The 61,202-nt window shown below is 37.9% G+C and overlaps 3 protein-coding genes and 1 long non-coding RNA gene across 11 annotated transcripts; all 4 read right to left on the minus strand.

Annotated features, from left to right (window-relative positions):
- Positions 1-6,087: 6,087 nt before the first annotated feature.
- LOC100690497 (ladderlectin) lies at positions 6,088-8,060 on the minus strand. Of its 4 annotated transcripts, none has more exons than XM_005460163.4 (7): positions 7,901-8,060; positions 7,733-7,810; positions 7,571-7,597; positions 7,235-7,341; positions 6,966-7,100; positions 6,761-6,872; positions 6,088-6,435 (listed from the first exon to the last, which is right to left on the minus strand). In XM_005460163.4, the coding sequence occupies exons 2-7, from the start codon at positions 7,791-7,793 to the stop codon at positions 6,365-6,367; spliced, it is 513 nt and encodes a 170-aa protein (XP_005460220.1). In that variant the 5' UTR covers positions 7,794-7,810; positions 7,901-8,060; the 3' UTR covers positions 6,088-6,364. The 4 variants fall into 4 exon arrangements, with proteins under 4 accessions (XP_005460220.1, XP_005460218.1, XP_005460219.1 ...); XM_005460161.4 differs by having other exon boundaries at positions 7,235-7,344; XM_005460162.4 differs by having other exon boundaries at positions 7,571-7,600.
- Positions 8,061-25,098: 17,038 nt separating this feature from the next.
- Positions 25,099-28,265, minus strand: LOC100694001 (uncharacterized). The gene is made up of 7 exons (XR_002059593.2): positions 28,196-28,265; positions 28,017-28,094; positions 27,833-27,871; positions 27,470-27,575; positions 27,202-27,336; positions 26,239-26,350; positions 25,099-25,445 (listed from the first exon to the last, which is right to left on the minus strand). It is a non-coding gene; the product is annotated as an uncharacterized LOC100694001 (long non-coding RNA).
- Positions 28,266-41,813: 13,548 nt separating this feature from the next.
- LOC100690771 (ladderlectin) lies at positions 41,814-43,780 on the minus strand. 4 transcript variants are annotated; one of them, XM_025905636.1, is made up of 7 exons: positions 43,671-43,780; positions 43,523-43,600; positions 43,342-43,368; positions 42,983-43,089; positions 42,715-42,849; positions 42,500-42,611; positions 41,814-42,146 (listed from the first exon to the last, which is right to left on the minus strand). In XM_025905636.1, exons 2-7 carry the CDS (start codon positions 43,581-43,583, stop codon positions 42,073-42,075), a joined length of 516 nt encoding a protein of 171 aa, XP_025761421.1. In that variant the 5' UTR covers positions 43,584-43,600; positions 43,671-43,780; the 3' UTR covers positions 41,814-42,072. The 4 variants fall into 4 exon arrangements, with proteins under 4 accessions (XP_025761421.1, XP_025761420.1, XP_025761419.1 ...); XM_025905635.1 differs by having other exon boundaries at positions 42,983-43,092; XM_025905634.1 differs by having other exon boundaries at positions 43,342-43,371.
- Positions 43,781-53,971: 10,191 nt separating this feature from the next.
- LOC100694278 (ladderlectin-like) lies at positions 53,972-56,130 on the minus strand. Of its 2 annotated transcripts, none has more exons than XM_013264293.2 (6): positions 55,730-56,130; positions 55,576-55,653; positions 55,115-55,215; positions 54,861-54,995; positions 54,598-54,709; positions 53,972-54,318 (listed from the first exon to the last, which is right to left on the minus strand). In XM_013264293.2, exons 2-6 carry the CDS (start codon positions 55,634-55,636, stop codon positions 54,248-54,250), a joined length of 480 nt encoding a protein of 159 aa, XP_013119747.1. In that variant the 5' UTR covers positions 55,637-55,653; positions 55,730-56,130; the 3' UTR covers positions 53,972-54,247. The 2 variants fall into 2 exon arrangements, with proteins under 2 accessions (XP_013119747.1, XP_003455597.1); XM_003455549.4 differs by having other exon boundaries at positions 55,115-55,218; positions 55,730-56,128.
- Positions 56,131-61,202: the final 5,072 nt, after the last annotated feature.

A 61,202-nucleotide genomic window follows, 5' to 3' on the forward strand; every position in this document is an offset into this window, starting at 1 on the left:
ATTTAAATTTAATGTAATAGGGTTAGGGGTTGCCACAGAGTACAACCACAAAATATTTTGTGGTTGTACTCTTTGTGGACTAGTCAATGTGTAAGTGCTGAAAGAAGAAGTGAGTCTGGGATAATTATTTTGGTTGCGAAAGAAACGGGTGCAGTGAAATTATGTCCAGCATGAATCACATGTTACACATGTCAGTTTTTCAATGTTAGTTCCTATTTTTAAAGCTTCAAAGAAACAGTATGTAATCACTGACCGCAGAGCTGAGTTAAAGGATAAGCTATGTTCAGGGCGATTAAAATACTGCCATGGTCCCTGACATGGAGCACAGTCCTCATCGACATTTGTCCCTTTTTTGTTTCAGTGTCTAGTCTTTCTTTCCTGCCCTGTGTCAAAGTAACGCTGGTGTCTTACTGTTAATTTTTTTCTTTGGCTTGTGATGTGTTTAGTTCCCCACTTTGTTATATCTATTGTTTCCAGCCATGTGTCTCACTTGTTTTCTCTCCCCACGTTTTCTGGCAAGTGTATATATTATCTCTATCTGTTCATTGTTGTGCAATCCCTCATGACTGTGTGAAGCCTGGCTCTGTGTATTCCTGTTCTGAGTTTCACTGCATTAAATATTTACTAGTTATTTTGCAGTGTTTTGGTAGCCTTGTTCATTATGATTTCACTCCTGTCTACTTTGCATTTGAGTTCACAATCATCATCTGCCTATCTGTGGCTGGTTCACTCCTCATCGTCCACCACTGCAGTCTGCCTGCTCATCATCATTGCCCACAAGATGAAGCGTGGTCCTTGATTTTGAAAAGTGCAGCTCGCTGACTGTCACGGTTGTGGGTATTGGTGTGCTGGCCTGCCTTTTCTCTTTATCTCCAAGTTCTGTATATAGTGTTTCTTTTTAGTCGCAAAACCAGGAACTGATAAAGAAAATAAAACATGCCAGCCAGGCTTTCCCTGTGCTTCTTTCAAAATAATTGTCTTCTTCTCCTTTCGTTTACTCATTTAATTTTATAGATTGAGTACTCCGGAAAGAGGCTCCACAGAATGTTTAGTATGTTTAATTAAGATTTAATGTGTGTTTCATCATTAAATCTTGCAAAGTCTTAATTTCACAGTAGAAGACAGAATTAATAACAAATTAACTACTTTTTAAAGTGAAGAATTTTACTATTAATAATAATACTCATAATTTTGAATCAGATACCAGCATCACATCTGAAAAAGTTGTGGGCATGAGACAACAAAAGTGTTATAAAGTAAGTGATACTAAAAAGTTTAAAAAATGCATCAATCATTATTGCAGAGTAATTTCAGAATTTGTTCCTTAATATAAAATTATGACGACTGAATTTTATTTATCATCAGCACCTGACCTGTTAATCATCCAGCCATAAAAAGCACCTAACTCGAGGGATAGGTTGTCCGACCCCTCGGTTGATCCATCTGCAGTTCACTGAGGCTTCAGCAGAAATGGTCTCAGTGGAAGGGTGACCATCACGTGGCCATTCTCTACTAATGGAGCCAGGGAGTATGCCAAATTACACACGAACTGGACGGAAATCAGTTGTATCAGGTCTGAAGGAGTGATTAATCAAGATTTGAGACTGATGGTTCAAATTTTTGCCAGAAGAAAAAAGTCGACAGGGAGGCACAATGAGTGTCTACAGCCATATGTAAAACACGGTGCAGCCTCTGTCATAGTTAGAGGCTGCATTTCAACCAAAGATGTTGGGGATCTTGTCAAAATGAATGGAATTCTAATATTATAAGCACCATCAGATTATGATCCACCATGCAATACCATCTGGGAGTCACTGCAAATATTTCTAATTTTCTAATTTTTCCCAGCAAAATCTAACATACTAAATGTATGTTTCTTGTAGAGCAGGATTTCTGCTGTTGGAAGGTTCTTGGCATGGATGAGGCACAAAACAAAGTCCCAACTCACAAACGTTTATATCGATACAGTTTACATTTAAAAATATTTTGGTAGATATGAATCCATCTCTTGTGAAATAACTTTGGTTTTAAAGGATGTTTTGAAAGCGGCTACTTCTTCAGAATGTTATCAAGATGGTTGGCTAACCGATCATGCCACAAATATGGTCGGTTCACTTTCACCATCATATTAAAGCACAACAATATCATTAAATTTCAACATTATTCAGGTGTCAGGTTGGCTTGTCTATAGGACTCATAAAGTAGGCTGTGACTCAGTGAGGCCATGGAAAAGACAAAAAAGGTACAAGCTTCTTTTTTTTTTAACACTTCCTCTATGAGAATGACTTTCTAGGTCTGACACTTTATCATCCATTTCACCACTGCGACTACTTTTAGGACCCCTTTGTCTTTATGTTGAAATAAAAACCATACAATTACAAATCAATTTGTCTGTCTTTATATTGCATGAAGCACCCAGTGATCCAGAAGTCCAAATGCTTTCATGGATGAATGTATTACTCAGCAGAGATAACAAATGAAGTTTTTAGTCCACATGGTGGACTAAAGCTCAACATACTGAGTTAGACATGAAATATAATTCTTGTGAAATAATTTCTTAACTTCAGTTTTGAAAGCTCTTCCTTCTTCAGAATGTTACTCAGACTGTTGGCTAATTGATGATTCCATGATAATGAGTTTAGCTGCCACGAACATATGCTCGACTTTTATGCTTTGCATGGTAACACTCACATATGGTAAAAGTGGTTTAAATTTGAACCATTTTGACATTTAAAAGCAATAAAAAGCACCTTAAGTCTATATATATCTTATACTGCCATAATCATGCATACGCTTTGATTTGAGTTTTACATACGCACAAAGTACAAGTACAACTAAGTGCTTGTCTAATTTGTGAAAGAGTCACCTCTGACTCTTGGTTCCCAGATATTTTTATTTGACTGTCTTTCTGGATTTACCTCCTGGATAAAATGTGGACCTACCAGCACACTAAGTATACTCTGATCTCTGGACCAACCGTGCCCCACACATTACATAACTTTTATAATAAACAGTTCAAATTTTGTACAGTTACTGCATTTGAGTCATTTTTTTCAAAAAACCTTAACAGTACCTATTAAATATAATCGTACTGAGACGTAATGCAGATGGATGCTTGCCTAAACTGTCAGATAGACAGAGACAACTTTGGCGTATTAAAAACAGAACTTTTACTGAGCTTGTTCCTCCTTCGTTGTCTACGGATTGAAAACTTCCAAGGTGAAATTATGATTTTCATAGATTTTAACAACTAATTTTGTGCATTTTGGTGAATTACAACTTTTATGCTTCACTTTGCATTCTTCCTTAATCCATTTAGGGAAAAATGCCTCTATTAAAGTGGAGCAAAACAAGGCATCAAGCAGAATTTCAGTTATACTGGAAATAACTTCACTAAGGCTCTCAGGCATTTTGTACTGCTTTTAAATAATCATTAGCATTTTTTGTCATTTCTTCCCTGTACTGAAATTATTTTCATTCTTTTATTTTTCCCTTTTCCCATTTTCAAATCTGAAAGTTACCATGTAACTCGTCGATGGTTAAGACAGCTTGGCTTAACTAATAATCATTATAGGGCTTCCCCTATTAATTATTAATAATAATTAAGTACTCAGACAAAAAAATACATCAACACTTAAAATTTTATTTAAAAAATAAAATAAACACAAACATAAATATTTAAGCAGGATGATGTCAAATAAAATAAGGTATACATGTAATCTAAATTAAGACATACAATAAAATTGACTGTACTCTCTTTCTGTAGGCTTTCTGATATTAATAGGAGGCAAAAAAGGAGTTCTGACAGGTAGAATTGATTTGTGATCATGTGTTTTTGTGCATGTGTGTGTTTAAGTGTGTTAATGAGTTACCGAGTTTGTCTATAAGCAGTTAAAGGAGTACTGGTGGCTGCAATGAAGAAAAGCAAGCATCCACCTGAGCTGACTGACTCAGTTAGAGCCCCAGCTGTTTGCTTTGCGGTTAATTACTTTCTACCAGCATGTTGGTTTTCAAGCTTTTAACATTGAAGCACAAATAACTAAACATTTATGTTCACATGGAGGACACAGCTGAACATACTGAGTTGTGAAATAATGTCTGAACTTCAGTTATGCAAGGTTTGGTCGGATGCTAGTTCTCACGTATTGCTCTCAAATGTCAAAAAGGGTTAAATTTGACATTTGAAAACAGGAAAAGAAAAAACTTTGTGGATTTTGATCTTATTGTCAAATGGAAGAAGAGCTCTAAATAGAGTGAATAATTGGTGCATTTATTGATCATGAAAAAAATTGTACCCTCACTTTTCAAACTTGACAGTAACGATGTTGACAGGCCTTCACAGGTCTTTGAATGTTCAAATTTTAGCAGTGTTACCGGGGTTTTAACAGCTAATCATGTTTAATGTAAGATACAAAACAAAGTTTAATAATGATTGTGAAACATTCACAAAATATTTATGTTCCTACATTTAACAAAGAACATCTCAAGTCTTGTGAAAAAACTCTTCAACTTCAGTTTTGAAGAATGTTTTGTTTCTTCTGAATGTAACCGAGGCTGCTGGCTAACTGATGATAAGACCTTCTCTTCTTCCTTATCTGTTATGTGTTGTATAGTTAATTGATTTATTCTTAGTTTATTACCTGCATAAAATTACTTCAATAGAAATATGACTGATGTTTTAGGGATATTATTGGTAGACACCCACAAAATAGTACAAAGATAGAGCAAAATATCATCACATGCTCGCCTGATGTGTAACCCACTGGTTCACAGGACAAACTTTAAATGGTATTTTCAAACTTGCTATAATAATAATAATAATAACATAATATTAGTATATGGTAATACAAAAGTTTCTGCTTCCACACCTAAACAAAAGAGCAATTAAAAGCAGGGCTTAAAGTGGGATTTGGCACTTGTGGAAACCCTGAGATCATTTGTAGTGGCTACAGATCGTTCTTAATGAAAATATACATAAGTTTCATTATTCACATGAGTGCATGTAACATGGCAATGTCGAGAGCCAGGAAAAAAAAGAGGAAGAAATGATTCGAAAAAAGGGGTCAGAATAGGAGAAAGGATAAACATAAAGACAGAGCAAAAGTTGAGAAAAAAATAGTAATTATTTTTTAGAACACAGATTTACAATGTACTGTACGATTTTAATAAAAGCCCCAAATTAAAGATAAGTATAAGTATAAGTGTATAAGTGTTCAAACATCTCAACCACACATACACACTCAAACACATAATCAACCTTATGGTCAAATCTTCTTCCAAATAACTGCAAACTATGGCCAAAAATAAAGAGGGAGAAACTTATGGCCCTTTCCTAAAGGACATGGCATGTGCAGCAGGAAACCGTTATTGTGTGGCGCAAGCTACAGAAAAGACTGCCACGTCCTGTGTAAAAAGGAGTGCTAACCCGTAAAAATGTTATTTTAGCAGTCATTTAAAACAACAGATTCCGTTAGAGAAGGTTGTCCCATAGTTTTGGTGCCATAACACATCAAAATCATATCACCTGTGGGGTTTTTGTTTTCTCCCTGCACTTTAATTCTGACACCACCCTAACTTTCCCTAGATAAATACTTGCTTCATTTTTTTTTCAGTGTTTATTATTGTTCTATTTTATTTTTGTTATTTCATTTATTTCTCTGTAGGGAACTCACAAAGAAAGAATTTCATTGCTCCCGATCTTGATCATCAACTAATTTTTCAGAATCACCCTGAGACAGGATGCCTCTAATTTCAGAGATATTTGCACAAATGTGAAAAAAACAAACAAACAAACAAAAACAGTCAATTGTTCAATATGAACACTAAGGAATGTTGGAGTCTTCTTTGACGAGGATATAGCCTTCAAGGTTTTACTACAGAAAATTATCAGTAGCAAACTGCCTCTATATGAAGCTAAAATTTCACAGCAATCAATATACATGTTCATATTTCCTACCATAAAACTTTCATACACATCAGAGACAGCTGAGCGAAAGGCCTAAATGATCTTAAATGGAATGATGCAGGTGGATGTCTTGGACTTTAGTTATTAGACCCATAACTATGTGGAACAGACGCAAAGACCAGTTGGATTCAATGAGATTTTAATGATGAAGATGAAAAAGAAAAGTTCATTCTGGAAAATAAAGATTTACTAAAAGCATTCTTTCCATTACACATTCAGTTTGCTCCTATTGAAAGAGAAAACCAAACTCCACTTTATTTCACTTGTCGCGTCATTCCTTATGTAGCATTACAGCAAAGAAAAAGAAGTAAAGATGTAAAATGGGAAACAGATTTTTCAAGGGGGATATATGAGATCGTTTGCTTCTTTGCCCGGTTAACCATGCCATCATGCCAGGAATTATCTTCTTTTCCAGACGCAGACATATGGGTATCGGTAGTGACAGAAGATATCGTTCATGCACTTGTGTCCTGTAAGCACCAAAAATCAACATTAAGTGAAACCATGATAACATGAACACATACTTATTTGTCCTGAGGAAATCATTTAGTTTTTTATGATAGTAAACCACCTTTTGATTATAGTTTCACAACATATATAAATACATAAATATATAGATATCATTTGATACATACATTTATGTTCATATTTAATGAAATACCACAATATTCTGTTATGTAATATTTTAAGAAAGATACTATTATTTTGAACTGAAACAACCAGTGTAAGTATTTGACACAACAAACAAGTCTGGATACCCCCAACATCAGCATTATACTTTATTTATAGACTTACCTGACCAGTTCATGTGCATGCAGTGCTCTCTGTGCCAATAGTTGTTAGGCTCTCCACGACACCAGTACGTAAATTTGAAAGGAGTTCCATCGATCCAAAACCAATGATGCTCCTATAAAACAGAACAAAATGGACAATAATGGTTAGATGATGGTTAGATTAATCTTTCTAAGTGAAAGCCTTTGTTTCATGATTAGTAATATACCTTCTGAGCATCAGAGCCTCCAAGCCATGTAATTGGGTAACTGTGAGTGGCACGATATATGACCCTTTGAATCACCCGGTACTCTCTGAGGTTGCGTACAGATGCCAGGTTTGCATGCATAGACTGACAGTGTCTCTGTATTTGAGATCAACAGACACCAGAAATTTAAAAGGAAAAAAAAGTGATTTAACCAAGCTGGACTTTATAAAATATTCAAGGAAATTAACAGAGATGGGATAAATGGAAAAAATCCAAATCACTGTTTTTACCTGAGCATGAGCCCAGTCCAAACGATAGGGAAAATAGCGGTAGTGTCGGTTGCCATACCTAGTCCAACCCCGATACTTGTACCAATATCTCTTCTCAACAAGATGTTCTTCTGATGACAAGGAAATAATACTTGAGTAAAAACAATTAAGGATTTTTAAAGTGTACATATTTGTTGGTGTGTATCATTTCTGGAAATATTTTGTCTTCAGGGCCTCAAAACAACTTTGTACCAAAGATTTAGCTGCACATAAGCAGGATATTGATGTGATGCTCTTCTGTTCAGCGTCACAGAAATGTGATTAATTTGAGTGAAAATCCTGAAAATGTTGACCAACCTTGTGCCTTTGCCTCCTTCCCACCTTCTTCTGGAAGAGCAGGACAAAGTAAAACATCAAACTTTAAAATTTAACAATCAAAGTTAACAGTTATATTCATTCTGTTATTTGTATGAATGTTCACACATATACACATTATCTACATTAGACTGCAATGCTCACCAGCAGCAATGATCAGAGTGATCACTGCACAAAGAAGTACAGACACAGTCAGCAGCTTCATGGCAATGCTTAGTATGTCTGTGAGAAACAGAAGACATCAAGACATCATTCATTAAAAAAAAAAAACAACAACAAAAAACCCCCAACAGAATAGATATTGTAGCAGACCTTTTGGAGAATATGTAGAATATTTGTAGAATGGATTTCGTTTCAGCACCAACTGGTAGCTTTAGCCTTCCTGCGAGAGAAGTTGAACAGCTCTAAGATCAGTGCTTAAGTACCCTTTCTTTGGTGCTTCAAAACTAGGAACTTACTCTGAAAAACTGACATGTGCATCATATGATTTATGCTGCTCAGACATTCACTGCACTCCTTTCTTTTGTCATCAAAATAATTGCCTCATACTGACTTGTCCATGTAGTTGTACATATTTATTAGTTCACAAGGTTCGCTAGAGTACAACCATGAAATATTTGATGGATTTCATTAGGGTTTAACCTTAGCCTTCAGAGTCAATTGCATGCCCTGCTGTGCTGCCCTAGTCGTCAAAATAGACTGGGAGTTCTACTAAGCAGCCCGTCTTGAGCTTCCTGACACCTAATGCAAAACTCCAGTGAACCTACAGTCTGAATTCTGTCCTGCCACAGCCAGTGGATCCCAAGCCAATGGTTCCCACACTGTAGCCAGTGGGTCAAAGTGCACTCCTGCCTTCTGTGCTTCAAATTTGAGTCCACAATAATCAGCTCACACAGCAACACTTGACAGATACTTCGTCATCTGTGTTATTTTCAGTCTTTTTAGAGTTTTAATTTTTTTTAAAAAATCAGCCTGTCAGTATGACTCTCACAAAGTGCCCACAGGCCAATAGCAAAACTGGACTCACTGATTTTCTTTTGCCTTGACTCACAGAGATCCACAGCAGAGACGGCAAGAACGTTCTACAGTGTTTATTGAGAAAGCAAAGACTAGTACATGGCACAGTGAGACGTAGATTAGACAGGAGCATGGCGTGGGTGACGTGGGTGGCATATTTGCGTGGCCATGGATCAATAAGAGAAAACTGGAGTGAAGCGGGCACGTCTGGAAAAAGAGGAGAACGGGGTTAAGATGGTGGTGAGATTAAGGACACTTGGAGAAGGCGAGTATTGCTGGTATTGCTTACTTGTACCCAAGGTGGAGTTTGGCTTTGAGAGAGAGGTGGCTAGAATCCAGGTGAGTAATGATAGGGCTGGCTGACCCGAGTTCCACTGCGTCCGAGACGGTGAGAGATGGCTGGAGGCAAGGTTATTATCGTTAACGAAAACTAACAAAATAATGAAAACTGTTTGCTTGTCTGTTTTGTTGTTTGTTTAAAAAAACATTTTCGTTAATGGAAATAAAAATAAAAACAAGACTTAAAGAAAAAAGGAAAACTAACTAAAACTGTAATGAGCGTTCACAAAACTAACTAAAATTGACTGAATTTATAGAGAAAATGTGTTTAGTTTTCCTTGATGTGTGTGTGTCATACATTAGTCTAGTGTGAAAATGAAGTGTCGTTTCCAGGGTTTTTTCTTGCTGTGCCTCATTATGCCAGCAGGTGGCAGGTACGTCAGTCAAGTCATCTATGTTGCTGCTCCATCCACGTGTAGTATCATGTCAGCAAAAGTCAGGAGAAAGCACCAGAGTCCAATTTGGGATTACTTTGAATAGTGGCCAAGGGCAGAGGTAAGTAACTCACGGTGACATAAGTCATGGTGTGACTGCTTGGAGAAAAAAGAGGTTAACATTAGTTTCAATCAAAAGCATAGAACAGAGAATTTCTTCAAGGCCTCATGATAACCATAAGGTAGCTGACTAGTGATGGGTAGGTTGCAAACGAAATGGCTCTTACAGCCGGCTCTTTGAAGTGAACGATGCCAGCCGGCTCCTTATTGGGAGCGTGGTTTTTTTTTCCTTTCTCTTGCCCTCTCTCTCTCACTTTTTCTCTCTCAGCTCTTAGCAGAGGGGGCGGGGACGGTAGTTACACTGGCAGCAGTAGCACACGAAAAGAGCAGGACGGAGAGAGAGAGAGAAAGAGAGCCTGGAGCTACAACAAGGGACCACATCATCACATTAGAAAGGTATAGTAAAGAAAATGAGTGACACTAAGAAAAGAAGCAAAATCTGGAACTATTTCAGTTTTACTGACAATAAAAAGGCAGACTGTAGAATCTGCAAGAAAAGACTATCATATAGAGCCAGCTCCACAAACAACATGCACAGGCACCTGAGAACTGTCCACCCATCAGTGCAATGGGAAGAAAAAACAGTCAGTTGAGTTTAATATTAATATTTCTAAATGCCAGTTGTTTTTTGTATTTTATAATTTATTTTTTTTACATTTTGTATGGTGTGAATAAATAAAATAATATTTATATAATAAAGATATATAAATAAAAAACTTTTTTTTTTACATTAGTAGTTCATTTTGTGCATAATTTTATATTGTTGTTGATAATAACTTAATTAAAGCAACAAAACAACCTGAAGAGCCGCTTGGGAGCTGAAAGAGCCGGCTCTTTTTAGTGAGCCAAGCTGAAAGAGCCAGTTCTCTAAAAAGAGCCGGAATTCCCATCACTATAGCTGATAGACTGGCAGACTCTTCTTCTATATTTTCATGACGGTTGGCAAACAACTTCAGGTGCATTACTGCCACCTTCTGGACTGGAGTGTGGATCGGAACAGCTTTTACACCCTTATTTTCATATAAAGACCTGTTGTTCTTAAAAAGCCAAATATCGCCCTATAAACTACATCACCTGTATCACTTTGTAATGTTTCTTTTATCCTTAATTGAACTCTATTTTTTTTGTAATTCCCGATTTGACTATTTGCCTTTTCCGCCTATGTTTACTACATTCTAACATTACATGTTCAAATGTTTCCTCTCGTCCACAAAATTCACTATTCCCTGTCTCATGCTTATTCATCTTTTTTTTTGTGTGTTATTTACATCTGTTATGACCAAATCGTACTCTTGAAATTATATCATCTTCTCTTTTAGTTTTATGACTTCTTCTACATTGTCCAACTCCTCTCTGTATAATAGTATCTACTTTTTCCTTTTCTGTTCCATTGTGCCTGCCACTTTTCCTTTAACTTCACCTTAATTATACTTTTAACCTCACCTTTACTGTATTTTATATTCATATCTACATGACTTCTTCTTGTTGCACCTTTTGCAAACTTATCAGCCTGTTCATTTCCATCTACACTGATATGCGCAGAAATCCATAAAAATGTATTTCTGTTCATCTACGTTTGATTTGATAAATTAAATGAATTATATCAAAAAAAAAATCTTGTCTAGAAACATATTATACAGTGGGACAAAAAAGTATTTAGTCAGCTACCAATTGTGCAAGTTCTCCCACTTAAAAAGATGAGAGAGGCCTGTAATTTTCATCATAGGTATACCTCAACTATGAGAGACAAAATGACAAAAAAAAAAAAGGAAAACCACATTGTCTGATTTTTCAGGAATTTATTTGGTGGAAAATTATGCTTGAAAATAAGTATTTGGTCACCTACAAACAAGCAAGATTTCTGGCTCTCACACAACTGTAACGTCTCCTGAAGAGGCTCCTCTGTCTTCGCGGGTGGCGCAGTGAGCTCCTGGGGCGACGGGGAGGCGGGATGAACAGATGTGCTGGGGACGAGTGATTGATTGTGACTCTTTTTATGTTGCAGTGACAGTCGAGGAGGGTGGTGAGCGGACATGATAGACAAGCGGGAGTGTCTGTGTCCCATGCGTTTGTGCTGAAACCACAGTGAACATTGTTAATGGACTTGTGTATGTGTGTCGGGGTCCGACTTCACAGTTAGTTCTGCCTTAGGGTCCATCTGCCTTCTTCTTTTTATTACCAGCCACAAATAAATGGCTCGCATTTTGCTAAATTACAGTTTTGTTCCTCAAATGTCTGCATTTGGTCCTCCTCCTCCACACAGTCTAACAGACTTTGACACACTCCCATTACCATGGCAACCACCTCTTGCCCTCTGGTCAGGCCTGCATGAAGAGATCAGGAGGGGGAAAGGAAAAGGAAAGAGAGCTTCTCTAACCCTATAAATGTACAGCTCTGTTTCCTCAGAGAAGGGGCTCTTGTCTTTGCCTGTTAGTATCAGAGCGTTCAGACTACCAAAACCTCTCTACAATACACTGTGTGCACTAAAGAATAAAACAAATGTGTGATGCCAATTATGAGGTATATAGCCTTAAAGATATAAAAAAAAATACATTCCAACACTAGGGCCTAAAAAGAACAGTAGAAAAGACAAAACATGGCATCTTATTGTTTTTAAGTTGTGTGTAGTTAATCAAAATGAACTGTTATTAGTTCTTTATGGAAAAGGTAATAAGAAGGACAAGAGAATATATATCCTTTTGTTTTGTTTTTTTGTTGTTTTTTCAGTCTATTTAGTATAATTGAATGATTGTACTCCGCGATAAAAATTAGTCAAGCAATTCTGACAAAAATGTATTTGAATCAATGAAGACTTAAGTAAAATGTGTCCTTTTTAAAAGGTATTTTATCAATCATTTTCCTTTTTACCATTTCTTTTGTATACTCACATATCAAACAGTAGTTAAGATGAATTCTGGAAATTATCATCAGACCAACTTAATATTAATACTTTATTCTGGATATTGTTTAGGATCTCCTTCAGTAAATGCTTTGAGCTCAGTCAGATATTAGCAGGTCAGATGTGTTATTTTCTATTTAGGTATTTAAAAATGTACACCAGATTGGTGTTCCTAGCCCAAGGTCGACGCGCTTCGGGGCAAGTTTTGAGGGGATGATGGTGTTAAAAGCCAAGATGTAGTCGATGAAGAGCATTCTTGCACATGTATTCCCTTTTTCCAGGTGACTGAGGGCAGTGTGCATTGTCAGGGCGATGGCATCCTCTGTGGCTCTGTTTGTCCGATAGGCGAACTGAAGAGGGTCCAGCGTGTCAAGGAGGGAGGAGCAGATGTGACTTCTGACCAGCCGCTCAAGGCACTTCATGATGACGGATGTCAGTGCAACAGGACGGTAGTAATTCAGACAGGAGACCACTGATTTCTTAGGAACAGGAATGATGGTGGAAGTTTGGAGGGATGTGGAGACCACTGACTGCCTCAGGGAGAGGTTGAAGATGTTGGTGAACACCCCTGCCAGCTGGTTGGCACACGCTCTGAGAACCCAGCCTAGGATGCCCTCTGGTCCCGTAGCTTTGTGAGGATTGACCTTTTTGAAAGACCAACTCACATTTACTGTTTTGACAGTTAAAATTACAGCCTCACTGTGCTCCTGAGGTGTCTGTTGTCTGCATCAAAACAAGCACAGAAGTTGAGCTCATCTGCGAGAGACACGGTGGGCCGAACAATGCCTGTGTCTTCCTTCTTGTAGTCAGTGATGCAGCGCAGTCCATTCCACAGTTGCCTGGTGTCAAAGCTTTGGTAACTGGACTCCTCTTTGTCCCTGTAGTCCTTTCTGGCCTTTTTTATGGACTTTTGGGGGTCATACCTGGCTGCTTTATATGCATCAGCATCCCCTGAGTTAAACGCAGAGGTCTGCACTTTTAGCTTAGCACAAATGTCTTTATTTACCCAGGGTTTCTGATTTGGGTATTTGCGGACGGTGGTTTTGGTGATGATATCGTCCGTGCATTTTTCAATATATCCAATAACAGAGTCTGTGAGTTCATTGATGTTGCCATCAGCTGCATCCACAAATATCTGCCAGTCAGTTGTGTCAAAGCAGTCCTGTAAGACCCCTTCAGCCTCACTGTCCCAGCATGTGGGGGAATGTAAAGAGCTGAAAGGAGAACTGAACTGAACTCCCTCGGGAGGTAAATAGGTCTAACTGTAATGGTCAGCAGCTCGAGGCTCTGAGAGCAGTACATTTTTAAGATACACACATCTCTAGCCCACAAAGAGTTAACCATAAAGCACACACCTCCTCTCCTTTTCTTGCCTGAGTCCTTCGTTCTGTGTCCCCAGTAAACAGTGAACCCATCCGGTGTGACGGTGCAGTCGGGGACGCTGGGCTCCAGCCATGTCTCTGTGAACGCCAAAACACAGCAGTTGTCTTTTTGATGTTTAATCCGTGCACACAGCCTGTCTCCTTCCAGTCTAGAGACTGGAGGTTCGTGAGCAGGATGCTAGGCAGAGGTGGCTTGCTGTTTCTGTCAGGTTCGGCTTAAAACTCTGGCGCGTTTCACCCTCTTTGTTTCCCTTGGCGTCATGCGAGTAAACAAAGGATCAAGGCAGCAGAGCTTCCACGGTGTGCTGTGTGCAGAGGTGGGTCAAGTATCCAAAAATTGTACTCAAGTAAGAGTAGCATTACTTTGAAATATTATTACTCAAGTAAAAATGAAAAGTAGTCATCAAAAAAGTTACTCAAGTAAGAGTAAAAAAGTAGTTGGTGAAAAGACTACTCAAGTAGTGAGTAACTGGTTGTAATGTCCGATTTATGTTTAAATAAATGCTATCAGACAAACAAAAATAAACAAATATACAGATTTTAGTATTTTCAAATATAATATATGTAAAAACATCAACAAAATAAGGCACAGCAATTCTAATTTCCAGATTTCAGTTTTTCACAACATAAAGCTTTTTTAACCAATATCTACAGTAAATAATATAAGATAAGATAAGATAAGATAGGATAAGATAACCTTTATTAGTCCCACGCGTGGGAAATTTGTTTTGTCACAGTAGTGGACAGTGCAAAGTTGCATAGAAAAATTAGAGAAAAACACTGGAATAAGATATCAATAAGATACTGTACACAATAGAATAGAATAAAATAGAATACAATATATATACAATATAAATATATAAACAATCCATTATCTTCGTCGGTTAGGCTGCTGTTTGTGCTGGCCTCATCCAGCTCTGTGTCTAGGTGATGTCTGATGAAGTTTAGACCTGTGGAAAGATGTATGGTTTTCAAAAGAATTAGGCCAAGCTGCGGATGTTTGGCATGGAAATTTGATCACACTGGAGATGTTTTTTACTAACTCTTGTTGAAAAACAAAATCTTTTCCTTCATATCCCGCACAAACAATTTGCAATGAATTCCAGATTAAGTTCAAAATAAGAACGCGTGCAAGCCAATAGATCCTCTATGCACCGTTTGGCTGTCACTCTGGGGAAAGACGAAAAAGACAGCGATGAAAGCCGTGACTGGAGCTGCGATGTAACCTCTAATCTCTCCTTGGTGTGTGTGTCTGTGTGTGTGTGTGTGTGAGTGAAAGACAGAGAGAGGGAGAGAGAGAGAGACAGATTTTGGATGATAAGCTTCATGTTATGGACGCACAGTGTGAGCACTCAGGTCGCATCACAGCATCGGGCTGTATAATGTGAGACCCTGCATCGTGACCTACAGACTTCTAAACCCTCAATTGTACAGTTTGAGGAGCTGAATAACGTGACTGAAAAAAATCGCACAGTGTTTGCCCAGCTTAATGCAGACTGTTTAAACTAAACAAGCTGCTGTTTCACATAATAAACCCTGTCAACCGCAGTATTGCCTTCTGATTTAACAGTTAAAGCAGTAGAGACGAGCTGTGTTTACATGTGCGTGGAACTCTAGCTTCATTAACCAGGCTAGCTGTTAGCTTATAGCTCACGCTAGCTAACCAGTGACCAGCTAAAAGCTACAGAAACAACATCCACAAACTTATCCCACTATAACGTAGCGCCGAAAATATGACGTGATTCTAGTTTAATCAAACTTGGGGCTCGAGCTTGACACAGCTGCTGTAACATAAGACTAAATATCTTTTTAGCTGTGGTTAGTTGGATGTCAGAGTAAACTTACCACGACACGTTTCCTTAGGTTACATGAGTTGAGTTTTTTCATGCTGAAAAGTCGGGTTGTTTTGCCTTACACTGAAGAAACCAACACTGAAGACATAGCTGTTCTTTTGTACTGCTTTTAAGCGAAACAATCTTTGTATGAGGCCAAGGGTGTTCATCCTCTTCAGCTCTAGCGGAGACAGTTGACTCTGCCATGTTTTCATGTGTTTCTTCTTTCCGTGTGTCCGCTACTTTAAAACACTTGGGCCGCTCTGCCCGCCACAGCTTCAAACTGGCCATGTGACTGCATTTTCACATCTGATTGGTAAAAGACTTTCATTAAACTCCACTGACGGCATGGTCCATTATTAGCAGTATTATCTAATGTGTTAAACTAATTATTTAAAAAAATGAGAATCATGGCCTTATTAACAAGGGTAAACCCAAAGATTCCGCGTCGACTGGAGCTCTGCTAAATAGGATGCTCATGGAGATAGTAATCAGCTCAGCTTGATGAGCTACAAATGCGGCTGACTCCCACGCCGGAACACTTCTGGGACGAAGATCGCTCCGTGTTCAAAACATCTGGGAGCGGGGAAAAAAGAGGGAGACACAAACAAACACCACACACACAGACACAACGGGCAGGTTGGCTGGAGAGGACTGCCCGACCGTCAGAAAAGTGACCCAAAAAAACCAATATGTTCTATGTTTTAAATTTAATTTTGTAGTTTATCAAAGGTAAGTAAAATTTGATTCTTGTCTTTTCCTACATGATCTAGTTTGGGGATTTTGATCTAAAAGTCAAATGGAAGAGGTTTCTGTGTGCGCTACAAAATAGGTATCATAGGTATAATTATTAATAACGAATGTAATTATACAGTCACTTTTCTAACATGCTTTTAATGATGTTGACAGGGCTGTAGAACGGTTTAAACACAACTATGAAAAGTTTTTGTTTTACGAAGGTGACTGGAGTTTAAAAAAAAAATAGATATTTTGAAATTCAGGAGTCTTGTGAAATAATTTTTCAACTTCAGCTTTGAACAATATTTCGAAAGCTGTTACATCTCCAAAATGTACATAGAGCTACTGGCTAACTGATGATATTCATGACAATTAGTTTATCTGCAAGTCAGACTTAGTCATGGTCTTCTCTGTTATCCGTTTTCCACACCAGCCTATTAATCAACCAAAGACCAAGACTGACTTTTAATTCATTTGAAAGCCTGATGCTTAGCCTCGTCCACCCCAGCTGTGAAACTCAAAAACCAGTCTTGTTATCATATATCGTCCACCTGGGCCTTACACAGAGTTTCTCTCTGATTTCTCAGACTTTTTATCTGATTTAGTGCTCAGCTCAGATAAAATAATTATTGTGGGTGATTTTAACATCCATGTAGATGCTAAAAATGACAGCCTCAACATTGCATTTAATCTGTTATTAGACTCAATTGGCTTATCTCAAAATGTAAAAGAACCCACCCACCACTTTAATCACACTCTAGATCTTACTTTAACATATGGCATAGAAAACCCTCTCTTGAAGATATAATCCACCCACTGTTATCATCTTCAATGCTCATAGAGCAGAGCAGCTATCTGAACGCTACCCCAACAGAGGTCGATTATCTTGTTAATAATTTTACCTCCTCACTACGTACGACTCTGGATACTGTAGCTCCTGTGAAAACTAAGGCCTCAAATCAGAAGTACCTGACTCCGTGGTATAATTCTCAAACATGTAGCCTAAAGCAGATAACTCGTAAGCTGGAGAGGAAATGGCGTGTCACAAATTTAGAGGATCATCATTTAGCCTGGAGAAATAGTTTGCTGCTTTATAAGAAAGCCCTCCGCAAAGCCAGAACATCTTACTATTCGTCACTGATTGAAGAAAATAAGAACAACCCCAGGTTTCTCTTCAGCACTGTAGCCAGGCTGACAAAAAGTCAGAGCTCTGTTGAGCCAACCATCCCCTTAACATTAACTAGTAATGACTTCATGAACTTCTTCACAAATAAAATTTTTATCATTAGAGAAAAAATTACCAATAATCATCCCATAGATGTAATATTATCTACAGCTACTTTTAGTATCATTGATGTTCATTTAGACTCTTTTTCTCCAATTGATCTTTCTGAGTTAACTTCAATAATTAATTCCTCCAAACCATCAATGTGTCTTTTAGACCCCATTCCTACAAAACTGCTCAAAGAAGTCCTGCCATTAATTAATTCTTCAATCTTAAGTATGATCAACCTGTCTCTAATAATCGGCTATGTACCACAGGCCTTCAAGGTGGCTGTAGTTAAACCTTTACTTAAAAAGCCATCTCTAGACCCAGCTGTCTTAGCTAATTACAGGCCAATCTCCAACCTTCCTTTCATATCAAACATCCTTGAAAGAGTAGTTGTCAAACAGCTAACAGATCATCTGCAGAGGAATGGCTTATTTGAAGAGTTTCAGTCAGGTTTCAGAGCTCATCACAGCACAGAAACAGCTTTAGTGAAGGTTACAAATGATCTTCTTATGGCCTCTGACAGTGGACTCATCTCTGTGCTTGTCCTGCTAGACTTCAGTGCAGCGTTCGATACTGTTGACCATAATATTCTATTAGAGTACGCTGTAGGTATTACAGGTACTGCACTGCAGTGGTTTGTATCATATCTATCTAATAGACTCCAATTTGTACATGTAAATGGAGAGTCCTCTTCACACACTAAGGTCAGTTATGGTGTTCCACAGGGTTCAGTGCTAGGACCAATTCTATTTACATTATACATGCTTCCCTTAGGCAGCATCATTAGAAGACATAGCATACATTTTCACTGCTATGCAGATGACACGCAGCTCTATCTATCCATGAAGCCAGGTAACACACACCAATTAGTTAAACTGCAGGAATGTCTTAAAGACATAAAGACCTGGATGGCCGCTAACTTTCTGCTTCTTAATTCAGATAAAACTGAGGTTATTGTACTCGGCCCTGAAAATCTTAGAAATATGGTATCTAACCAGATTCTTACTCTGGATGGCATTACCTTGGCCTCCAGTAATACTGTGAGGAACCTTGGAGTCATTTTTGACCAGGACATGTCCTTCAACGCACATATTAAACAAATATGTAAGACTGCTTTCTTCCATTTGCACAACATCTCTAAATTTAGAAATATCCTGTCTCTTAGTGACGCTGAAAAACTAGTTCATGCATTTATTACTTCCAGGCTGGACTACTGTAATTCATTATTATCAGGATGTCCAAAAAACTCGCTAAAAAGCCTTCAGCTGATCCAAAATGCTGCAGCAAGAGTCCTGACAGGGACTAGAAAGAGAGAGCATATTTCTCCTGTTTTGGCTTCCCTTCATTGGCTTCCTGTTAAATCCAGAATTGAATTCAAAATCCTGCTCCTCACATACAAGGTCTTAAATAATCAGGCCCCATCTTATCTTAATGACCTTGTAGTGCCATATCACCCTATTAGAGCACTTCGCTCTCGCTCTGCAGGCCTACTTGTTGTTCCTAGAGTATTTAAAAGTAGAATGGGAGGGAGAGCCTTCAGTTTTCAGGCCCCTCTTTTGTGGAACCAGCTTCCAGTTTGGATTCAGGAGACAGATGTTGCAGACTTGGATTAAAATGAATTGAAACCAGTGTGGCTTTGTGAGTTCGCCTTTACTGTATCTGCAAACATATATGTAGACATAGCACAACGTTACACACTTTTGCAGTCTCACACAACTCTTATAGGCGCACTGCCTTATGGTTAGTCTTTAAACTCGAATCTCTAATATTCCTTACAGTACAACAATGAAATAAACATAAACAAAAGATAGTGTGATCCACCAGTCTATATCTGCTGTGATTACAGCCCGGTACAGGTATACAGGGAGTGCAGAATTATTAGGCAAGTTGTATTTTTGAGGAATAATTTTATTATTGAACAACAACCATGTTCTCAATGAACCCAAAAAACTCATTAATATCAAAGCTGAATGTTTTTGGAAGTAGTTTTTAGTTTGTTTTTAGTTTTAGCTATTTTAGGGGGATATCTGTGTGTGCAGGTGACTATAACTGTGCATAATTATTAGGCAACTTAACAAAAAACAAATATATACCCATTTCAATTATTTATTTTTACCAGTGAAACCAATATAACATCTCCACATTCACAAATATACATTTCTGACATTCAAAAACAAAACAAAAACAAATCAGCGACCAATATAGCCACCTTTCTTTGCAAGGACACTCAAAAGCCTGCCATCCATGGATTCTGTCAGTGTTTTGATCTGTTCACCATCAACATTGCGTGCAGCAGCAACCACAGCCTCCCAGACACTGTTCAGAGAGGTGTACTGTTTTCCCTCCTTGTAAATCTCACATTTGATGATGGACCACAGGTTCTCAATGGGGTTCAGATCAGGTGAACAAGGAGGCCATGGCATTAGTTTTTCTTCTTTTATACCCTTTCTTGCCAGCCACGCTGTGGAGTACTTGGACGCGTGTGATGGAGCATTGTCCTGCATGAAAATCATGTTTTTCTTGAAGGATGCAGACTTCTTCCTGTACCACTCCTTGAAGAAGGTGTCTTCCAGAAACTGGCAGTAGGACTGGGAGTTGAGCTTGACTCCATCCTCAACCCGAAAAGGCCCCACAAGCTCATCTTTGATGATACCAGCCCAAACCAGTACTCCACCTCCACCTTGCTGGCGTCTGAGTCGGACCGGAGCTCTCTGCCCTTTACCAATCCAGCCACGGGCCCATCCATCTGGCCCATCAAGACTCACTCTCATTTCATCAGTCCATAAAACCTTAGAAAAATCAGTCTTGAGATAGTTCTTGGCCCAGTCTTGACGTTTCAGCTTGTTTCTCTTGTTCAGTGGTGGTCGTCTTTCAGCCTTTCTTACCTTGGCCATGTCTCTGAGTATTGCACACCTTGTGCTTTTGGGCACTCCAGTGATGTTGCAGCTCTGAAATATGGCCAAACTGGTGGCAAGTGGCATCTTGGCAGCTGCACGCTTGACTTTTCTCAGTTCATGGGCAGTTATTTTGCGCCTTGGTTTTTCCACACGCTTCTTGCGACCCTGTTGACTATTTTGAATGAAACGCTTGATTGTTCGATGATCACGCTTCAGAAGCTTTGCAATTTTAAGACTGCTGCATCCCTCTGCAAGATATCTCATTTTTTTTTACTTTTCTGAGCCTGTCAAGTCCTTCTTTTGACCCATTTTGCCAAAGGAAAGGAAGTTGCCTAATAATTATGCACACCTGATATAGGGTGTTGATGTCATTAGACCACACCCCTTCTCATTACAGAGATGCACATCACCTAATATGCTTAATTGGTAGTAGGCTTTCGAGCCTATACAGCTTGGAGTAAGACAACATGCATGAAGAGGATGATGTGGACAAAATACTCATTTGCCTAATAATTCTGCACTCCCTGTAAATCCACAAAAGCGCCACGAGGTTTCCGCACAAACTAATGAATTATCTCTAGCTGCTAATCGTTAGCGTCACGGCTAATTCACATCGCTACCAATAACTTATATACTAATGACACACAATGGGGATTAACGGCCAACTTTCCCACATTCTCTGCAACCCCGTGGACTCATCTGTAGATACATTTTAAGTTATTTACCATCTTGTATCTGCTTACCTGCAAACATATATGTAGCCATAGCACAACGTTAAACACTTTTGCAGTCTCACACAACTCTTATAGGCGCACTGCCTTATGGTTAGTGGCTGGGCTTATTTACTCCCGCTAGAGCTGCTCATTTTAGGGGATACTCCCTCTTGTGGTGTAACGGAGGAATAACTACCCTTCCTGCACTATGTCATTTTTGGAGACTGGGGCACACATTATTTTACAACAATCAAAGAAAATACATATTTGAACAATCAGACCGTTTAACTAACTATAATATTGTGACTAAAGTTTATAGGGGGGTGTCCTGTTTTGTCCACAATGTCTTTCTTGTCCTTACACAGACACTATCTCTACTTTTAAGATTAGGCTTAAAACTTTCCTTTTTGCTAAAGCATATAGTTAGGGCTGGACCAGGTGACCCCGAATCCTACCTTAGTTATGCTGCAATAGACGTAGGCTGCCGGGGATTCCCATGATACATTGAGTTTTTCCTTTCCAGTCACCTTTCTCACTTACTATGTGTTAATAGACCTCTCTGCACTGAATCATATCTGTTATTAATCTCTGTCTCTCTTCCACAGCATGTCTTTCATCCTGTCTTCCTTCTCTCACCCAAAACAACAGATGGCCCCGCCCCTCCCTGAGCCTGGTTCTGCCGGACGTTTCTTCCTGTTAAAAGGGAGTTTTTCCTTCCCACTGTCACTGTTGGGTTTTTCTCTGTATCTACTGTACAATATAAAGCGCCTTGAGGCGACTTTTGTTGTGATTTGGTGCTATATAAATAAAATTGAATTGAATTGAATTGAAAATTGAATTGAATTCAGTCTTTTTTTAAGTTTTACTTTTATTTAAAAATAAACTCCATCAGTACTTTGTACCTTAATAGAATAGAATAGCCTTTATTGTCATTGTACAGGGTACAACGAAGTTCTTATGAGAGAAATGTAATTAAATTTATTGCAGTATGAGACAGTTTTCTAACTAATGTAATTTAATTTAATTGGTTTAAAAATGTTTTTTTTAAGCTGTACAATTATTTTTTCATTTTAGCAGGGTTTTAAAGATGAATGACAAATTAAAGTTAAATACTGATCAGGAATTCAAAATTATTGCACATGGTAGGCACAATTGAGCATACTGGGTTAGGCAGTAAACCATACATCTTGTGAAATAATGTTTGAACTTCAGTTTTGAAAGATTTTCCTTCTTCAGAATATGAGTAAGGCTGTTGGCTAATTGATGATACCATGATAATGTCTTTATCTGCCAGTCACAGGCAGGCTTCTTTTTTTTCAACCTAGTTTGACTTTTGAGAACAGTAAATACTTTAAATATAACCTGTTTACACAAAAGTTGATTACATATCCTTACATGACCAAAATGTACACAAAAAACCATGTTCTAGAAGAAAAAAGACCTTTAAATATTTTAAAATTTGATGCTTCCATAAATGTGTGTTTGTGTTTCATTTTATTTTTCTTTATTTATTTTCCTTTAGATCTGGAAATGTAAGTATAGTTTGGTGCTTGTCTTTTCCTACATGAATTAGTTTGGGGATTTTGACCTAAAGGTCAAATGGAAGAAGAGCTGTAGAACGGTTTGAAGAAAACCAGGAAATATTTATGTTTTAGCAAGGTTGGTGAGGTTTTAACAAAAACTGATGTTTTGAAATTCACAAGGCTTGTGAAATAATGCATGAGCTTCAGTTTTGAACAATGTTTCAAAAGTTGTTGCTTCTCCAAAATGCTGATGCTAACCATGAAAATGAGTTTGGTCATTCTTTACTTGGTTATCTGTATGTGTCTGTATGTGTTGTATGGTCAAGTAAACATAAAAAAGGAAGGATCCACCAAGCATCAGGCCTACATGACAATTGTTTTCAATATCTTTTTTAATATACCAAATAAAACACTCCGGGTTCATAAGAAATCCAGATACCTTCATAAATAATTGTATTATTCAGCAGAGATAACACATGAAGCATTTTTCAAATGTGGTTATAGAATGTAGTTTACATACATGAATTAAAATGGACTTATATCCTCCAAGTTCAGTATGTTGCCCATGCTTAACATTAATTGTGTTAAACAATTATTTTTATATGAAATTAAAAAATACATTTTAAACAGCACTATGAAAAACATCTGAACTTTTGGTGTTGACTGTCATGTCTATTTTATTTATATCCTATGGAACATTTAAACAACAGAAGTTGGCCCAAAGTGCTTAATAAACAGGCACATTAACATTCCAGGTCCCAAAGAACCCTATTTTTAAAATATGTGAAATGCCAAAAGTATGGTTTACATTTTAGGACATCCTAAGGTCTCAGAAAAACATCGTCAAACATCAGGTCAAACAACCTCAGACTTCAGACCATCGACAAAAATGCATCATGTTTATCTGAAAAAAACCCATCAGACCTCTGAATAAAGGCATCAGACTAAAAGAGGTGGCACTGTTGTCAGGCCACCAGATTTCCAAAACAGTTTGGAAATTTGAAGGTGAGTTTACTCAAAATGAGTTTGATACCAATGTAAAATGCAAAGTTTAAAATATTTTGCTGTATTTAAAATGACATGGTTAACACGTTAAGTCAGACTAGCCAAATTAATTTATACATGCAATATATTTTGAAATCTAGTTGTAAACTGTAGTAAAATTCTATAAATGCTATGTTTAACATTATAGCCCTATTTATATTGCAGATGACACTACCTCAAGATCCATCCATCCATCCATTCACTTCCGCTTATTCTTTTCAGGGTCGCGGGGGGCGCTGGAGCCTATCCCAGCTGTCATAGGGCAAGAGGCGGGGTACACCCTGGACAGGTCGCCAGTCTGTCGCAGACTACCTCAAGATGTGCCAGTGAATTTCTCAGTAAGGAAACCAAAATTATTTTGCTTCAAGACCAACTGTAATGTATAAATCGCTGTGGACCACTTTGCATAAGTTCCAGCTTTATCCTATATGCAGTGGTCCTTGGTAAAGCCAAAAAGACTGGCTCCCATGGCTTGGAAGCCAAGAACTGCTCATGCAAACAGCAGCATGTATCTTACCTTAACCACATCCTTAATCATGTTAAATACTGTTTTTCAAAGCAATTCATGATGAGAAAGTAAAATAAATGTACATGTGTCAATTCACTCCAAACGGTTCTCATGTTTCCTCCTTTTTCCGAAACATGTAACATAGGAACGTTTTGGGTGGCTGAAAGCGTAACATACCGACGATTTGTCACATAGCCTAACATAATAGGCTTTGGGAGTGAGAATGTGTTGCTCTGAATATGTCTTGGTGGTCCCACACCATCATTTTATGTTTTTGTAGTTGTATTTTGTCCCCCACCTAGATGTATTGCAGTGGTAGCTGGGGACTAAAAAGGACCGGAGAAATGGCAACACATGCCATCATATTGTTTTAAAGCTGTTGCCTACTCAAGCAAAATGAACAGTTTTAAGTTATTTATAAAAGAAGTGGATACAAGAGGAGCCATATACTTTTTTTCTGTTCATTCTAACAGATTTAATCATTGTGCCATTCAATAAGAATAGTAAAGCAAATCGGACAAAAATTAATTCCCATCGATGAAGACCATAATAAAATGTGTCCTTTTGAAAAGGTATTTTGAGTCCTTTTCCTTTTACGATCTCCTTTGCACACTCACGTATCAAACACTAGCTAAGATGAATTCTGGAAATGATCATTAGATGAACCTAATATTAATACTTTATCTTGGATGTTGTTTATGATTCTTTAATAAATGATTTGAGCTCAATCAGATAACAGAATGTCAGACTTATTTTCTATTTAGGTATTTGAAAAATTAAAGCGTTAAAGTTGGATATATTTGATGCTTGGATCTAGACCAATGAAAATGTGACACAGACTCAGAGACCAATCAGATTTAATGCTGAAGAGTTTATTGATGAAGATAATAAGAAAAGTTAATTATGGGAAATTAACTTTTGCTAAAAGCATTCTTTCCATTACACCTTCAGTTTGCAATTAATAGCCATTGCTATTAAAAGAAACAGTCCAACTTGCTTTATTCATTATGTAGCATTACAGCAAAAGAAAAGAATTATAAATGTAAAATGGAAAACGGTTCAGGGGGTTGTATGAGATTATTTGCTTCTTTGTCTGATGAACCAAACATTTCATGGTAGACCAGGAATCATCTTCTTTTCCAGACGCAGACAAATGGGTATCGGTAGTGACAGTATATATCATTCATACACCTGTATCCTGTAAGCACAAAAAAACAAGATTAACTGAAACCATGAGAAATGTATACTAAGGAAAATATTTAGTTGGGTGTAACAACAATATGAAGTGTGCACCTTCACTGTCATGGGCCTGGGTCTGGTGACCAAGGCCTTGTGTTATTTTTGGGAGTAGTGAATATGATAAAGTCTATCAGACTATCTGGAGGAAGGAAACACTGCTTAAGAGAATAGCGGAGCGGCAGTGGGATTGTTAAACTAGGGACACAGTTAGTTCTCCTACTCGTGTTCCCGTATACTCAGTTAATTCTTGTGTTTAAATGGTGAAAGTGTTTTTATTGGCTAGTGGATGGGAAAGTATTCACTGTTGTGTATCTTGTTTCCAGGAGGATTGCAGAAATGTGTGGAGGGAGCAGAAGACTGATGTACATAGGCACCAAGGAGGACAAACACTTACCACGGACCACGGAGGAGAATCACTGCACTGGGATTGGGAATGGGTGCATGGAGGACTCACACACAGTGTGAATTGTTGGCCCTGTTTTTTGTTTGTTTCATTGTAAATAAACGCACTGTCTTCATTCAGAAAGTCCTACATTTAGGTCCTACTTCAGCCAAACCCTGAGATTCACAACACTAAATAAACACGTGTTTTTTGTTAAAAAATTATAATAATATAGTATTAGTATTTTCCTGTCATTCAGTACTGTTTTTCATTCCAAAGAAATAATCATTATTTGGGAAGGTGTGGATATTGTCACTGCCCCCCCTCCCCTCAAAATTCAGTGCTCGTTACACTTTCTTTCAATATTTACCTGTATTGTTCATGTGTAGGCAGTGCTCGTTGTGGCGAGCATTGTTAGGCTCTCCACGACACCAGTATGTAAATCTGAACGGAGTTCCATCGATCCAAAACCAATGATGCTCCTATAAAACAGAACAAAATAGGCAAAAATACATTAAAAACTAAGTACATAAAGACAATATTATCAAAGTGTAATGTTCAATAGATAGATTTATCTTTGTATGGCCCTTTCACTCTGAACGCATAAAATCCGTGCAAATATTTTGTGCTTTCAAAAAATATTTTTTGCACTGACCTTCTCTCAATGCAGCCATTCACACCAATTGTAATTTCACTGAATGAATTTGCAGTATTTATTTTTTCAAACAAAGTTTTGATTTTTCTAATGTTTTGGATGCGAATACATAGATCTGACCAATCAACTCACTGTATTGGCAACAAGCGGACTCATAGCTCAAATCACGCACCTGTACTGAAATTATAATGACATCTATACCACTTCACAATTATGTGCTACTTTGTGTTGGTCTATCACAGAAAATCTCAATAAAAAACATTTAAGTTTGTACTTGTAAGTTGACAAAATGTCTAAAGTTCAAGAGGAATGAATACGTTTTCAAGGTACTGTATGTACCAAAGCAGCTGTGATACAGCTTCAACTCCTAGTTCAAACCATAATAATCTTCCTGCTGCTGTCTTCTCGTGACAATTGGATGAACCAGGATCTCCATTCTTGCTTCGCTCATTGAGGAAGATCAGAACCAGCTCATCATTGCGTTATGTAAACTTTTCAATTTTTTTTATAGTCCTTTTTTTGAGGACAAATTTTCTGCAAAAACGCAATGTGTCCGGTGTCCATACTGGCTATACGTGAAGTTCGGATCCGTAAAATTATGAATTTCATGTTGTTTTTACGCAACGCCTTCAATGTGTTCAGTGGCCTTAAGCCCTCGTATAATGATCAGTAATATACCTTTTGAGCATCAGAGCCTCCAAGCCATGTAAGTGGGTAACGGTGAGTAGCACGATATATAACCCTTTGAATCACCCGGTACTCTCGAAGGCTACGTACAGATGCCAGGTTTGCATGCATGGACTGACAGTATCTCTATAATGGAAAACAACAGACAGAAGAATTTCCAATGTAAACAAAATATTGAACATACAACCACGCAAGACTTTGTAAACTGTTAAAGTAAACAAAGACAGAATACATGGAAAATCCAAATAACTGTTTTTACCTGAGCATGAGCCAATCCAAGCGATAGGGAAAATAGCGGAAGTATCGGTTGCCATACCTAGTCCAGCCCCGATACTTGTACCATCTCTTTTCAACAAGATGCTCCTCTGAGAACAAGCAAATAATGCTTGAGTAAAAATGAATGACTTTCCTCTATCTGTTAAAACATTTTAGCATTTTCTTGTATTTGCATGGTTTTCTTTCTTTTTATTCTATAGACACCCTTTGAATTTTAAAGTGTATACATTTGATTGAATATTTTAAAATTTACATTTCTTTTTTGAAATAACAAAGAATTGCTCTTCTGCTCAGCATAACAGAAATGTGATTAATTTTGGTGTAAATCTTTAAAATGTTGACAAACCAGGTGGATTATCCGCTGACACACTTTTGCCTCCTTTTTCTGGAATAAAAATTACAAAATTATAATTACATTAAAACATCAGATCTTGAATTTTTGTTAAATTTCCATTCACTGTATTATACTATTGTTTGTATCAATACTTATACACATATACACATAATGTACATTATACTACAACACTCACCAGCAGCAGTGATCAGAGCCATCATTGCAAAAAGTGCAGACACAACCAGTAGCTTCATAGTGATGTTTATGTTTATCTCTGAAAAACAGAAGACATCATTAATTAAAGAAGGGACAGAATAGATTTTGTAGCAGACCTTTTCTATGTATATATATATATTTATTTTTTTCAGCACCAACCAGTAGCTTCAGCCTTTCAGTGAGAAGTGCTGAACAGCTCTAGAATGAATGCTAATATATAGGTTTTTTGATGCTTCAAAACCAGGAACTAACATTGAAAAGATTGGCACATGTATCATGTGAGTCATGCCACATCTCTTTCTTTCTTCATCAAAATAATTGTCTCACACTGACCTCTTCTTCTCCTTTCGGCTGCCCACTTAATTTTACATATTGAGTCATTCATAAAGAGGTTCCCTAGAGTACAACCACAAAATATTTGATGTATTTAATTAGGATTGAATATGTCTTTTAGGAGACAGAAATAAAATCATGTTAAAGTCATGATGCCTTAGTCTTCCCTTGGAAAATCTAGACCAGGCAGCCAGTGAGGTAGGGGCTTCTCTGCTCAGGCTGGTGCTTCCGCAAACAGGCTGCGGATGTTTAGGTTTTGTTCCTTGTGTCTTTGGTGAGTGGGGTTGTCAGTTTCTTTCTTATTTATTATTGTCTTTCCTGTAGCCTGTTTGTATTTTTTTTTTCATTATATTGTATTCCTGCAGTTATGTATTACTTGGTTAGCCAATACTTAGTTTCCAGATTATTTGGTTATTCTGTTAATTTATGTATAGGTTCTCAAAGTTTATTTTATATGCTCATAATTTTTTGCATTTTTTTTAAAATTTCTTCAGTTCTTGTTAGATTTAATTACTTTCATTACTGCTTCACCCCTGGAACACTCCTGTTTGCTCATCGCTGCCACCACTTCCAGCTTCCCAAACGAGGAAGTGTTAAACCTGACAGCAAGACAGGCAGCCTCATACATCCAACACTCTATGTGTAGAGCTCCAGGTCTCTCATGCTGTGCACCTTGCCCCTTTTTTCTTGATTCAAAGACTATATATTGTGTTTCTGAGCTGGCCTCCCTAGAGACTGAGCACCCTTCACCTCTCCCTCCTCCAAGGGTGAGGAGTGTTGTTGGGCCACTGCTTTAACCTCAGCCTTCAGAGTCATTTGTCTGCCCCTCTGTCCTGCCCCAGCCATCAGAAGAGACCGCGTGTCCTGCCCAAATCTTTGCTGAGTTTCCTGACACTTATTCCAAACTTGCAGGGAACAAACCAGAGAATCTACAGAGCTTCCAGATGAACAGAGTCTGTGAGTTCTGCCTGAGCCAGTGCGTCCCGAGCTAATGGTTCCTGCGCTGACTTAGCCAGTGGGTCAAAGTCCACCCCTACCTCCTGCGCTCCACATTTGGGTCACAATAATCAGCTCATGCAGCAACATTTGACAGATACTTCTGTCATCACGGTTATTTTCAGTCTTTTTAGAGTTTTAATTTAATTTAAAAATGACTCCATCAAAACTTAAGTTCGTATGAGAAAGATGTCATTACATTGCACTTCACACACTAAAGTTAATTATGGAGTTCCATAGGGGTTCTGTATAAGGAGCAATTCTGTTAACATGATACATGCTTCAGTTAAGCATTATTATTAGAGGCACAGCATACATTTTCATTGCCATGCTGATGCTACCCAGGTTTATCTATTCATGAAGCCAGACAACACACACTAATTAGTTTAACTGCAGGAATGTCTTAAAGACCAAAATACCTGGATGACCTCGAATTTCTTATTTCTAAATTCAGATAAAAGGGGTTATTGTACTCTGCCCTAAAAATCGGAACAAGCTGCTTATCCTGGGTGGCATTACCTTGGGCTCGAATAACACAGTAAGGTACCTTGTCATTTTTGACCACGATACTGTATGTCCATTAATGGTCATATTAAACAAGTATTTGGGACTGCTTTCTTGCATTTGCACAATATTTCTGAAATAAGAAACATTCGTTCTCAGAGTGATGCTGAAAAACTAGTTCTTCTTTTTATTGCTTCTACACTGGACTATTGTCAGACTCTTTTTCTTGAGTTCTAAAAGTTTTAATAATAGCATGGTTTCAAACGAAACTCAATGGATCTGCCAGTCACAGATTTAAATATGCTCTTCTTGTAAAAATGTCTTAAATACAACTCTTTTCAATGAAATCACATATCTTAAAGTGACCCAGAACAATACAAAACAATCAGTATGTTCTAAAAAAAACTCACAAAAAACCCCATAAAAAACAAACATTAAATATTTTTACATTTTATGCTGCCATATATGTGTATACTTTTTGATTTTATTCTATTTACTTTTTTAGTTTCCCAAAGTTAAGTAGAATTTGGTTCTGTTAGTGTTATGACATGCATAGGTTCTTTCTCTTCAGCACCCTCTGCTGGTCATAGTGGGAATACTCACAAGCTTATATTTTGGTGGGGTTTTTCTGTGTTCCTGTGGGTAGAGGAAACAGGAAGCTGGTCGCTTGTTAGCCTGCAGAATATGCTGTTTGTCGCCTTAGATGCTCTTTAAAACATTTCTGCCTTGGAGAGTTATTGCTTGTGAGTATTAATGTACAACATGTTTACGAGTTTATTTGGTCCATTTCTATTACATAGATTTGTTTAGAAACCAGTTATTTCATCTGTTATGTTTATCTTTGAGGAAGCTAAACTCGTTAAGTTGTATTGTGATCACTACTGAGTCGCTGTTGATTACGCATTCTATATAACAGTGTAGTTCATATCCTAGAAGTGTGAGTTAAAAGGAAAATACATCTTGTAACATTTACTTTGTGTTTGTTTTTAGTTTTACGGGAAGAAAAGGATGTCAATCATTGAACTACTCAGCAGTCTGCTATCAGGCCTACATGACAATTGTTTTCAATATCTTTTTTAATATACCAAATAAAACACTCAGGGTTCATAAGAAATCCAAATACATTCATAAATAAATGCATTATTCAGCAGAGATAACACATGAAGCATTTTTCAAATGTGGTTATAAAATGGACTTATATCCTCCAAGTTCAGTATGTTGCCCATGCTTAACATTAATTGTGTTAAACAATTATTTTTATATGAAATTAAAAAAATACATTTTAAACAGCACTATGAAAAACATCTGAACTTTTGGTGTTGACTGTCATGTCTAGTTAATTTATATCCTATGGAACATTTAAAAAACAGAAGTTGGCCCAAAGTGCTTAATAAACAGGCACATTAACATTCCAGGTCCCAAAGAACCCTATTTTTAAAATATGTGAAATGCCAAAAGTATGGTTTACATTTTAGGACATCCTAAGGTCTCAGAAAAACATCGTCAAACATCAGGTCAAACAACCTCAGACTTCAGACCACAGACAAAAATGCATCATGTTTATCTGAAAAAAACAAAACAAAACAAAACCCATCAGACCTCTGAATAAAGGCATCAGACTAAAAGGTCTCAGATCTCAGGACAAAAGCCATCAGAGAGAAAGAAGCTTCCTGCAGGTGGCACTGTTGTCAGGCCACCAGATTTCCAAAACAGTTTGGAAATTTCAAGGTGAGTTTACTGAAAATGAGTTTGATACCAATGTAAAATGCAAAGTTTAAAATATTTTGCTGTATTTAAAATGACATGGTTAACACATTAAGTCAGACTAGCCAAATTAATTTATACATGCAATATATTTTGAAATCTAGTTGTAAACTGTAGTAAAATTCTATAAATGCTACGTTTAACATTATAGCCCTATTTATATTGCAGATCAGACTACCTCAAGATGTGCCAATGAATTTCTCAGTAAGGAAACCAAAATTATTTTGCTTCAAGACCAACTGTAATGTAGAAATCGCTGTGGACCACTTTGCATAACTTCCAGATTTATCCTATATGCTATGCAGAGGTCTTTGGTAAAGCCAAAAAGACTGGCTCCCATGGCTTGGAAGCCAAGAACTCTTAAAAAGTGCTCGTGCAAACAACAGCATGTCTCTCACCCCCAGTACTGGGGGCAATGGGGCTCAAGCGTTATGCAATGTTATGTAACCCTCCATTTATGCAAACATCAGCATGAGTAGTATCTACAGAAACCTTAGAATCTCCACTAAATGCTCATATAAACCTTTTCTACCACCACCAAACACCGCGAAAACATGCAATGATTAACAGTGCACTTACATAAATGCGCAAAAGTCCACTAAACAAACAAAACCGAACCAGAAATTCTCCAGGGTTCATATAACCAGCTAAACAAAGGCTAGTTAGCTTCCTATCACCAAAATTCACTGAACCAGCTGCAAAAGAACACCACAAAAACTCATAGCGGTGCAAATGCATATTATTTTTGCTGGTGATTATCAGCAGCTACTGCAACTAACTAGCTGCATCAGAGCCACTTCCCTCACCAACCGCCGATTTAGAGCCAGCTACATATACATATGGAAGCCCGTTTCCGCCACAAAAAAAAAAGAAAAGTATCCATAACTCGAAATTTCGAGTTATCTTTCTGGAAATTTCTAGTTATTTTCTAAAAATTTCAACTCATTAACTCAAAATTTCAACTTATTAACTCAAAATTTTGACAAGAATAACTCGAAATTTTGACTTATTAATTCAAAATTTGGAGAAAAGTAACTCAAAATTTCGAGTTAGCGCTGCCAATCAGTAATCTACGTGAATGACATCATTTCCTTGTTACCCGGAAGCTGAAGCCCTCAGCTACAAATGCTACAGCTAAGCTACCAGTATTACAGCTAGCGATGAATGCAGAAATTGCTGAGTATTTTCAGCTTGGCTTCACAAATGATGAAATCCTTTTTTCATTAGCTGAATCACATGGCGTTACTATCAGCAAACGTACTCTCGAAAGCGCTAATTTGTTGCTACACATTGGTAGCTCAACGATCCGGTTGATGGACAGACCACAAGTCCTAAATCTGGACCCATGACCATTGCAACTTCTGATTGGTTGAAAGATGTGAACGCGCTATCGTTGTTGTGATTCTATTGGCTCAAACGATTAAAAAGAGTTGTCTATCATGCAAATCAGCCAAAAGAAGCCAAGGTTACAGCCCCTCAGACTTTAACCCTTTAAAACCGGTCGGAGCGGGCACGCTCCGTTTTGCGTAACTATTTTTAAATCCCTGTAGAACTGCAACCACGTAAGCTAGCACAATAATTTTTTTGGCATATGAAACCGGAGGAGTTGTACTTACATCTTATGCCATCAGCTTGTCCTAGGTCACGGTTTCCTTCCACATATAGCTTTGCAAAAACTGCATAAAAAGCACTTGCAGCAACAAAAACATAGTATTCCAGAAACACGCTTTGCCGATCCCATCAGCTGTTCGTAACACTTCCTACGTTGGAATAGACGTCAGCACGAACGATCACATGTCCGCCATTACCTGCCCGAAACCGGAAGTGACGTCATTTTTGCGCAAGTGTAGTTTTTTACCTTCGGGGCCTTATAAGCCTATACTGGTGTTTTTAAAAGTTATCTTTGGCTTTATGCCTTTCTGTATCGTTTCTGGGATGCTTAGAACTCAAATTGCACTGCTGGAAATAGTTTATTTTGATGCATATGCTGTTTTTTTGCAAATTTGCATTATAATATTAATTTTCGTTTTTCCTGCAGTATATAAAAATTGGTGCATTTCAAAAATAAAACTATGAAGACACTCAAAATAAATTTCCTGTGGTGGGAAACTATTTTGTGCAACGTTTTTGTTTTTACAGTTTTGAGGGATAAACCTCTTAAATTTCTCCAACTAGAAATATATGTTAAAAAAACAAAAACGATTTTCAATTTTTTTGTACTTTATTGCACTTTTTTGCAATTTATGTAATTGTTATGCACTTAATGCATACATATTATTAATATTTGGGCTATAATGGTTGTATTGATGTATATCAACTTGAAATGCTCCCAAAAATGGCACTACAGCATGTAAAAATATAATATAAGCTCTGGCGGACTTGGTTCTATGGTAGGTCTTAAAGGGTTCAAGGGCCAGAGAACAGTTAGACTCACCTGCAGGACAGAAAGGGTCCGTTGCCTATGAATGTGTGGTTAATTCTTCAAAATATTCAAAAAACAAGCATTTTTAGGGATTGTAATTAAATACATTCATTTCTGTTCTATAATAACTCTATAATATGGTGTCCAGTGTGTGCCAAAATTAGACACGCCTGGATATTTATGTACTAACAGTGCTTATTTTTCACTGTTTCACTTTATAAACATAAATCTTTGCACAGATGTTTATATGCTCATTACTGAATTTCTGGAATAAAATGTGTATTTAAGTTTTAAAAGGGTTACATGCTAAAAAATAAATCCAGCCTCAGTAACTTTGACACAGCAATTTTACACCTCGGATGAAATCTCACAAGTGTTAGCTTTATTTTGATACCAAGATTGTTTACACACAGTTTGTAATTGCAGAGAAATACTCCATTCATTTTAGGCAGGTAATTTTCAAGCAGGAAGTTCAGAAAGCCCATTAGGGCTTAACAAGTTAAGTTTATGTTTAATTTTTCTTTGTGTATTTTAATTTTTTTCTGAGTTTGTTTCAAGTATTCAGATTTTAAAAAAATTAATGAGGTATTGTTCACAACGATAAATGTAGCTCAGCTAATGGCCCAGTCACAGTCTTCACTCGCCCCTCTTCAAGAGGCTGTGCCTACGCTGCCCATTTTGGACTGTTTTTCTAGCTCTCACCCCGAGCAGGGAGACATGCTGTTTCATAATGGACCTGTTCCTCAAAAGTTGGCAACGTTAGGGACAGTTACCCACTCCAGGGCTTCCCCAGAGGCTGGGTTACAACCCGCAGCTAACTCTGGACCCCTGGAGGCCAAGTTGCCAGCTAAGGACTGCACCCGGCTGTCACTGCCTGAGCAGGGTCAGTGCTCTGCACAGCTGCAGCCTTCTTCATGTGTGCCAGAGGCCCACATGCCTACTGGTTTTGAGCCTGTTTTCGCTGGGGGGACCGAGGAGCTTCCGCTGAGGGGTCTCAGGAACCGCTTCAGCCTGCTGCTTTCGCTGGGGGGACCGAGGAGCCTGTCCAGCCTTCGCCGTCATCAGCAGCTTCCGCTGAGGGGTCTCAGGAACCGCTTCAGCCTGCTGCTTTCGCTAGGGGACCGAGGAGCCCGTCCAGCTATCACCATCGCCTGCAGCGCCACCACCTGCGACTCCCACGCCGTCGCCTGCAGCACCACCACCTGCGGCTCCCACGCCGTCGCCTGAAGCGCCACCAGCTTCATCCACGCCTGGTCCAGCCTCCGTGTCTGCATCCTCGTCTGGTCCAGCCTCCATGTCTTCGCCCTCGCCTGGTCCAGCCTCCGTGTCTTCGCCCTCGCCTGGTCCAGCCTCCGTGTCTTCATCCTCGTCTGGTCCAGCCTCAGCCTCATCATCTTCGCCTGCAGCAGCCTCACCTGCCTCGCCTGCAGCAGCAGCCTCATCATCCTTGCCTGCAGCAGCAGCCTCATCATCCTCGCCTGCAGGAGCAGCCTCATCATCCTCGCCTGTAGCAGCAGCTTCATCATCCTCGCCTGCAGCAGCAGCCTCAACATCCTCATCCTCGCCTGCAGCATCGGCTTCTGCTTCGCCTGGCCCGGCCTCTGCACCGGCTTCTGCTTCGCCTGGCCCAGCTTCAGCACCGGCTTCTGCTTCGCCTGGTCCGGCTTCAGCATTGGTTTCAGCCTCGCCTGGTCCGACTTCATCATCGGCTTCAGCCTCAGATGCAGCTTCAGCCTCATCCTCCGGACTTCTGTCACTGCCTCCCGCGATGCCTCCTGAACTGTTTGCGCACCCCCACTGCCTTCTTCATGGCCGGCCTCCTGAACTGTCTCATCCTGGCCTTCTGTGCTATTGGCCCCCAGGCCAGCCACCTGAACTATGTTTCGGACTGTGCTGCCCTGTGTGTTTTGTGAACATTTTGTTTGGGACTCTGGGGCCTCCCTTTTGGTCCTGGTCCTGCAATTTCCCCCCCAAAAAAGTGCACATGTAAAACTGCGGTGTTAAGCGATGCGGTTGAAAAATTTGAGTGTGCCTAACTTTTGTGCCGGTGCGCCTAACTTTTTAAAGTTAGGCGCACCGTTGCATCCATGGCAAAAAGTTAGTCTACAGCCCTGAAGGGAGGTATGACCTAAAATTAGAGACCACCATAGAAAAACATCGGTGATATAGATATGAAGATAATCACTCCAAGGCAGTTCCAGATACACCAACCCAATACTTTAGCCTTTCAAGCAGTATGTGGTGGTCAGCTGTGTCAAACATCAACATGAGGTCCGACATAAGCAGAACAGAGCATTTTCCTGCATCATAACTCATCAAAATGTCACTAGAGACCCTAAGAAGGGCTGTTTCAGTGCAGTGAACTCTACGAAAGCCAGACTGAAACCTATCAAAGATGCTATGTTTGTCCAGAACTGTTATAAGTTGCTTAGCCACAACCTTTTCTAGAAGCTTAGCAATTAACCGTAATTTAGAGATTGGCCTGTAACTGCTCACTATTAATTTCTTCAAGCAGAAAAGAAAGAAATTTTTCACAATCTTCATTTGAGGAAATAGGTGCAGGTGGAGCAGGAGTAACAATGTCACTAATGGTGTTGAATAGGATATTAGAATTACATCTGCTCTTTGTAACAAAATATGAAAAATAGACAGCCCTCGCATCTCTGATAGCATTATTAAGAGAAGCTAAAAGGTCCTTTAGATACAGGAGATGAGTTTTCCTTCACCACTGCCAGGTTTCCGACAATCACGTTTTACAAATACAACAAATACTGTAATTTAGTTATGGGGGAGATTTGGAGGCAGAAACTCTTCTTGTTTTAACCGGACAAATTTCGTCTAAAATGGAAAGCCAATAATCACTGAAAAGATTGGTTGAGAAATCAAAATCATTGTGAGCAGATAGCTGTAAGTTAAAAGCGTTCGCAAATTTCTCCACTGTGGTAGATTTCAGGATGCGAGAGCTAACCATCTGTCTAACAGCGGACAATGGCTCATTAAAAGACAAGTGATGATTCTGTTCTTTGTGATTACAGGAGCTGCCCTCAGATTCAGACCTCAGCACCACCATGTGGCAACAGAGAAATCATCCTTTATGTTCACTTTTTGTTGTCACGGTTCGGCATGGCAGACCGTGGAGATGTAGGGAATGAGGACCCAGGCGCAGAGCTCTGAATAACAACAGTGCGTTTATTTACAGTGTGGTAAATAACGATGCACAATTAATCCCCGTGCTCCCCAAGACTCCCGTGTGTGTCTTCCAGTGGCGTCCGTGTTCGTGCTCCCCGCTGTCATGACTCTGCACACCCTGTGCGTGCTGTCCTTCCTCTCCACGCTCCTCCTGGGGGGAAAACAATGGAAGCAGCCGTTAGACACTGACCCCTGCGGGCAAACACGATCAGTACTTCCTGCACTGACACACTGACTTGGGAGTCTAACTCAATGATCCCGCGTCGGTGGGAGCTCCAAGACTCTCTTAAGTAGCTCCCCTGACGAGGCCTGATCAGGAGCAGGTGTGTGGCTTCGGCCTGAAGGCGCCCACAGAAACACATACACACATCCACAAACAGGGAGAAGAGGGACAGCAACACCAAATATACATACAATATAACAAGTCCATGACTGCTCAGGGATCCTGGGTCGCTCAGACCCAGAACCCTGACATTTGTAGCAACTCTGAAATTAACTGATGAAAATGGTACAAAGGCTAAAGTACCACATGTGCTTATCTTTAATTTTATCAATAAAACAGCTGCAATTTTCACTGACATTGCAAAAAGCCAAAGTCAAAGGGATTAATCATCCATGTAACTGTCACTATATATTTGCAGATGCAGTACCTCAGTTTGGTGTTTTAGAAAGCTGCTGATCTCATTATATTATATTATATTATATTATATTATATTATATTATATATTTTCTTTGACAGCTTTAAATAAAACATGGTTAAGGTCAAAGGTTGTCACTTGTAAAAGTTTTCACAATTTATTATCATGCAGAATTTCAAATTAGTTTTACATAGTGCCATCGACTTCCATCTCTCTGGCGCAGAGACAGAGGCTGCTGTGTCTCTCTGCTCACTCAAGAGACCCAAATGAACAAAGAACAACACACTCACGCTGTATAAATTTTTATTGCATGTGGTGGGGGGGCAAGAGCTGCAACTTGAGTTGGGGCTTGTTTGGTTGTTTTGAATGGGTCTTCTTCCTTGCAGGGAATTGCTTCTTCCTGCTGTGGTCCTGCTCTAGGTTGTCCCATCCAGTGTTGGGTGCCCTTTTTTGTCCTCTTGGACACACTCTCCACCAATTTCTTACTTCTTCAAAATTATTAGAGGTAGTAAACATCTTCTTTAAGACTGGAGAGCTCCTTGATCTCCTCAGGTCCGTATCCTGCTTGCCATCATATTTGCTGTCAATGCACAATGCATAGAGCTGGTGGGTTTGGCTGCTGTTGAGTTACAAATGCTTCTGCTGCTGCTTATTTCATGTCAGTCTTCAGATCTGTACATGTTAGCAATATTTGTCTGGGCTTCTCTGTTGTTTTGGCAGCTTCCGTGTTCTTCTCTGCCACCTGATGTTTCAGCATTTCTTCTGTAGATTTTTCCATTTCTTTGCATTTCTTTGCATTTTCCATTTTTCCATTTCTTTTCTTTGATCCAGTCTTTGACCCATCTACACTCTCTAGGTTGCTTCTTCTTCCAGCTGTATTTTCAGCTGGTTAATTTCCCTTTGCTTTGCTTCAGTGTAGTTTCTTCATCTTTCCTTGTCGGTTGAGTTGAGTTTATTAATCGGGAGGGATGCAGAAACGAAACAATAGGTATGGTCTCTGCAGCTGATGGTCCAGTCTCAGTTTCTTTTACATGCTGGCTTTGTGTTGGATGATTCTGCCTCTTCCCTTCTTTCAAAATCTGGTTCTTTAGAAAGTCCTTGAGCTGTCTCATATTGCTGGGAGGTGCTCTTTCTTCTTTGAGTTTTGCAGAAATGTTAGTTGCCATTGTAATTTCATATTTATGTCTAACTCTTATGGTTGTGGGCTTTTAGTCTTTATTTGTTTTGTCTTGATGTTAAATTTAATCTAAATATACCTTATATATTTTGTTTTTATGTATTTATTTCCTGTTTTTAATTAGTTAATTTACTTACTTATTTATTTACTTTACTTATTTCAATTTTACCCATTTTTTGTTAATATTATCTTTATAAATTTCGTTTATTACTTTAAAATCATATATATATTTTAATGGTCAGTATTTGTTTATGTTTTATTATTTCTCTTGTCTTAATTTTAATCAGTCAATTTATTTTATTTTCTATTCTTTTTTCAATCCCGATTTAAAAAAAAAAAAAGTAATCAATTAATGTATTTAGCATTCTTATAATCAGTTCTACTCGTGTCCACCAGGGATCGTGATTGACTGCAGTATCACCCTCACTCTACCGGATGGAGCCAGGGAGGACTTTGCCTCAATCCTGCCACTAGTTGGCACTAATTCACTCTTTTTTTAGCTGTAATACCCTCTTTTGCACACTGTATCTCACTAAATGGTAGAATGCTGAGGAAAAGTAAAGAAGTAGCAAGCAAACATACTAATTCACTTCCTTTTTTAACGGTTGTGTGATTCTTTAAATAAAGACAAAAGGAGGAAAGTCAGAAAGACAGAACAACTACAACTACTACAAACAAAGATATTTACCCCACTTTGGTGCCTTTATGGGACAACACAGTTCCACCCCCATCGCAAGGACTTCCCTTTGTAAACAAACTACACTACCATAACCACTGTGCAATACTTAATTTTACATGCAATAACCCACAATGCAAATACATAACACTATTTATTTACTCACTTCCTTTTTCTTTTTTCTGGATTTGTATATTTGTACATTTTTTTCTAAATACTGTTCATATGTAATATGTATATAGTGCTGCAGAAACTGTGCACCCCCCCACCCCCACCCCCCTTCTTCTCCCACATGTTTGCACTGAGTAGGAGATGCTCTGTATCTCATTGTACATCTGTATAGTCACAATAAAGGTATTCTATTCTATTCTGTTCTATTCTATTCTATTCTATTCTATTCTATTCTATTCTATTATATTATATTATAAGTATGTTACTTTCATGAGCCTACAGTGAGTACTTATGATAAGTTTAAAAACTTATTATAGATTTTTTTTCAACTTGAAACTTCTACTTTTACAGTCAAGAAATTTACAATTCAAAAAGAGAGTAATTTCCAATCATTTCTTCTTCCTTACAGATTGATCACTCACGACAGAATTACTTTAGCCAAATCACAGAATTAAATTTTACAGACAATGTACATACCTCAATTTTTTCCTCACACTGAGCAACCATTTTGGTGCCTTGACCAGGCCGAGGCTCAACTCTCACCACCAGTCCAGATTGCAATTCTCTCTTTCACTTTTAGCCAGTCAAGCTTTGTGTTGGGCACCAGTGTGTTGATTTTTTTTTTTTTTTTTTTTTTTTTTTTGAGAGAAGACAAATAGGCTCAAATTATACATTTTTACAATTTATTATCAAAAGGTTAGTATTTCAGATTAGTTTTACATGGCGTAATGGACTTCCGTCTCTTTGGCTCAGAGACAAAGGCTGCTGTGTCTCTCTGCTCACTCAAGAGACAAACAAACACTTTTATTGCATGAGGTAAAAACAGAATCTTAACATGATTGGTCGAAAGAGTTGAGGGTGGCCTTATATCTGATATCGACTCACATTTTTTCCTCTGCACCTCTCTGGACATTTGCATAGATAGAGATGACCCTTCTGTTGGAAACACTCCCATTACCATGGCAACCATCTCTTGTCCTCCGGTCAGGCCTGTAGAATTAAAGAAGGGTGTAACGGTGTATTCCATAACAGCAGATTTATGGCCCAGGCTAAATTCCTAAGAGTCTTGCCCTGTTTATCTCTGATAGTGTCTTAGTGTTACAGACTAGTTCCAAAGCTATACATGTGCGCATCAAAAGGATAAAACACAAAAATGTGACACAAACCACAAGGCAGTTGTGCAGTATAGAATAATGGTGGGACATGAGCCTTAAAAGTAAAAACTTCCAACAGAAGGCGGTTCCATATTTTGGGCACCACAACCACAACAAAAGCACAAACATTGTGTTTTTCTTTGTTTTTTTTCTCACTCCTTCAGAACTTTTTATTCTGACAACATAGTACCCTTCTCTACATTATAGTTTCTTTATTTTCTTTATTTTTTTAATGTTTTTTTTTTTTTTTACATTTTATTTTAGCGATTTCATTTGTTTCTGTGTAGGGCTCTCACAAAGTAAGAATTTCATCGCACAGTATAACCACTGTGTTCTGCATTGTAATTGGCAATAAACTTCCTGATCTTGATATTTAACTAGTTTTTCAGCATCACTCTGAGGCAGGATGCTTATAATTTCAGAGATATTGCACAAATGTGATAAAAGCAGTCCTGTGTGTTCATTATGGACACTAAAGTACATATCTGGTCAAAAAAGACTCCAAGATTCCTCAAAGTGTTACTAGAGAAAACTATCAGTAGCTAACTGCCTCTATATGAAGTTAGAATTTCACAGCAATCATTATGCATGTTCACATTTTCTACCATAAAACTTTCATGCACATAAGACACAGTTGAGCAGAGCAGAAGACGTGATTGCTTTTAAATGGAATGAGAAAGGTGGATGTCGTGGATTTTAGTTATTAGACCCATAAATATGTGAGATGTGCAATAAACTCACAGACCAGTTGGATTCAATGCTTGAGATTTTAATGATGAAGATGAAAAAGAAAAGTTAAATCTGGAAAATAAAGATTTACTAAAAGCATTCTTTCCATTACACATTTAGTTTCCTCCTATTGAAAGAGAAAATCCATCTCCACTTTATTTCACTTGTCGCATCATTCCTTATGTAGCGTTACAGCAAAGAAAAAGCAGTAAAGATGTGAAATGGGAAACAGATTTTTGGGATACATGTGATCATTTGCTTCTTTGTTTGGTAAACCATGTCTTCATCCCTGGACTTTCCTGACGCAGACATATGGGTATCGGTAGTGACAGTTTATATCATTCATACACTTGTGTCCTGTAAGCACCAAAAATCAACATTAAGTGAAACCATGATAACACGAATACATACTTATTTGAGGAAAAGATTTAGTTTTTTTGTATGATAGCAATAGCACCTTAAATGTTGACTATACTTTCACAACATAGATAATGAATATATATGTATCATTTGATATATACATATATTTTCAAAATTAATGAAATACCACAAAGTTTTTTATGTATTATGGTAAGAAAGATACATTAAATACAATGTTTTTTTCAGTTCAAAATAAAAGTATTTGACACACCAAACAAGTCTGGAAATTGTTACCACCCCCTCCAGCCCTCCAACATCACTCTTAATTACTAGATTGTCACTAGACTTACCTGACCAGTTCATGTGCATGCAGTGCTCTCTGTGCCTATAGTTGTTAGGCTCTCCACGACACCAGTACGTAAATTTGAAAGGAGTTCCATCGATCCAAAACCAATGACGCTCCTATAAAACAGAACAAAATGGACAATAATGGTTAGATGATGGATAATGATGGTTAGAGTCATCTTTCGAAGTGAACGCCTTTGTTTCATGATCAGTAATATACCTTTTGAGCATCAGAGCCTCCAATCCATGTAAGTGGGTAACTGTGAGTAGCATGATATATGACCCTTTGAATCTCACGGTATTCTCTGAGGCTGCGTACAGATGCCAGGTTTGCATGCACGGACTGACAGTGTCTCTTTAGTGGAGATCAACAGACATCAGAAATTTCAAAGCCAAAAAAAGAAAAATATAGAAGTTAGATTTTATAAAATATTACAGGAGATAAACAGAGAAGGAATAAATGGAAAAATCTATATCATTGTTTTTACCTGAGCATGAGCCCAATCCAAGTGATAAGGAAAATAGCGGTAGTATCGGTTGCCGAACCTGATCCAGTGACACCAGTGACATAAGGCTCTCTTCTCAACAAGATGCTCTTCTGAAGACAAGCAAATAATTTAGTAAAAGTGAATAAGGTTTTTTAAAGTGTACATATATTTGTTAGTTATTTAAAAACGTTGGTAATATGTATCTAAAATTTCTGGAATATTTTCTCTTCAGGGCCTCAAAACAACTTTGTACCATTGATTTAGCTGCACATAAGCAGTACATGTGATGTGATGCTGTTCTGTTCAGCATCACAGAAATGTGATTAATCTTGGTGAAAATCATTAAAATGTTGACCAACCTGGTGCCTTTGCCTCTGTCCCACCTTCTTCTGGAAGAGCAGGACAAAGTAAAACATCAGACTTTGAAATTTAACCATCAATGACAATTGATGACAATTATATGACAATTATATTCATTCTGTTATTTGTATGATTAGTTCACACATATACACATTATGTACGTTAGACGGCAACACTCACCAGCAGCAATGATCAGAGCCATCATTGCACAAAGAAGTACAGACACAGTCAGCAGCTTCATGGCGATGTTTAGTATGTCTGTGAAAAACAGAAGGCATCAAGACATCATTCATTTAAAAAAGAGGATAGAATAGATATTGTAGCAGACCTTTTGGATAATTTTGTAGAATATTTGTAGAAAAGATTTCTTTTCAGCACCGACTGGTAGCTTCAGCCTTCCAATGAGAAGGTGCTGAACAGCTCTAAGATCAGTGCTTATATACTGTTTCTTTGGTGCTTCAAAACTAGGAACTAACTTTGAAAAACTGACACATGTGTCATGTGATTCATGCTGGTCAGACTTTCACTGCATCTCTTTCTTTCTTCGCCAAAATAATTGCCTCACACTGACCTCTTCTTCTCCTTTTGGCTGACCACTTAATTTTACCTATTGACTCGTTCATAAAGAGGTTTCCTAATGCATAATCACAACATTTTTGATGTATTTAATTAGGATGGAATGTCTTTTAAGAATCAAAAACAATAACAATCATATTAATGAATGATGATCCCTGGTTTTGCATCCTGATCTTGATTTTTTGTGAGTTGTTTGACTTTCTGGGTTGTGAGAATGTTTTCTGTTTAGAGTTTGTTTCATGTCTCTTTGGTGAATGGGGTTTTCAGCTTTTTTGTTATTTATTATTTTATTATTCTTTTTTAATATATTGTAATGGTGCAGCTTCTGTATTCATTGATGTTACATTTTTTTCAAAATGCTTCAGTTATTACATTTAATAACTGCTTGGAACACTCCTCATCACCTCCGTTGCAGTCTACCTCCTCATCGCCACCACCACTTCCAGTTTCCCAAAAGAGGAAGTTTTATCCCCAATAGCAAAAGAGGCAGCCTCAAACATCCTATACTGTATGCTCTATGCAGCTCCAGGTCTCCGATGTTGTGTACCTTCCCCCCTTTTTTTTCTCACACTGTAAATTTTCCATGAAGCCAGATAACACACATTAATTGCAGGAATGTCTTAAACACATACATTTCTGGATAACATTGAATTTCTTGCTTCTAACTTCAGATGAAACAAGTTATTGTACTTGGCCCTAAAATTCTTAGCCAGATGCTTACTCTGGATGGCATTTGCTTGGCTTCCAGTAACACAGTTAGGAACCTTGGAGTTGTGTTTGACCACAAAACTGTATGTCCCTTAATGGTCATATTAAACAAATATGTAGGACTACTTGCACAATATCTCTCAAATAAGAAACATCCATTATCAGAGCGAAACTGAAAAACTTGTTCCTCCTTTTATTAATTCTACACTGGACTATTGTAATTCACTATTATTGGGTTGTGCTAAACTCCCTTGAAAACCCTTCAGTTAATCAGCTCTAGAAAGAGCATATTTCTCCCATTTGGATATAATTCTCATCATTGGTTTCCTGTTAATCAAATGTAGAATCAAATTTAAAATCCTTTTCCTCACATACAAGGTCTTGAATAATCAGGCCCCATCTTATCATAAAGAGCTTATAGTACCATTTTCATAGAGCACTTTGCTCTCACACCAGCTTACTTGTGATTCCTACAATATTTAAAAGTAGAATGTGAGGCAGAGCTTTTAGCTTTCAGGCCCAACTTGGATTTAGGAGACAGACACTTGTTAGGGTTCAGAAATTGGAAATTGGAATTGGAATAGTAATAATGATCATAAAAATAGCAGCAAATAATACCAGCATAATATTTTACTACTCCTGACACACTCTATCTTCTTTTAAGATTAGATTAAAACTTTCCTGTTTGATAAAGCTTATACTTAGAGCCGGATAAGGTGATTCTGAATTCTTCCTTATGTCTAGGCTTCTGGTGACTTCCGATGATGCACTGGGGGTTTCTTGTTCACTGGGGCAGGGCGTGGTCTGCGGTGCTGCTGCAGTGGATGGTGGACGCACCTGAGGGGCATCCGCAATCACACCTTGCTGGCTCAACGTCTGTGCTGTCTTGTTGTTGTGGTTGTTGTTGTTGAAGTGTTCAGCTTCCAGCTGGAAAGCTGCAGCTCTGTGTGTGTGTATACAGCAAATTAGAGAAAAGTGTTCTGCCCGACATTTCTTGATCTTAAAAGGTTTTTTTTTCTTTCCTGTGTCATCAAGTGCTTGAATATTATAATATAAAGTCCGTTAAGGTGACTTCCATTGTCAGTTAGCACAATATAAATAAAACTGTACATAGTTTAATTAGTTTTAAAATCTTTTTTTTAAGCTGAATGTTTTTGTTTTAGTTTTGTTACTGATGTTTTAGCAGCTTGATGGCGTCAAGCTTGTAAGGGTGAAGGGCAAAGCAAAGTTCAGCATTCATCAGTTCATAAACATCGATTTTGTCTACCATGTAAACATAGAACATACAGAGTTGGGGATTAAACCATATGTGTTTTGAAACAATGCTTTAACAAACAAAACACTTTACACATTTATGGCAGCATCAAATTTGAAAATATTTATACGTTTTGATTTTGTTTTAATTTTTTTTCTTCAGGAGTTTGTTGCTTGTCCTTTCCTACATGACGTTTGGGGGTTTTGATCTAAAGGTCAAATGCAAGAAAAGATCTCAGTGTGCTCTAGAAAATATTTCTGATTTTAAACATAGGGAATAATTTGTACAATTATTTGTAATAAAAGTAATTTTACACTCACATTTCTAAATTGCTTTTAGTGAAATTGGCTGGAGTGTAGACGGGTTTAAACAGAACCATTAGATGTTTATGTTTTAGCAATGTTATTGGGGTTTTAAGAAATTGGATGTGTTTTGAAATTCACAAGTCTTGTGAAATAATGTCTGAACTTCAGTTCCAGACAGTGTTTCAAAAGTTGTCCTAGCTGTCACTTCTGTAACAGCTAGGGCTACTGGCTAACTGATAATAACCATGATAATGAGTTTATCTGCGAGTCAGACTTAGACATCCTCTTCCTGGTTATACATTCGCAAATTCATTTACAAATGCATGTTTAAATCATTTTATTTATTCAAACATTAATAAAGTAATTTTTCACTTAATAATTTGATTTAAAATTAAAAAAACTATTTTAAAATCAATATTTCAAAATTAATTATTAATCCATTAACAAATACTTCAAATCAAAGATGAATTTGTAAATTAATTGTAACAAAATTTAGATTTTTTTCATTACTGTTGTGCATTTTTAATGTAAACTCATGTTTGGCAAAAAAAAAAAGTATGTGATGGAGGGAAATTGAGATAATCTTTTGATTCAGCACCCTAAAAAACATACAATTTACAAAAATAAGAAAAGAAAAGAATCTATTCAAAAATGCTTTGTAAAGATATTGAAATATAATATAAAGCTCCTTGAGGTGACGACTGTTGTTAGTTAGCACTTTATGAATAAAATAAAATAATTTTAAATTGGTTTTAAGGAGTTTTCTTTAAGATATACAGTATTTTAGTTTTAGCAGTGTCACTGCTGTTTTAGCAGCTTGTTGGTTTCAGGCTTTTAAGAATGAAGGACAAAGTAAAGTTCAGTGCTGATCAAATATGTTCACGTGTTGGACACAATTGAACATAGTGAGTTAGAGATTAAGTCATACGTCTTGTGAAATGATGCTTGAACTTTATCTTTGAAAGATGTTCCTTCTTCAGAATTTTACAAAGGCTGTGGGCTAATTGATGATAGCATGATAAAGAGTTTATGCGCAGGTCACAGACTTAAATATGCTCTTCTAGTAAAAATACCTTAAATATAATTCTTTTCAATGAAATTATTATCCTGAAGTGACCCCAAATATACAAAATAATCAATATGGTCTTAAAAACGAAGCAAGGTTATTGGGGTTTTAACAAACATTGATGTGTCTTGAAATTCATATAATGTGAAATAATGTCTGAACTTCAGATTCAGACAGTGTTTCAAAAGGTGTCACTTCTGTAACAGCTAGGGCTGAAGGTTAATACTGATAATAACCATAATAATGAGTTTATCTACAATTTAGACTTAGACATCCTCTTCTTGGTTATCTGTTTGTGTTGTATGGTTAAGAAAACAGAAAATAATGGCCATGAATGTCTGATGCTTGGTGGATCTTTCGTTTGTCTTATGAACTGAAACCAGTGGTCCAGTAAAAGATTACTTAAATGCCTATATGACCCATGTAGGATTTACTGATAGGGGACCCCTCATAAGTACCTGATTTTTCCTTTGAATCATCTCTGAATCTTGTTTCATTATTGTTTTATTTCCCATACAACACTAAAAAACAGAGAGGACTGGCATATCAGGAATACTGTTGGTGGATACCCACATAGTGAGAGAGTTGAAGAGTGAGTTGTTTGGGATGGCATTAACTGCCCTATTACAATACCTCCTCAATAAACTGTGGTAAGAGCAAAATGTCTGGTCCTTGAGAGTCTTTGCGAATGTTACACTGGTGTCAGATTTAATGCATGTGCATTTGTATGTCAAATACTGTCAGCTTCTGATTGGTATTTAATGCTTTAGTGTCGCAATAAGTATCATTACATGTCCTTTCCTGTATCAATTAAATTCAAACCAGTTTCATTCAATTCAGCTGTACTTAACACAAATGACTGTACCAGTCACCCTAAAATGATTCAAAACAACTGTGAACTGCTGAACTCCCATAACTTGTTTTCTCTTACATCTCTTCTCTTTCGTCTTACAATGCTGTGATTGCAGCCAACTCTCTGTGAATGGTACTCATGGTCTTTGATCAGTGGTTGTTGATTAATGGTCATGAAAATTTGCATAATTATGATGAAGGTGACCTCCCAGCCCATTGTTCCTTCAGTGGGCTGGTTTCACTCATTATGCAAATGTACTGGTTATAAGGTTTGGGGAAACCTGCAGTCAGCTGAGACTGAAGAAGTCACTTGGATGAGTGACGAAACATTTCTCCCACAAAACGCTACGTCCAGATGAACAGAATCAACTTTTGGAGAAATACAAAAAAAGACAAAAAGACATACAAATTTCTTCACCTGTACCGAACCCTGAGCTGTCTATGTTTTTTATTTTATTTTAAGAGATCACAATTAAAGAATTACATAAGATAACATACCACCTGAATTCCTCCACCTGTCAAATCAACATCACTTCCACTATCGTGGCTCAAGAGTTGGGACTTCGCCTTGTAATCGGAAGGTTACTGGTTCGAGCCCCGGCTCGGACAGTCTCGGTCGTTGTGTCCTTGGGCAAGACACTTCACCCGTTGCCTACTGGTGGTGGTCAGAGGGCCCGGTGGCGCCAGTGTCCGGCAGCCTCACCTCTGTCAGTGCGCCCCAGGGTGGCTGTGGCTACAATGTAGCTTGCCATCACCAGTGTGTGAATGGGTGAATGACTGGATATGTAAAGTGCTTTGGGGTCCTTAGGGACTAGAAAGCGCTATATAAATACAGGCCGTTTACCATTTACTAATTTGTGAAAGAAGTACCTCTGATTGTTGGTCTGCAGTTAAAATTTTCATTGCCTACTGCCTCTGTCACAGTCTTTTAAAATGCAATACTTAAACCTTTTCTAAAGAAAACTGCACTGGATGCTCTTACTTCAAGGCATAGTCACACATGCCTAGAGACCATTTATTATTATTATTACTAACAGTTGCAGTGGTTAATAGTTGTTGTAGTACTAGGATTATTATCTTGACCATCCTCATGTCCATTACCTAGAAACCTGGTCATGCCATTTCAACAGTTTTTGCTTCCTGTTATCAAATGAATCATCAACATATCTCTCTACTGCATAGCGTTGCCCTGAGGCAACAAACCACATTTTCATGCCTCACACTGGCCCTTAAATTTTTTTTTTTCAAATAATGCTACCAGACACATCTCTTTCCAATAAAATGATGAGTTGAAGGTGGTGTGACTTTCATTTGGGGGTGGGTGGGACCCCTTTCTGCAAGCTGCACTACATGAGAGACATCTCCATTAGGAGTTAAGATAAAGATCACTATTTTACATGTTCATAGTGAAATAAATGTATATTAAAAATACTTGTATGTGTATAAATATGTTAAGTAGTATATTTGATTGTTTGTTCTACTTTTTTAAGTTTATTTATACAGTAAAACTGTTCAAGGCAACACTGTGCAGTTAGCCTAATTTTTTTCAGGCAATATAATGCATTAGCATACGTGTGTAGAGATGTGTTTGTGTGCATTTATACGATCATAGTAAATGTTTTTTACTCTACAATCTACTCATAATTACGGGGCATAGACGTAAAAACCTTTTATGGAAGGAAACCAAGGGAATGTGCAGTTAGGGTTCAAGGATCTGGTTCAGATCCCTGAACCAGGTTTGAGGAACACTTAGGAGCTCAGGGGTCAGTTGGTAAAGTAATTGTGTGTGTGTGTGTGTGTGTGTGTGTGTGTGTGTGTGTGTGTGTGTGTAGGTGTGTGTGTGTGTGTGTGTGTGTGTAGGTGTGTGTGTGTGTGTGTGTGTGTGTGTGTGTGTGTGTGTGTGTGCACGCGTGCATGGGGTTAGGGTCAAATGTTGGATGTATTTTGGTGTTTTATTGTTCTGTGAAATGTTTACATCGTTTATTTGTTGTTTGTTTATTTGTTCATCCATGTTGTACTAATAAAACTTATTATAGAATAACTCTGATTTGACTACCCTTGTCGCACAATGTTGCCTTGAGGGGAGTTGGGGAGGGCAGGGTGTCAAATTTTATGATTGATATATTATTAGGGACCCTAAAGCTACCCCAAAATAGGGTGAAATATTTTTTTCCCCCAAAATTAAAAAGTCATGCAACATCAACGGCCCCATCATGTGCCCAAATACTGATACTGCAAGTTGCAGTAAAGTAACAAACTATATACCTTCTACTTAATGGAACAGAAATCTAAGTGAAAATAATGTAGTAGAAATAGTGTTGCCAATGAGCCAATCAAACAGCCAGGTTCAGGACAGTATGAACTATGTAGTTGCAGACATGTCTATTCATTGTGATAGGTAAATATGCAGTTAAGCATTAGAATAGAATAGAATAGAATGCCTTTATTGTCACTATACAGTTGTACAATGAGATACAGAGCATCTCCTACTCAGTGTAAACATGCTGGGGGGGGTACAGTTCTGCAGCGCTATATACATATGGACAGTATTAACATATGGAAGAAGATGTGTATATATATATAAAATGTACAATTTACAAGCCATAAGTAATATGTAATAAATAGTGTTATGTATGTACAGTTGAGTTATTGCACATGGAATTGGTATAAATAGTGGTGGTCCATAGAGGAAGTGGGAAGTGGGGGGCTGTGTTATCGGTGCATGTGTGAGTTCAGGGTGGTTATCGCTTTGGGGAAGAAACTGTTTTTGAGTCTGTGGGTTTTTGTGTTGATGCACCTGTAGCGCTTCCCTGAGGGAAGCAGGCTGAACATGGTGAAGCCAGGGTGGGAGCTGTCCTTGATAATGTTTGCTGCTCTGCTGAGGCAGCGGGAGGAATAAATGTCCATCAGGGAGGGGAGAGGGCAGCCGCTGGTCTTTTGTGCTGTCTTGACCACACTCTGAAGCCTCACTCTCATTAAGCCAAAGACTAGTGTTCTTGGCTAATTACATTCATAATTTGAATTAATACTTATTGGCCTTACTTCAGTGCTCTTTTGGGAGGACGCAGAAACAGTGATTATGTTGCCAGTCTAGATAGGAGCCAGGAGCTAGAGCCATGATATTACATGTGCCTGGATAGTTAAAATATATAGTTTAGAAATAGGAGCTCACAAGGACCTGTATTGCAGTATACTGGTATTTGGGATGAAAAAATGTCCCTGCAACATGTCAGGGGTTAATGACCACTGTCCTTGGTAATGTCCCAAACAGTAACACCAAACTGTACCTTAGGAAAGAGGCTGGTCGTGGCCAGGTTCGTCCAATTGATGCTAAGGTCTTTGAAAACATTGAGGACAGGAAGGTGTGTGTGGAAAACCTAAGAGAAAATTAAAGAAATGAAAGTTCATCATAGTTACATAAATTCCAAGATCGCAAATTTATCTAAATGTGTTCAAATCTGAGGTTGAACTGTTTTATCGTTGTGGTATATAAAAACCAACTGTTCATCTTAACACAGCCCAGGTCATCAACAGGTCAGGTCATCAACAGGTCATCAACACAGCCCAGAAGATCACTGACTGCTCTCTGCCCAGCCTGGAGGTCATTGCAAACTCTCGGTACCTCAGCAGAGCTGGCAATATCATCAAGGACCATTCTCACCCCAGCAATCAACTGTTTGAACTATTACCGTCAGGCAGACGGTACAGGTCACATAAAACCAGAACAAACAGATTCAGGGATAGCTTCTTTCCCAGAGCTATCACCATTGCAAATAAGCACAAAAACAATTGAACCTGCTTAGCCATACCATACTGTCACTGTCATTATATTATGCTGCTATTCATACTGTCATACTGTCATTATATTAATGCTGCTATCCTGTAAATATCATACTTACTTTTGTTTGAGTACTTATGTTTGTTTTATTGTACCTTTTATATCTTACTATTTTTTATTTATTATATTTATTATTGCATTTTGCACCAAGGGAGTGGCACTCCAATTTCGTTGTACCCTGTGCAATGACAATAAAGGCTATTCTATTCTATTCTATTCTATTCTATTCTAAAGAAAGTTACTGTGACTCTCTGTACGGCCTGTAGGTAAACTGTAGGGGGTAGAATCAACACTGATTGAGTCAAAACCATTGCTTTGGTCTGGTGGCTATTGCTTTAGCGGAGGTTTCTTAGTATCAACTAGGCCTACACACAGGCTGTTTGGACTTGTGTGCACCCAAAGTGTACCTACATTTTAAAAGATACCCTGTTTGTGTGTCGCCAAAAGCATTTCAAATAATTTTTTTAGTCCGGCATATAGTGATGTAATCTTTAAATATCTGGTCAGAAGGAGCCTTTTTGTCCGTTCCTGCTGCCAACATTTTGGCACTCGGCACCCTCCATATTATGACTCCAACATGATTTCTTTTTAACTCTGTTACATAGCACTACTTTTTTCCTTCATGACTCTGTGTTTGCCAATCAAAATATACTCAATATCATTTCTTTTTTTTCTCAATTTCTCCTCAGCCACAGTTATTTTTAGCACAAACAGACGACTACATGCAGATCATCCCATTACTCAGAATATATTTTCTTATTCATCATATCGGTTAGACTGATACACTAATTAAAGTATTGAGCGTGATTAGTAATATTATTACACATCATATTTAATTATACTTTTGATTAAAATGAGAGATAATTTAATTATGAGCAAAATCACATGTAGATAAACTCTGCTTTAACACTCAGCATTGCTTTACCCATAAAAAGTCTGGATGGCATACTTTTATTTCATTGTTAGATAAAGACGAGCCAGGGGATCTCAATCTGTTTTTACTCCTCAGCTGTAAAAGGCTGACTGTCATCACACGGACAGGCAGCATGGAGACCCAAGTTTGTGAAGGCAACAACTGGAGAATGAGTTAATATATGCACCAAAGGTATGAATCCAAATTCCACTTACCTCAACATCAAGTTCAAGGTCAGAGGCCAAGTTTTCAGAAAATCTTGTAAACACAAAAAGTCACCTAGGATTCAAAATAATACCACAGTTGCGGTACTAGGAGGATGAGGGGTAGCACCAGTGTTTTTATTGACTAGGGAGTTTACAGAAATGGGGATTTTATAATGATTGTTCTCTGTGTGCAGAGTAATTACTCAATATCATCCCCCATGCTAATGCTAACCTTAAAACTGTGGGATGATTCTTTATGTCCTCATGGGTAAAACCTTAGAATTGAAATAAAGAGTACATTCTGTTTCACATGATTGTATGGAAGGAATGGAGTCACCTTAGAAAAGCTTACATGCTTCTAGTCGCCACTATTTTAAGCGCAGAATTAAGAGTAAAATCCTTTATTCCCTTGACTATTGTCAGGTGTTCTGTGCCAGGTGGTGGATTTGAAAGTGGTGAGGCAACCGTGCTAAGCACTGAACTACCAAAGTTAGTGAGATTAGGTTGATTTGTGATTCTAAATTGCCAATAGGTGTGAATGTGAGTGTGAATGGTAGTCTGTCTCTATGTGTTAGCCTTGCAACAGACTAGCAATCTATCCAAGGTGTACCCTGCCTCTGGTAGTTGGGATAGGCTTCAGGTCACCCATGACCCTGATAAGGGTAGCTAATAAGAGAACAGATGGAAATAGGTTTTGTGTTGTTTGACTGTGTAAATAGGTTGTGTGGGTAAGCTGTAAAGAAAGTCACCTAAATCTGAAAAAAAAGGTGAATGTTGTTCCATTTAATGAAATATGCACATAAAAACATCAATTTATTTGAAAATCGGGAAGTTTACACATGGATTTCTTTAATGTTTGGCAGTAGACCAATGAAAATATAAAATGCAACAAATACGACTCACAGACCAATTTGATCCAATGCTTAAGATTTTAATGATAAAGGTGAGAAAGAAGAGTTCATGCAGGGAAATAAAGTTTTCCTAAAAGCATTCTTTCCATTACACGTTCAGTTTGATGCTATTAAGAGAGACAATCCAGCTCCAGGTTACGTCGCTTCCCCATTCATTCCTTATGTAGCATTACAGCAAAAGAAAAGAAGTAAAGATATAAAACAGATTCTTCTGGGGTAATTGAGATTATTTGCTTCTTTGTTCGGTGAACTATGGCTTCATGTCAGACAAGGAATTATCTTCTTTTCCTGACGCAGACAAATGGGTATCGGTAGTTACAGGGTTTGTCATTCATACACTTCCGTCCTGTAAGCAGCAAACATTGACATTAATTGAAACCATGATTATTTACACACATACCAATCTATACTAAAAAAATTAATATAAAAAAAAAATTGTGAAAAACACAACACTGTGTAATTGTTGTTTACAGAACAAGTTTAATTGAATTAAAAAAAATACAACAGCTGTGTTGTTACTAGTTGTCATGCCAAATAAATGAGAATTATTTGGGAAATCGTGGACACTTTGACAGCTTTTTTCCCCTCAGCATTCATAGAATTATACTTTTATTTGAGGATTCACCTGTCCAGTTCATGTGCATGCAGTGCTCTCTGTGCCAAACATTGTTCGGCTCTCCACGACACCAGTATGTGTATGTAAAAGGAGTTCCATCAATCCAAAACCAATAACGCTCCTAGAAAAAGCAATAAAATGGACAATAAAACATTATTGAATATTCACAGCATGTAGCTTGTTTTTAGAGAGACTGTTTTTCAAAGCCCAATTCTCTTTGGCTAGAATAATCTTTCTAACTATCAAACCATGCATAATTATGAGTAGTAAACCTGTTGAGCATCAGAGCCTCCAATCCATGTAACTGGGTAACTGTGAGTGGAACGATATATGACCCTCTGAATCTTGCGGTACTCTCCAAGGCTGCGTACAGATGCCAGGTTTGCCTTCTTTAACTGACAGTATCTCTATAGTGAAGATTAACAGACACCAGAATTTTCAAGATTTATGATTTAACAAAGCAAGACTTCAGAAAAAATTAACCAAACAGAGAAAAAGTAAATGGTAAATCCAAATAACTGTTTACCTGAGCTTCCGCCCAAGTATAGCGAAAGGGAAAGTAGCGGAAGTATCGGTTTCCATATCTACTCCAACCCAAATACCAGTGCTTCTTGTATACAAGATGCTCTCCTGAAGACAAGCAAAGAATACTTTAGTAAAAGCAATTTGTGTTTTTCTTGTAATTACAAGGGGTTTTTTTTGTATAAATGTATTTATATGTACATGAAAATAATTTCATGAATGAAATTTAAAAAAAAAAAATTTCCTGACTCTTAAAAAACCCCACCCTTTCTCCTACAAACGTAGCTAAAATAATATATAACACTGACATATCGTTCTCCTGTTTAGCATGGCAGAAATGAGACGAGTTTGGGGGAAAATCAGGAATATGTTGACTGACGTGACTGAATTGATCCCTGATCTGGAAAAGCAGGGCAGATTAAGACAGCAGATGTTGACTCTGATAAATAATACTGCATTTCTCACCAGCACCAATGGTCACAACCATCACTATACAAAGAAGTGCAGACACGGTCAGCAGCTTCATGGTGATGTTCAGAATCTCTTTAAAAAACAGAAGACCCAAAGTGATTGACAGTTTATTAAAGAAAAGAAAAGATAAACTGTTTTTGCAGCAAACCTTTTGTTGAATATCGTCTCTTATTTCTTGACAGCACCACCCAGTAGCTTCAGGTTTCCAGTGAGAAGATGCTTAACAGCTTTGACATCAGTGCTTTTATACTCTTTCCTTAGTTTAAATCAGGAACTACTTTTATCTGCTCCCTCGCCACAAGGTGTCGCCACAACGGGTAGCTCTGCAAGTGCATTTCATAATTTTTGACATGTACGTCATGTGACTCATTGTACTTCTATGTTTCCTCACAAAAACCGAAATAACTGCCTCATGCTGTCTTAATTTTACATTGACTGGTTAACAAAAAGTTCCCACAGAGTACAACTACAGAACATCTGATAAAGGCTTACTGTGTCTTTTAGAAAAAGACACTGTTAAAGAAGAAGCTGTGTTCAGCGAGATTAAAACATATTATTATTACTGTTGTTACCAGTGTTTGCGAAGTAATGATATTATATAAAGAAATATCCCTCCAAGAAACAATCAGTATGACTACTTTGGTCCTCTTGTTTTCCTAAAAGAAACAAAGTCAGCACATTTACTCCATTATGATAGTTTTAAAAAATGCTTTCAGGAAACAGTGATGTCCCATGAAGGTTTATCAGTGTCAGACTTGCCCTCAGCATGTTGACATCGACTTAAAGGAAAATGCCTTCTGCTCTGTCAGAGAAAACATTTTCAAGCTGCCAAAGTGATTTGTCATGGGGTCGTCTAATTGTTGGGGTTTTCTCGTATTATCGTACGGTCTTTACCTGACACTATAAAGTTCATTGAGGCTACTGTTTTTGTGAGCTGGGACTTAATAAATAAAATAAAATAAAATCTCACAGTATCTGTGCTAATCTTGTCAACTAAGTTGACATTTGGTGACTTTGTAGTTTTTCATTAGGTCTTTCTATACACAGCATCTTTTAGTCGTATTAGTCACAATGACAATGCTAATATCACTAAATCTAAGGGAAACTGTGCATCTCCTTGGCCTGTCACAGTATGCCTACAGGTCACAGAGCAGAGATGCCATGGCAACTTTGTTTATCTTAATTTTTCAAGTTATCTTGCATGGTTCTCATGCAAGATAACTATTTCTTTATTTTTCTCTGACTTGTTTTTGTCTTCTGTTAAGCACATTGAGTTTACATATAGTGAAATGTGCTATACGTAAAATTGCTATTGCCATTCTAGAGCACAGTTACTGCTGTTTTCGGTTTCATTATGCACCACAAAACAAGGCTGAATATTGAACAGGCATTCACAATCAGTTATGTTCCCACAGCAGAAACTGTGGAAGGTGAGTTAAACATGTGAGTTTAAGATGAAACCATGATTCTTGTGAAATAATGTCTGGACTTCAGTTTTGAAGCACGTTTTGAGAGCTGCTACTTCTTCAGAGTCTAACCGAGGCTAACTGATGATACCACGATAATGAGTTTATCTGTCAGTCACAGACTTGTCTCACATACAGCTTCCTGATTAGTTATGTGCGATGCATATTAAATAAAACAAAAACTGAGTTAAAATGCATGAGCAATGTGTGAAAAACAAAATGCACCCTTACTACTTAGAATAGAATAGAATAGCCCTATAGTGTCATTGTATATGTACAACGAAATTATGGAAATTATTAATCATGTGCACTTGGTTAATTGATCACTAGCAAGTGTAAGTACCTCTAAAAAGCAGAGGTTTTGGCAGACACATTGCAAAGACAGCAATGATCATAGAGAAGCAACTGTTTCTGCTCATCAATCTGGGAAGAGCACTGAGTTTGAAATGGTGACATCTTCTGTTTGTTCTCTTTTTTTAATATTTAACAAACATGTTCACAGAGAACACTGTGTACGCCACAGCTTTGACAATCATGGTCTGAATGCTTGTGCCAAACACATTTGCTTTAACACCCACATAGCAGACAGGTCTGGCCCACATCTGGTGTCAAACTGGCACTTCTGACTGACTGGTGTCATGGCAGGGTGTATGTCAGCCAGATGTGGGCCAGGTCTGGCAATCATGGCACTATTTATAGTCCTATTTTCCTATTTTAGTTAGAAGACCCAAATACCATGTTTCAATACTATACTGCTATGGTAGCCAATGTTTCAAATGCAGGTTTGACAGGTTTGTGAGTGTACCAAAAGGGCCGTCATTCTTTGCGATATGTGGGCCATGTGTAAGCACATTGTGTGGGCCAGATCCGGGCCATACCAATTTTGCTATGTGGGCAATAGCAATATTTCATTATACTTAAACTGTTTTTGAGCATCAGCCTTTGACAATAAGGTTTGAATGTAGACCCATTGTAAATGACCTTAGGTCAGCAGGTAGCTTGATTTGAAGAACAGGACCACAGTAACTGACAGGCACACTCAGCACATTTAGATCTAATGATCTGCACCTGATGACCTGAGAACTCTAACTGGATTATAGACACTGAACTAGAATTAGAGGACCAAACCATGGATTGCTTTATGAACTAATAATGTTGCATTTCCGTGAACCTTTAAGGACTCTTGCTGCTGCATTCTGAACAAGCTGCTGTCCTATTGATGCTTTCAGTCCTGCACATCTCATTTTACTTTAGCAAAACCTGCTTAATATGAAAGCATGGACCAGTTTCTCAGAGTCAGTTTAAGATCAAAATATTCTAACTATTGATATATTTTTAAGTGACAGAAAACTGTCCTGGTGATGTTATTAATATGATTAGTAAAACTGAGGTCTTTGTCCAAGATGATACCAAGGTTCTTGGACCTGTAATAAAGACTAATATAATACCAATATATTTGAACATCTGAATGCATCTGGATGCAACATCACTATTAATAATGAAATGGTAATGATGATTATAAAAATAGCCACAAAAATATCTTCCTCTTCCCGACACTAACTGTGTTACAGAGACAGGGACAACGAATATTTCTGTCAGGTCCTGGGTCAGTGACCCAGTGTTTTGTGTTATTATTAATATTTGATTTCATCATGATTTATCACTGCTAGTGTTTTGGTCTCTGTTGTGCATTTCTAACTCCCTAAGTTCTGTAGTATTTCTTGATTTTTAGTCTTTAGAATTTGTTTATGTATCTATTCAATTCAGTTCAACTTTATTTATATAGCACCAAATCACAACAACAGTCATCTCAAGGCACTTTATATTGTAAGGTAGACCCGACAATAATGCATACAGAGAAAAAACCCAACAGTCATATGACCCCCTATGAGCAAGCACTTTGGCAACAGTGGGAAGGAAACCCATATGAAAAAGAAATAGTAAAAACTTATAAAAGACTTGCATAAGATTTGGCTTACTTCATATAGTGAATCATATAAGGCTTATATGATTTACTCATGAAAGTGGCCACTTTCATATATTGTTTTACTAAGTATCCAAAACATACAAGTTTCATTTATATAATTTTTCAAGGGATGTTATATCTGTTTTCACTCTTGTATGCTTTTCATACAAGTTTCACACAAGACAGATACAAACTTTATAAGATTTATATATATCTTTTCCATATGGGAAAACTCCCTTTTAACAGGAAGAAACCTCCGGCAGAACCAGGCTCAGGGAGGGGCGGGGCCATCTGCTGCAACTGGTTGGGGTGAAAGAACGAAGACAGGATAAAGACATGCTGTGGAAGAGAGACAGAGATTAATAACAAGTGTGATTCAATGCAGAGAGGTCTATTAACACATGTCCTGTGTCTCTACTCAATGCCTTCCTGTCCCACATTTCAGGTCTCTATGTTCTCTGTGTGTTCACGTGTTTTGCTGTTTTGCTTTGAAAGTCCGTGTTCTAGGTCATGCAGTTAGTGGGGATAGGTTAACTGGAAACTCTAAATTGCCCTTAGGTGAGAATGGGGGTGTGAATGGTTGTCTGTGTCTGTGTGTTAGCCCTGCAACAGACTGGCAACCTGTCCAGGGTGTACCCTGCCTCTTGCCCCAAGACAGCTAGGATAGGCTCCAGCTCCCCTGCGACCCTGAAAAAGAATAAGCGAGGGAAATGGATGGATGGATGGATGGATGGATGGATGGATGGATGGATGGATGGATGGATGGATGGATGGATGGATGGATGGATGGATGGATGGATGGATGGATGGATGGATGGATGGATTTTATTTTTCTTAATGTGGCCCTAATATTCCTTTTTGTGAACAGATGTTAGATAATCAGAGCAAAATTATACAGGAGCGTATCATCTATATAGGAATGGCAGGATATATTATGATTCTTTATGACTAAGTGGGAACATGTAGAGTAACAGACCAAGGACAGACCGTTGAGGAGTCTCTGATAGAAATTCTGTACAGATCTAAAGCTGCTTATAGAAACTTCTACATTTGAGAATGTGACATGTTAAATCGGCTGAATCATGAAGCCTTTGAATTAATATGTCATGATCAACAGTGTTGAAGGCAGCAGTGAGATCGAACACCAGTGTTGAATAACGAAATTGCCTGAAACAATAATGCGGTCAGAGACAATGGTTTTTGGAAATACTCCTGAGCCCATACATTGATTTCAATCACAGAATAATGCCTGTTTTTAAACAGTGTACTGGCTGAAGGTCAGAAGATCACACACACAGAGACTTTACCATATTCTTAGAAACATTTGATGATATTAAATACTGTAAACTGTGAGATATTCAAAGTCACAATTTTACTTTTAGATTTACTCTTCTTTTAAAACTATTCTGAAATTGTTTCAAAAGTCACAGTAATCGTGACTGGTTCACTTCCAGCAGGATTATTATAAGAGAGACGAGTAGTCCTCCTGAATAATCCTGAACAGACATCAAGGAGAAAATATCGGTAATGGTTGTTCAGTTACCGTGAGTCAATCTACAGCCAGGCTCAAGGATATATTAACTGCGTGGCTACAGACATGTCTATTTATCATGATAGGTAAATATGCATTTATTTCCAACTAGGACACTCACAGGTAGAGCTGTGCTCTTTCTTCTGAGAAGTCTGGGTTTGCTTGCATTATGTTTATAATTACAATACAATACATTTGTTTTTTTATTGCTTTTCTCTTTTTGTTGAGGTTATTTCCTTAGCACACTTACAAATGTTGTTATGGCTGATGGGGTATTGTCATCACACCACTGGGTGGGCGAGCAGCATGGATACCCACATTTCAGAATGCAATAACTTGAGAACAAGTTGGCGTAGGATTTTTACATTCATACCTTTGGTGCATCTGCTAATAACCTCAGATGATTTTGAATTCTGGTGACCTCTACCTGAAGGTCAAAATCAAAGGCCAAGTTTGTTGAAAATCTTGTGAACCATTTACATGCATCTACTAAGAGGATGAGGGGTAGCTCTGGTCACCACCAGTATTTTTATTTATTCCACAAAAATGGGGATTTTATATTGATTGGTCCATGTGTTTGAATTAAATACTCCGCCAAGCTAATATTAAACTCATAGGTGCTGGATGATTCTTTGTCTAAATTGTAAGACCATAAACT

Source organism: Oreochromis niloticus, linkage group LG3 (assembly GCF_001858045.2).
Source record: "Oreochromis niloticus isolate F11D_XX linkage group LG3, O_niloticus_UMD_NMBU, whole genome shotgun sequence".
NCBI classification, from domain to species: Eukaryota; Metazoa; Chordata; class Actinopteri; order Cichliformes; family Cichlidae; genus Oreochromis; species Oreochromis niloticus.

What these genes read in the sequence shown, in the direction of transcription:
- LOC100690497 (XM_003455535.4), bottom strand. Translation starts at nt 7,793, where the DNA reads ATGAAGCTGCTGACTGTGTCTGTACTTCTTTGTGCAGTGATCACTCTG. An exon ending in CACTCTGATCATTGCTGCTG is followed by an intron (nt 7,601 to 7,732) that starts GTGAGCATTGCA and finishes CTGCTCTTCCAG; the next exon opens with AAGAAGGTGGGAAGGAGGCA. An exon ending in GAGGCTCTGATGCTCAGAAG is followed by an intron (nt 6,873 to 6,965) that starts GTATATTACTAA and finishes TCTGTTTTATAG; the next exon opens with GAGCATCATTGGTTTTGGAT.
- LOC100690771 (XM_025905633.1), bottom strand. Translation starts at nt 43,583, where the DNA reads ATGAAGCTGCTGACTGTGTCTGTACTTCTTTGTGCAATGATGGCTCTG. An exon ending in GGCTCTGATCATTGCTGCTG is followed by an intron (nt 43,372 to 43,522) that starts GTGAGTGTTGCC and finishes CTGCTCTTCCAG; the next exon opens with AAGAAGGTGGGACAGAGGCA. An exon ending in CATGCACATGAACTGGTCAG is followed by an intron (nt 42,147 to 42,499) that starts GTAAGTCTAGTG and finishes TGGTGCTTACAG; the next exon opens with GACACAAGTGTATGAATGAT.
- LOC100694278 (XM_003455549.4), bottom strand. Translation starts at nt 55,636, where the DNA reads ATGAAGCTGCTGACCGTGTCTGCACTTCTTTGTATAGTGATGGTTGTG. An exon ending in ATACTTGGGCGGAAGCTCAG is followed by an intron (nt 54,996 to 55,114) that starts GTAAACAGTTAT and finishes TCTTCACTATAG; the next exon opens with AGATACTGTCAGTTAAAGAA. An exon ending in GAGGCTCTGATGCTCAACAG is followed by an intron (nt 54,710 to 54,860) that starts GTTTACTACTCA and finishes TGCTTTTTCTAG; the next exon opens with GAGCGTTATTGGTTTTGGAT.